General features: G+C 32.1%; 1 protein-coding gene across 13 annotated transcripts; it reads right to left on the reverse strand.

The window, feature by feature from the left end:
• Positions 1 to 29,617: 29,617 nt before the first annotated feature.
• Positions 29,618 to 60,603, reverse strand: LOC127729958 (zinc finger CCCH domain-containing protein 13-like). Of its 13 annotated transcripts, XM_052237956.1 has the most exons (8): positions 60,291 to 60,603; positions 56,957 to 57,367; positions 47,271 to 48,526; positions 46,295 to 46,477; positions 43,510 to 43,690; positions 41,548 to 41,722; positions 30,514 to 30,628; positions 29,618 to 29,771 (listed from the first exon to the last, which is right to left on the reverse strand). In XM_052237956.1, the coding sequence occupies exons 1-7, from the start codon at positions 60,597 to 60,599 to the stop codon at positions 30,600 to 30,602; spliced, it is 2,544 nt and encodes an 847-aa protein (XP_052093916.1). In that variant the 5' UTR covers positions 60,600 to 60,603; the 3' UTR covers positions 29,618 to 29,771; positions 30,514 to 30,599. The 13 variants fall into 13 exon arrangements, with proteins under 13 accessions (XP_052093916.1, XP_052093917.1, XP_052093915.1 ...); XM_052237957.1 differs by lacking the exon at positions 41,548 to 41,722; XM_052237955.1 differs by lacking the exons at positions 29,618 to 29,771; positions 30,514 to 30,628 and adding an exon at positions 36,891 to 38,454 and having other exon boundaries at positions 39,069 to 41,722.
• Between the last annotated feature and the right edge of the window lie 7,549 nt (positions 60,604 to 68,152).

Consider the following 68,152-nt stretch of genomic DNA (forward strand, 5'->3'; position numbering starts at 1 on the left):
TAAAAGTTGTGATATTAGACCTATTGTTCAAAAACTAACTGACCATAATGAAGTATCCTTAAAAATCAATACTGATAGAGGAAATAAGGGGCGTGGCTACTGGAAATTAAACACCAGTATATTAAACAAGGAGGACTATGTAAATATAATAACAAAATTAATAATTAAATATGAAAAGGAATCAATAAACTGTAATGATTTGGGGATACTTTGGGATAACTTGAAAATAGAAGTGCGGGATGCAAGTTTAATCTATTGTAAAAGACAAGCCAATTAAAAAAAGATCAAATAAATATTTTAGAAAAACAGCTGAATTATCTCAACAAAGAAATAAATAATGGTACCCATACAAATCACAAATTACAAAAAGAACTTGAGAATGTGGAAAATAATTTAGAGGGATTGTATAAAGACAAAATTAAGGGACAAAAAATAAGGTCAAGGGTGAAATGGTTTGAAGAAGGAGAAAAAAATAGTGCATACTTTTTGGGACTAGAAAAGAGTCGCCAAACAAAAAAGATTATGACTGAACTATATGATAAAAATGTGTCTGCTACAACAGACCAAGATAAAATTTAAATCTACAAGTGAAATACTACAAAACTCTTTATGAGTCCACTAACCCTTGCGATGATAATGTTAAAATGTATATTAAAGAAACAGAACTACCAAAAAAAGCTAAAAGACTCAGATAGTAATCAATGTGAAGGGGAAGTAACAGAAACTGAATGTACAGATGCAATATTTAAAATGAAGCTAAATAAATCCCCCGGTTTAGATGGTCTAATAGTGGAATTTTATAGGCAATTTTGGAATAGCTTTAAAAAAATTATTGTCAAGGTATTTAATCATAACTATGAAAAAAAAGAATTAACAAACCTTCAAAAGAAAGGTGCAATTTCACTAATATTTAAAAAAAGAATGACCCTCTTTCATTAAATAATTACCGTCCCATAACTTTATTGAATAATGATACAAAACTATTAGCTTATGTGTTAGCTCAGAGACTTAAAAAAGTTCTACCATCTATCATTAGTCTAGATCAAACCGGATATGTCAAAAACAGATATATTGGTTTTAACATCAGACAAATACAAGATATTATAGATTATTCTTAGAAATTTAATACAGAAGGAGCAATTCTTTTTTTTTTTTATTTTAGTAAAGCCTTTGACTCATTAGAATGGACATTTATGACGGAAACTCTAAAAAAAAGTTTGGATTTAAAACTAGCTTTATCAGATGGGTTGAAACTATGTATAAAGACATTAGGGGATGTATTTTAAATAATGGGTGGGTCTCAGGTCCGTTCAAAATATATCGTGGAATACGACAAGGGTGTCCGATTTCAGCTCTCCTTTTTGTAATAACAGTAGAATTAATGGCAATAAGACTAAGAAGAAATAAAGATTTTAAAGGAATAAAAATAAAATTAGAAGGAAAATCTTGAAATTTAAAAATTTGCCAATTAGCGGATGATACAACACTCTTTCTACAGTCAAGAAAAGAAATAAGTTTGGTTCTTAGCATAATTGAAACATTTGGAAGTTTTTCAGGACTTAAACTTAATAGAAACAAAACAGAAGGGGTATGGTTAGGGAGATTAAAAAGTTCAAATGATAAATATGAAAATATAAACTGGACAAACAAACCAATTAAAGCATTGGTATCTATTTTGGGTACGACAGAAAAGAATGTCAAGCATTAAATATGGAAAAGGTGATAGACAAAATAGCAAAACTTGTAAAAAGATGGTCAAAACGGAAGTTAACACTACTTGGAAAAATATTAATAGTAAAAGCCCTTCTGTTAACAAATATAACGTACATTGCTACTAACAGTATCATAACTAAAGATTATCTACAAAATATAAATAAAATCTTATATAAATTTATTTGGAATGGAGGAAAAGATAAAATAAAAAGGTAAATAATAATTAAAAATTTCTCTGAGGGGGGGGTTACAAATGATTGATATGGAGTCTTATATAAAATCAATACATTTAAAATGGATTTTAAAAATACTACAATCAGGAAATGCAAACTGGTCTGTATTATCAAAATTACACCTTAATAAATTTGGAAAAAACCTGCTTATTTTCAAGATGAATCTAAATAGTACAAAACTTCTAGATAAAAAAAATGTAATGATACACCAATCTTCTATCAAGAGATTATAAAAACATTGATAACTGTAAATAATTATGAAAACAATCATCATGATCAAATCGATAATTATTTAGATATCAGAAAACAAGTAATATGGGGCAATAGATTCATAAAATTTCAAGGGAAATGTCTGTTCTTTAATAATTGGATTGATAGTGATATATTATATTTAAATGACATATGACATAATTGATAATAGGGGAAATATATCAGAAGAAATAATTATTTCAAAATTAAGAAATAAAAGCAATTGGATTTCTGAACTATCAAAACTAAAAAAAACCATACCAAAACAATGGATAGACAAATCAAAAACAGAGGAATCATTCAAAACTAAAGTCCATATTAACCGAACTAAAATTAAACTTGGAGATAATAATGATGTACTAACTATCAATAATAAAGACATATACAAAATAGTACTAAGTCTAGTAAAAATAGAAATACCAACTGGTTTTTTTTTAAATGGGAAAGAGTCTTAAGTAAAGGAAGACTAAAAAATGAATTCAAAGACTCTATTAACTTCACTTATGAGTATCTTAACGACAATAGAATAAAAATGTTCAGGTTGAAATTAATGCACTATATTTTGCCAAACGAGGAACTGCTTTTCCAGTGGAAAATTTCAACAAACAATTTTTGTTCATACTGTAATGAACTAGATAATTATAATAATTTTTTCATTACATGTTCATACCGTAAAACATTTTGGAAATCATGATGAGGCATACTATGCACTAAATCATGTGCTTACCTTAATGTTCTTTTCAGTTTATAAAGCACATTATGTTTCTAATGAAAAGGCTAAAATTATAGACACATTAAGAATTTTCAAACACGAAGAAGAAAATATAGTAGAATTATATAGTATAGCAAATATAAAGATAAGCTGCTTATTAACAAAGGTGTTGAATATTTTGAGAAAAAAATGATGTTATTTTATGGTACTAAAATGCATTAAGCTACTAGTAAAAAAAACAGAGGCTATCAATCAATGTGTTACTGTGACTTGACTGTTAGTGTTGCTCTGTTCCTATTGCAACTTATTCAAAATTCTGACCAAATTGCAATTTGTTTTATAAAAACAAACTGTTCAACTGGTCAGAAATTTGAACAAACTGATGTAGAAAACAACAGTCAAGTCGTGAAAGTGCAAGGTGATAAAATAAAGCATACTTACAATCCTATCAGAATTTAATTCCACTTCAATGTTATTATGAAAAATCAGTCTTACAGTTTGTATAGAAATTTTTATTGTTATTGTCATGCTAAAGGTGATGGATAGAAATTTTGAATTGCTATAAAAATGTCCAAACTAAGCTTTCATACAATTTTTCTTTCGAAAAGTCTTCTATATTCAAAAGTATCAGACATCATTTGAATTAAAACATCTTATATTCAGTAAAATATATGTGAAATTACAGTACGTTGTTAATAAGTTTCCATGGGAGGTAACCTAAAACATTATTCTTTTTAATATAGAAGACTTTTCGAAAGAAACATTGATTACCTCCCATGGAAACTTCCTATGAGCAACACTAACAGTCAAGTCACAGTAATGCTTGTGATACTTTAATTGTAAATGGACAATGTAAGTACCTATCTATATATGTTACGGTATGTACATGTACTTTGGGTGTGTGTGAGTTGTGTATAAATTTGTTCGCAAAAATTAGTCCAAATGGTTGTGACGTCTTTAAGAGCTATTTTAATTTTTTTTCTGTGACGCCTAGCTACGTCGTAGGAGGGTGTCACGGAAAAATGATTGGGTTGGTCTTTTGAGACTCATAATTGTTTAGACTAACAAATATTCTTAATAATTCACCTCTGATATGAAGAAATGAGTACCAAATAAAACAGTATGAAATGTATGTATCAAATAGTTTACTAAAAAAGGTCTCTATACTCTGAGCAGAAATTGATGTAATTTTATAAAATTAAGCTGGTAATATTGATGGAGCTACAGAAAGTATTTTTGTTATAAGTAGCAGAATGCATATGCATGTGATGTTGTACGTTGTAACTGCAAAAGTATGTATGTACCAAAGTATGTTCCTGTGGATACTTCAGATGAATTGGTATATGTAGGCGTGTGTGTGAATGATCTTTGAATATATTGGTGCTGTACTATGTACCACATGTTTTAAATGTTTACACAAAATTATATTAGTACAACAACTTACCTTTTCGAGTCATTATTCCAAATTTTCAAAACATTAAATAATATATCCAAACACCAGGATTGAAAATTCTGTATTCTCAAAATTGAAAGATTGAAAAAAAAAACGTGCGAGGTCACTATCCGCATTTCGTTTCTGATGCATTAGATAGTATAAAAAACCCATTCCAAGGTAACGAATAATTTCCGTAAAAATACTGACAAACTTGTGTAATTATAGATATTGTAATATTACAGATATTATTATAAATATAAATAATATACAAATTTTGTATTAGTAAAGACAGTTTGTAACAGTAATTTATTTATTCAGATATTTATACCAATGTTATTTATTGTTAATTCTACTGAATATTCTCCCTGGATATTTAGTAGTAAATTTAGCAGGGATACTTGATGGAATGCTGTACACCAAGTTTTATTGTTAAAACAGCAATATATGCAATAAAGAATCAATTTGAGTGTTAAAAAAAAAGAAAAATAATTGTCATGTAAGGACCATTACTCCTATAAGGAGTCGTTCAATAATTTTATTGAAACAGAAAGTAAGAAAATCTTAAAATTCGGACTATTGTTCCCATAATACATTTTCTCTATCAAATATGGTTTTCAAAATTAATGCATTTTATTCTTATGTTTTATTTTTAGCCAACACTTTATACCTAAATCCCTGAGGATCATTCTAGTAAATGAAAACCATTTTACTTAAAATATCATCTTCAAGCAAAGCATGTACATATCTATAATGGTTAAATAAGTGGAACTGAATATGCGTCAATAAAACATTGCACATGTTTTAGTCTATAATTTTAGCTGTCTTTATATAATTTATAATCATTAAAGTATATAAATGTGTGTTTTGTTTTGTTTTGTTTTGTTTGTTTTTTTGTCGCGTATTGTTTTATTTTATTTTTTTTTGTCGCGTATAATTTTATTTTTTCTTTCTTCATAACTTATTATTTTAGAAAGTAACAGTCATACTTTGTTGCATGTGTTGCCTTTCTACTGATCGAAAGTATATGTACATCACGAGCTTGTTATTTTATACATCCGGGTAGATTGATTGACACTGTGAACAGAGGATGAATGTTTCGATAACAGATATTTTTTCTTTATGTTGACATATACATTTTAAGGTAAAAATCACTAATTATCTTTTATAACTTATTCTTTTCATGAATTTTAAACAAACTGTTGCGTAAGTATCCTATACAATTTTTGCTAACATGCCACTTGAAAAACAGGATTATAGAAAGATTATAATCTATATCATGTCAACAAAGTTAAATTGATTTTCTTTATTCAATTTTGATGTGATACTTACTTAATCGGACAAATAACTATCTATCAAATTAGGTTTCTCTAAACAAGAAACTAATCATGGGATCTAAATGTTAAATTTCTAATTCTAATAGTAAAAAGTATTTACAAATATCGGTAAGCCCAACACAATAATCTACTTTTCACTGTGACATTTGAAATGAAGGACAGCTATAAAAACGCTGTCCCTTTCGGGTTTGTTAGACGCATGCATAGGTATTTTATATCATGAAACATGATTGACAAAGTTAGTGCTATTTGGATATCGTAAAGAAAATTTCCCTTTGCTTGAGCTGTATGCCATCATGTTTTTACTGCTTTGACTCATTTATTCCTGACAAAACTTCGCTTATGTAAAAATAAGGAGAAGTGGTATGATTGTCAATGAGACAATTATCCATCAAAGTTCAAATGAAGTGGATGTATGCAGTTATAGGCAACCGTACGTCCATCAACAATGAGAAACACCCATACCGTATAGTCAGCTATAAAAGGCACCGACATGAAAAATATGAATCCATTCAATTGTGAAAACTAACTTCCTAATTTATAACAGATTAAAACAATTTACGAAAACAAATAAAACAGACAAGAACCAACATCAACCACTGAACTATAGCCTCTTGACTTGGGACTTTAACATGTTAGACGGCGCTAACCATACCCCTTACTTGGGACAGTGGTGTAACAGTACAACAGAAGAACAAACAATAAAACTCAGTTGAAAAAGGCTTAACTCATCAGAACGATACAAATTCGCAGAAAAACACCTAACAAAAACACGGACCGGAAGTGGCAGGGTATTTTCCGCTTCACTTTTTTATGTTAATTCCACAGTCCAGAATATTTGTATCACCTAATCATACATTATATCTAAAAGAAATATGTTGATGTGCCCGTTGATCATATAAATGTTTTATTGGGTCTGTATTTTCTAATGAGACTGCGGGACTAATCATATGACAGTATTTGTTAAATATCGGTAGTTTAGAACGAATTCCGCTTAAACCGTTGTAAAGGTCGCCTTTAACTTGCTGTGAGCTGTGAGCTTTTTCTTCTTGTTGAAAGGCGCGCGCTTTGACTTAAGCCATGCCTGTTGTCACTATTAAGTTTTTCAAACAAAAAACTTGGTCACGGAAACCTTTGAACAAAGAAAAGGAGAGAGTTCACTGTAAACAGAGAGAAAAAATCTTAACTGCCTACATGTTATTAATATATTTTGATAAATATAATACCATGTTAATATCATTGCGTTCATTCTTTAAATAGTTTACTAGCTTCCAAATATAATGTATTATTATTATAAATAACCTTCCATCTATAATATTATCGTTGATTTTTATACTCCAATAACTGTATCAGGTTTATTGTCCCCCGTGCTCGCGCTATGGTAATTGTCTCAGTTTGACTGTCCACCATTCCATCCGAACCAAATCAATACTGAGAAACTGCTTAACAGACAGGTTGCATACTTGGTAGGATTATGTGTATTCATATTATTTTGACAATACTATACCGCTATTTTGATTTTTAGTATTTTAACAATGACACCTTGTAAACGCAAATCCCTTTAGACCGTTTTCCGGAAAGCTCTCATACTTGGGAGGAGTGTTAGTCATCCTGTGTAGTTGACCATACTGTACCACCATTTTTACAGGAGTAATAGGCCTTTGACCATTTTAGAGTACTGATATAATGACACCCTGACCCGAATGTGAAAAGTAAAATCACAAAAATATCGAACTCCGAGGAAAATTCATAACGGAAAGTCCCTAATCAAATGGCAAAATCAAAAGCTCAAACACATCAAACGAATGGATAACAACTGTCATATTCCTGACTTGGTACATGCATTTTCTTATGTAGAAAATGGTGGATTAAACCTGGTTTTATAGCTAGCTAAACCTCTCACTTGTATGACAGTCGCTTAAATTTCCATTATATTGACAACGACGTGTGAACAAAACAAACAGACATAAAATGTAAAAATGTCAAAATAGGGGTACAACAGTCAACATTGTGTTATAATCTTAATCACTATAAAAACAAACAAATATGCAACAAAGAAACACAAAAGGGCATATAGACAAAGCACATAAGCAAAAGTGAACACAACTCTTCTGACACCATTTGACAAAAAGTTTTCATAATTGGCAGAAATGTTTGCCGCCAAATGTAAGTGTTTATATTGCATTGTCTTACAAAACTTTGATTTTTTTTTTCGAAATACTATTATAGGATATGTTTCATCAGTCGTAGTCACCGTCCCGTCCTCTCGATTTACTGTCCTCGTTCATAAATTATAGCCTTTAGCTCGTTTCGAATTCAAATCAGATACTTTTAAATATCTATTACAGATAAGAATGTCTTCGACCAATGGGACATTATGTGGTGTTTGTGAAACCCAGGATGTGGTTAGAAACGCCATCTTCTGGTGCCCTGAATGCGATGAAGGTCTGTGCACTTCATGCGAAAAACACCATCGAGCTTCCAAATCCTCAAGAAATCATGAAGTAACTTCAGTAAACAATTATCAACAAATACCGTCATCAATAGCAAGTATTAAACAATATTGCCCAGACCATGAGAAAAAATATCAGCACTACTGCTCCCAACATGAAAAACCTTGTTGTCCGCTTTGCCTTACGACAAACCACAGGAAATGTGATTTTTTAGCGATTGATGAAATTATCAAAACGTCAAAGACTTCCACACTATTCGACATTATGGAACAAAGTATTTTGGATATGAAAAGCAACATAGAAATAATAGCGAAAGATCGGGGACAGAATTTGGGAGAAATTCAACAACAGCGACAGAGATTCCAGACAGATATAAAAGAGATACGTGATAAAATAAACAAACACTTAGATAAACTTGAACAAGAAATACAACAGAATATCAAAGCTGCGGAACAAATAGCCAAATCACAAATAGACAGACTCATTTCAAATATTTCCGACCATGGTAAAACAATAGATGATCTTCAGAAGAATCTATCTGCGACGAAGAATTTTGCAACTAACCTTCAGACATTTTTGGGTGGAAAAATGTTTGAGGCAGAAATTCAAAAGGAAGAGAAGTTCATGCAGTCCTTAATTGAAGGTGAAGATTTACAACAAATAAACCTACAATGCAAAATTGCTGACGAGATGTCTCACATACTGTCCATGACAAAGATTGGAGAAATATCCGTTGTAACAAGTCCGCCCACCACTACCATGACGATGGATAAAGACAATAAAGCTCAACAAACGGTACCGAAGATATCAAAAACAATCAATGACATCAATCCTACCTTACTCACGAGATTTGAGATATCTAAAGGGGAAAAGGGACTTAAAATCACGGGCTGCACTTTCATGCCTTCCAGAAAATGGTCTTTGTAGATAATGGAAGCAATCGCCTTGTTATTCACAGTGAAAATGGATTATTTGACTGTGAAATACCTGTATCACATAACCCTTTCGATGTTACATGTATTGATGAAAACACCGTCGCAGTCACCTATGATTTAAAGCCTCATTATATAGAAGTTATTGACATTGCTAATAAAAGGGTTGTGAAAAAGATTAAAACGTCTAATATGTGCTACAGATTGACAAATACAGGAGGCAGATTGATATTTTATACTTTCGGGAGAGGTATTCAAACCGCAGATGTGACCGATGAAAGTACTGTCACCACAGTAGTTAAAGTCGATAATCAGAATCACTTTAACTATGTTACAGCATCAAAAGACAAAATATACCATACGTACCCAGGCTCAAGCACCGTTACATGCTACACAGTCATGGGACAGATTGTTTGGACATACAATGACAGGGACATTTTGTATGGGATTCGAGGAATAATTGTTGATAACGATTCCAATGTGTACGTGGTATCGTACGGGAATTACAGTATCGTCGTACTTTCCGCAGATGGAAAGGGCGCTCGTCGATTGTTAGGAAAAGAAATTGGGATTTTAAATCCTTATGGAATCCATTTTGACAAAGGGAGAAATATTTTACTGGTTACTAACTCCTGTGGAATAGCCTTTTTATTTAATATTAAATGACATTCTTTTTGTTATTGTCGGTTGAAAATACAAACAAAAACACTTTATAATCCAAATTTTAAAAAAAGGGCACATATTTGACATTACTGAAGAATTTGTAATGCATTGAATTTGAATGTAGTATACTCTAATCAATTAACATGAATTAAATTTGTACTTGTTACCGACTTCATGCATGGCCATCTGTATATGTGATAATGCATGCATTTTTGTTTAAAAAAACTTTAGTAAGTATGGTATAATAACTTATAACATTTGAATATGAGATATGCTAAATCCTCATTAAGCTAACTATACATAAAAAGTAATATAATACGTGTATAGTATTTGAACTTGAAAAAAAAAGATGATTAAGAAAGAAATAAAAAAATTAATAAAGTAAATTAACCAAAAAACAAAAACAAAGAAAAAAATAGTTTCATGTTTTTTTTATTGCTAATCCATCAAATTATTACGTAATGCCTCTTGGTAAATGTGCCAAGCTTGGTTAAACTTGTCAAAACATTTATTTTTAATTGCTATCTTCTTCTGCAAATAATAATGATGCTTTATTTTTTCAATCATTGCTGTTAAACTTAATTCTTCTTTAAAATATCTTGTATTACATATAAATTGTTTAATCCAGAGAAAAACATTATTTTGAGGGTCACCTATGTTCATTCGTGATAAATTTAAAAAAAAAATATCTTGTGTAAAAGGTATACTAATACCATTCTGGAGAAACCAGATTTCAGTTTGATCAATAAATTGTTGTACATAATAACATTCCCAAAGTATATGTTCAATCGATTCCAATTCAGTCTCACAAAAAGTACAATGTGGGTTTTGAACTAACCCTATTTTGTTTAAAAACTTATTTGGTGCCAGAATTCTTTGATTTATTCTATACTGAAGCAATTGCAGCTGAGTGTTTTTTGTTATGGCAAATGGTAGTTGAAAAATCTTTTTCCAGTTCTGATTTTCTAATTTTAATGTTGCTTCCCATATTTTTACTCCTGTAGGAACAGTGTTGTTTTTGTTAAGCTCCAAATACATATCTTTGGATCCCTTTTGGCTTTTGAGAATGGTCTTTCTAACTGATGGTATGAAAGGAGATACTAATTTATAATCTCCCTTATTAAATTTTTTTGAAGTCTTGGTTAGCATAGAAATTATGCTATTATATTTCATGATGTCTAAATTCATCTGAAAACACTAATGAAACTGATAAAAATTTAGAAAGGTACCATTCTCCCCAACAATATAATTTACATGTAGAATACCTTTACTATGCTAGTATTTGAAAAAAAAAAACACTGATTTGTAGTCAATTTGAAATAGATTATTCATCCAAATTGGACTGGGAAAAAAATATTCCCAGTCTTGTAAATTCATTTCTTCTTCAATTACCGATTGCCAAACACCCAGTACATCTTTCCAAAATTTATTCTTTATACTTTGCTGTGGTTGCTTTATATAGTTATTACCACAACCAAAAAATCTATCTTTATCAACAAATGACAGAAATATATTTCGCCATTTACAATCATTTTTAAAAATCCTTCTGATCCAAGTACATTTCAATACATTTATAAAAGCATTTAGATTGATAATTTTTAGGCCTCCACTGCAATAATCTTTTTGTAGTACATTTTTGTTCACTCTATGAACTGGTGAGTTCCAAATAAACTTATACATAATTTCATTTATCTGTTGAATAATGTCTTCACTTGGATTAGGTAGTGACAATATCAAACGATTTAAAATTGCAATCATAAGTGTCTTTTCAAGAGTGATTCGATCAATAACAGTTGTCTTACGTCTAGACCATTGTCTGATTAGTCTTTTTATTTTTACAATATTTTCATCATAATTGATTTTAACTAGTTTCTCTAAATCAGCATCAAAATTGACACCCAAATATTTAAAGGATGTGCTTCCCAAAGTAAGATTTTGACTTGTACAAAGCGTCCCTGTACTGTACTTTTTACTTCAAATCCAAATTACATGAGTTTGGGAAAATTTATATCCTTACCAGAAATCTGAGCAAACCAATCTAGTTCCAATAATGCCCAATTTAAAGATTCTTCACTACCATCTAAAAGTAGTGATGTATCGTCAGCAAACTGTGCGAGTTTGTGTTTAACGTGAAAAACTTTGGTTTCATTTATTTTTTTGTTATTTCTTATTTTTAACGGTAAAATTTCTGCACAAAGAATGAAAAGGTAAAGCGATAATGGATCACCTTGCCTACAACCCCGTCCAACAGTAAAAAAGTCTGAAAGATTCCTTCCCTGAATGACTGCTGAATTAATGTTTTAATGGAGCACTTTCACCCAATTTATAATAGAATGACCAAAATTGAAAAATTTCAATACATTTAAAAGAAATTCCCATGAAATTGAATCAAAGGCTTTTTCAAATAAAATTGAGAATGGAAATGGGGAATGTGTCAAAGAGACAACAACCCGACCAAAGAGCAGAAAACAGCCCAAGTCCACCAACGGGTCTTCAACACAGCGAGAAAATCCCGCACCCGGAGGCGGGCTTCAGCTGGCTGCTAAACAAAAATGTGTACTTGTGGACATCACACTAAACTCCGAAACATATAAATGAACTAAAATTTAAAAAAAAACTTACAAGAATAGCAAAGGCCAGAGGCCCCTGACTTGGGACAGGCGCAAAAATGCGGCGGGTTTAAACATGTTTTGTGAGATCTAGACCCTCCCCCTATACCTCTAGCCAATGTAGAATAAACAAACACACAGCAATACGCACAGTAAAACTCAGTTTAAAAGAAGTCCGAGTCCGATGTCAGAATAGGTAACAGAAGAAATATAGCAAAATGGCAATGATACATAAATTAACAAAGAACTACTAGCAGTTACTGACATGCCAGCTCCATGCCTCAATTAAACTGATTGAAAGATTATGTCTTCATCATATGAAAATCAAGCACAATCCCTCCTGTTAGTGGTTTAGTATCATACCATCATAAAATATATGAGAACATAGCCGTATCATGCCAACAACTCGTTTTAGAATAAGTGTGTTTATTTCCGATGCAAAGACCCTAAGTCTATCAAGAATAGAAAGCCTGGAATATCATTATCTTCAGTATATTCCATGATATCATATATCAATATTAGATTTTCCCCAATATATCTTCCACTCATAAAACCTGTCTGATCAGTATCAATAAGTTTAGTGAAAACTGTTCTAAATCTTCTAGCTATTACCCCAGAGCTAATTTTATATACAGTATTTAACAAAGATATAGGGCGCCAGTTTTTAAAAAAAATGTCTAGGTTTGTTACCCTTTGGAAGACATATAATGATCCCCTGTTTTTGAGTAACAGAAAGTTCCCCTTTATCATAACCTGCATTCAAAGATCTTACAACAAAATACTTTAAGTCAGGCCAGAATTTTTTTAAATTCACTGAAAACCCATCTGATCCTGGCGTTTTTTTTTTGGTTTTCATTCTTTTTAAAGTTTCACCAGCTTCATTTACTGATATTTTACCTTCTGGATTATCTTGTTCATCTATAGATAACTTTCTAACATTCACATTTTGTAGACTATTTTCAATATCTTTAAGTTTACAACATTCGACATCTCTGTTTTTGTACAAATTTTTATAAAAATATTTTAACCTGGTTAAATATCTCTATCTGGTTAGTAACAATATCATCTTTTTTCTTTTTCAACCTTTGGAATAACTTTGCTGGTACAATTTTCTAGATTCCAGTCCACAGAAATAACTTGTGGGGTTCTCTCCCTCATCTATCCACTGTATTATGGATCGAACAATTTTACCAAGCATTTTTCCCCGTCTTAACTTTTCAAGTTGTTTTTTTTTGTATTCAAATTGCTGTATAGAACCTGAGTTTACATTTTCTTCTAAAATAATAATGTCTTCTTTTAATGTTTTTTTTCCTTTTCTCTCTTTCCTTCTTTTTAAAGCTAGAGTATGAGATCGTTTTACCCTTCACCTCCATTAATAGAGTTTCCACATTTTAACAGTTGGACATTGGTATCCAAGGAGCCAAATGGAACCAAACTTGGCAGAAATGTTCCCTTGCGACTAATTAGTTTGTATGGAATTTTAACAATATCTTAGTTAATATATCTAAGGGTAATTAAAAGAAAATGTGGGTAATACATCAATGAAACAGCAACCTGACAAAGTAAGAAAAGGAAAGACATCACACAGTCTAAGGTTAAAAGTGTTTCACCTATCCTAAATTCCCCTATTATTTCATATAAAAACTCGTTTTTTGAAAACATTGTCAAAAACTAATTCGTGGTCCGATTTTGATTAAATTTTTATTGCTTAACTAACAAATTCGTACTTTTTTTGTGGTTATTATGAAATATTTGTATGACATGTCATTACTAAGAAATCATTATTTGTATACAAATATTGAAATTAAGTATTTTCCCTATATAGCCATATGATGTTTTCGTGCAGTAATTCATATTTGTCTTTAAACAGTGATTTCTCTAAAAATATAAATCATGAAAATATTTAAGACACTGCAAACATTTGTTTATTCAATAAAAGAAACATCATTAATTTGGACAAGAAATACTTTCAGTAGAATTTTTGTAATTAAAGGGCTTGTGAGCACTGAAGGGTAAATATTGCTTTTATTTTGCAATTTTGTGAATCTAAGTACTTAGCTAGACAAGTTATAAATTTGAGTTAGAGTTATCTTCCTTTGTTCATGATTGTACATTTCTACGGTTTTTGAACCTATTTTTATCACAGATGCATACACTATGCATTAATTATGTAAATTTTAATAAAGAAAATTCTTCTTGATAAGTATTGTAATTCAAATACACATCATATTGCAACTTGGATATCTAAGTATAACATATCATTAATACATTGTTTGACATTGACTGGATAGGATCTAAAGAACGATCACTTTACTGCACTACTTTGTTTGAAGTATGAAAAGTAGTGATAAACCTTGGAAGATGTAGATATCAAGTCAGTACCATAGGGTTTGGATTGCATTTCATGCAATCTTTACCCACAAACTGTTTTGATATGAAATAATAGGGGAATTTCCAAAAGGTGAAACACTTTTGAGCTAAGACTGGGATAATAAAGAAAACACTTTTAAATTTTGCTATTGAACAACATGACTATACTACAACAATGAAAGAAACACAACACTATTGTGCATAACTATGCAATACAAACGAGAGGCTCCTAAAAACCTTAATCGTTCACCTGGTGAAAATATGCCATTTTGAAATGAATTTAAAACTTTATGTTGCCAGTAATCTTTTTTAAAGAAAATCTTTTATTTTTCAAATCTTCAGGAAATGTACTGTTATTGATTTATTGTCTTCGCCGACAGTTTTTCCGTATGCAGTGACCTTAAGATGACAAATCTCATTAGACATTTGACAATCGAACTACAATAATGAGGGAAAACTTGTGATGGAAGAAAGATAGTATTAATTGATTTTAAATGAAACATTTTAAAACACCAAATCAAAAAGTTTACTTAACAAATGGTAATGCATTGAATTTAAAAAAAAAACTAATAAACGTCGCTCGATCATATCACTTATTATGCACGTGCTTACCTCATCATTCATGATTCTGTGTTGTTTATCAAGGTCACGATCTGTAAACGGCACCGAAACCTGAAATTTCATTAGCACCTAATGATTTTGATTAACCATCACCGTATAAATTATTTTTAGTTTTTGCCCATTATCTTAATCAAAGAGCTGACACATAAAAGGATAACTTGAATAACAATGAAAGTAGACCACACCAACCAAACCTGTCCTGTGCCATTGTTACTTTCGACGTAATTTGTTCTTCCAAAAATAATATACATACTCATGTCTCCACCAAAACAGAATAAACTAAATATAAAAATCTCCTAATACTCATTTGATTCAAATTAAATTTTCTATAATTCCATACATTGCATCTCAACTTGAGGGAAGCAAATATACCAGGAATTGATTAGGATTCACTTGACTGTTTTTTTTCTCCATGGTAGATAATTCCTTTCGTGTATTCTAGCTTCCTTCGTCAAAATCATCTGGCCACCATGATTTAAGTAAAGTGTGCTGAAAGTTGGGTTTAACACCTACATCAATCCTAACTGTTATAGTTGTTCAAAGTTACTTGTTTTATTTTCCATTTTATAAACATATTTTGAAAAGTGCAAACAAATATATCCATTGTAGATTTTGAAATTTGGCAGGTATTAACACTTTTAAAAGTCTCATCTGAAACTAAAATTTGATTAACTCTAACCCAGCAATCAATCGTAAACTGTTATAGCTGTTATCATATTTGAAAGTGGTTCAAAATCCCTCATTATCTGATTTGTTTTATGTTTCACTGATGTTAAACTGATCACCGTAACTGCAGTTACGGTGATCCCAACATGGCGGAGCCCAAAACAGGTAAAATCGTCTTTTTGTAATTTCTCCGTGTACACGCATTGTTTTAAAGAATTACTCAGCCGCTAGGTTGAAATGTACGGTATTGTTGTATGTGTGTGTTTTCTTAATATCATATGTGACCTTGTTACCGAAATAATAGCCATTGAAAATTTACGGAAGATCACCGTAACTCCAAAAGAAAATAGTCGTAACTTGTGGACAACTAACTTGAAAGATAGTCGTAACTGTATAAAATATGTCTATGATCATAGTAACTGATTTTGTTTGAACCTTCTGCTAACGGAATTTTTTAATTAAAAAAAGTTGTGTTAAAGATAACAACAAACGCGTAAACAAGATTCGTGAATGAAATATTTGTTTAACATAAGGTAAGTTGCACATGTGGAGCAGGATCTGCTTACCCTTCCGGAGCACCTGAGATCACTCCCAGTTTTTGGTGGGGTTCGTGTTGCTCAGTCTTTAGTTTTCTATGTTGTTTCTTGTTTACTATTATTTGTATGTTTGTCTTTTTCATTTTTAGCCATAGTGTGGGTTCGTGGCCTAGTGATTAAAACCGATGGCTACAGTGCAGAAGGTCCCGGGTTCGATCCTGACTCTGGGCTCTGGAAATTTCAGTACATTAGTAGGGTGATTTTCACCCTCCCACACACATCTCTGGTACCTAGACCGGAGATTAAACTAGAATGGGTACCTTGGGGGCCTCGATTGGTCAAAGTGGCCCCCGACTTTGACCTGGAGATCAATCTAAAGAAATCTCTTCGGTTTGTCTGTTCCCGCCGAGAAGCCCGGTGGTTCTCTCCGAGTACTTCGGCTTCCTCCACCATAATAACAGACTTCCCTGTGTCTCCTAACACTCCCTCTGTGTTGGGTTGGGGATTGTCCTGATGGTGGGTTGTATGTGGGTTGGTGACCCTGATAGGGAGTGTACATGGATTAATTCCACTGACTGTACCCTCGCAGTAATCGAAGGGTGCTCCGTTCACGGAGGGATCTTCGTACATACAATACAATACACAGCGTTGTCAGTTTATTTTCGATTTATGAGTTCGACTGTTCCTCTGGTATCTTACGCCCCTCTTCTCTTGCAATTTTTCATGAACATTTAAACAAATATTGGTATACTATTCGGACAACCAGATGTCAACGATATTAAAAATATAATGCCTCCTTATGTTAAAACTATACTAAAATATAGTTTCCATTATATCTTTATTTGACACTCTTAGTAAGTTACTACTTTATTTTTTTGTAGGTTACATGTATATGTGCTATATGTGTTCGTTTATGTCTAGTGCAGACGCAGTATTGGCGCACACCTTATTTACCGACACCAAAAGAATTGATACAACATTCAGTTTACGAAAAAAAGTGTTTGAGGAGCGATTAGGACAATGCAAAAAGTAAATTAGTAAATTATTCACGAGTTCTAGCCACACTATCAAACATCCAAACACGATTTAGGGAGCTACCATTTGATTTTTATGTGGGGGGGGGGGCTAGGATGAAAAATTTTGTCCTGCCTTTTTATTTTTACCCTCTATTCGGTCCTGCCTTTTTATTTTTCACTCTATTCGGTCCTGCCTATTTTTTTAGTTTATCCTGACTTTTTTTTTACATAAATTGTCATCCTGCCTTTTTTTTTTGCAAAAAATCTCATCCTGTCTTTTTTTTTACTCAAAACTCCTGTCCTGCCTATTTTTTTCAAATTTCATCCTAGCCCCCCCATAAAAATCAAATGGTAGCTCCCTTATTTGATTTGATTTGATTTTTGGTGTTTTTACGCCACTTATAAGCACCGCATTTAGGATATTTCGTGGCGGCCAGTTTTTATTGGTGGAGAAAGCCGGAGTGCCCGGAGAAAACCACCGACCTTCGATAGGAAAACTGACAATCCTAGTCAATTAAGATTGGAGTCGAGTGCACCCGCACGAGCGGAAACACGATGTATATGTAGTCGCCTATCAGCATATAGAGAAAGTTACGATCATCACTAACAAGTTACTATGATCATGTCCAAGTTACGACTATCTTATAATCAAGTTACCACTATCATAACAAACAAAATTCTTGGAGTTACGATGATCTTCCGTAAATTTCCAATGGCTATTATTTCGGTAACAAGGTCACATATGATATTAAGAAAACACACATACAACAATACCGTCATTATCAACCTAGCGGCTGAGTAATTCTTTAAAACAATGCGTGTACACGGAGAAATTGCAAAATGACGATTTGACCTGTTTTGGGCTCCGCCATGTTGGGATCACCGTAACTGCAGTTACGGTGATCAGTTTAACACCAGTGTTGTTTGTTCTCATCTTGTGCTGTTACACAATTGTCCTTGGTCGGGGGTTTGGTTTTGAGCACTAGTTGACATTTTAAACCCCGTCATGTTTCCAAATCAGGAACCTCACGGTGGGTAAGGTTGTCCTGCGAGAGAACGTTCTGTGCTGGTGATTTGGTCCTGACTGATGCTGGTGGGTCCTGATTCTGTGCTGGTGGGTTTGTTTACATTGTACCAGAACGGCAATGAAACAACCGTTCTGTTGTTTAATTGTTCTCTGATACTTCCTAAGTATCATGCGAGGAATGTTACAACGATTTTTTATTGAAAAAGTCGTGCAAATTTGCCAAACGAAATTGTCCTGACGATGTGCTGGTGATTAGAAAAACGGTCCTGGTTCTGTGCACCTATGTCCTGGTTCTGTGCCTTTATATTTTAGTTAAAAGTGGCAAATATTCAAGATCATTGATGCAGAAAAATCTATAATTGATAGAAAATATACCTAGCATATATTTGGTGGATATATCTTATGAGCCAAGTTGAGTCTGTTTTTTTTATTTGATTTTTGAGAGGGGTGTAAGATCTTTCTGTTGAGGTGTTTTGGCATTTTTAAACTTTTGTTAACTGTTATTTTGAAGATATATGTGCTGTTAACTGTTATTGACTAATTAGCTGTTATCTGGTTTTTTTAAGATTGACATTGTTGTGAACTGTTATTATGAAAAAAAAATACCCCTGTTTACTGTTTTTTTTTATTTTTGAATTCACTGTTTTCTCATTTAAGATGATTTAAAATGCTGTTATCGGTTATCAATATTTTAAATTTACTGTAATCTGATTTGAGCAAAATAAAAAAAATGTTGACCTGTTAATTGAACCCCTCTGGCCCCTTTTGAGATAAGAAAATATGCATACGATTTGCGGGATTACGATCCTTTTGCATGACCATCAAAATACGGTGTAAAATATCCAATACCTATATAAAAAAGGTTATCTGGTATGTTTGCCAATGGACAAATTTCCATCAAAAAGGGGTAAACATGCTTTGTGAGATCTCAACCCTCCCCCTATACCTCTAGTCAATGTAGAATAAACAAACACACAGCAATACGCACAGTAAAACTCAGTTTAAAAGAAGTCCTGGTCCGTATCAGAATAGGTAACTAAAGAAACTAAGCAAAATGACAATGATACATAAATTAACAAGGGACTACAAACAGTTACTCCCATGCCAGCTCCAGACCTCAATTAAACTGATTGAAAGATTATGTCTTCATCATATGAAAATCAAGCACAACCTAAGTTGATCACGGCAAACTATCAGGTGAGTCTGAACATTTCTTAGATGAGTTTAGATAATACATTCAGTGTTGCCTAAGCATCCTGGATATTGTTTCTCTGACAAATTTGTACGATGTTGTAGATACTTTTCTTTTTATTCAACCAAATGAATCTCAGCCTTGTTTCTGCGCGTAAGAATCATGTGTCCTCAGCAGCTAAAATCAGATTTCTTTGTAACAATTTAGTGTTTACTTTATTAACATTGCGGGGTTTGGTTTTTTTTGGAATAAGGAAGAGGGAGGTCACGGTGAAAGTTATAAAGCTTGGAATAGTTTTGAAATTCTAAAATTGTTGATAAAAAATAATTTGATGCAGATGATCAAGAATGATTTTATTACTGCAGTTGATAATTTTACCATAAAAACATTTTCCAAGAGGGGAAAGGGAGGTTCCCGTAAGATTTAAAAGTTGTACTTTAAAAAAAATGTATCTATTAGCTATTAAGCATCATTTGCTGTACCTGTAAGCCTCTGGTCAACATAAAATTATTGTCTGATCGGTTGTTAGGGGAAATTTTCGAAAGTTCAATAAAACATTAAAAAAAATATTTAAATATTTCATGGAAGAGCAGACTAGAATTTGTCAGAAAATGAAGACTAGATAACCTAGAAAACACACACAAAAATAAGATTTTTTTAAGTTATGCCTTTTAAAGATCCAAAAGTAAAGTCTGATGTCAAGGATTTTTGATAAAGAATTAAGGGGGAGTAAGTGAACGATGTGTCCTAATTTTCTATTTTTAAATATATTTCCTGAGTAAAAATAAAATATGCCTAAATTTTAATTGAAAATAAGTGGAAAATGAGTGAACGAAAAAAGAAAAAAAAAACCAGACTAAGAAATACACTTTTAGTTAAATACTAGTATTTGTAATATCACGAAGCTTTTAATTTTTGTGTTTCAAACACACCTTCTCTGTAGTAATGACTCGTTACAAAGGTATTTCACTTCATCCATTTATTTCATTTTTTGATAAGTACTGTGAATTCTCAGTATTATTATATTAACATGTAGCCTTAATATAAAGAAAAAATCGAATCTAAAGCCAGATATATCAAACATTTTATTTTTATTTTATACGTTTACAGGAAAAAACAACTCAAACACGCCTTAAACGTAAAATGTGTACTCGACTGTCTCTTTACGATAAGATAATTGCCCATTTTAAGAACCCCCCCCCCCCCTTTTCCCAAAAAAAAATACTGTTGCCGGGGGCGGAGATGCAAATTAATGCTTTTTAAGATCAATATTTTATCTTTTCGTGCATGTTTTTTTTCAGTTGAATTTATGCTTATGCATCTTAAAAACCCAGAAGTATTTGCACCTACCGAAATCGGCTGTTTTGTTAAATGTGCAAAAATTACAATATCTCGTAGCTTCATACTACCAATTGAGTATAAACAAGTAAATAAGATGCAAAAAATCTTAAATTATACACCTACATTTAACTTTTAAAAGCCATAAAAACAGTTTTAAACAATCCAAATATACAAACTTTACAATACTTGGTTTAATTTCAACTGGTTATCAACCCGTTTCGCTCTAAGCTCACATGTATCAAGGGGCCGTGTGAGCTATTGACTTGGCGTCCGTAAATCTTCTCTGAAATTGATTGACCAAATGTTACCAAATGAATTTTCCTGAGTGAATCTAGGAAAAACAATATTCATCAACAAACATGACCACTGTTAGTTCAAATGTATTCGAGTTTTTAGTTTATATCGCAAAAGTTTAAGCAGTTAGCATGGTTAGAGCAAAACTTACCGAGTTAAAATATTCAACAGGCCAATGTCTATCTACCTTGCACTTTTCAGAAAATTCAGATCAGATGCCGAAACTTGGTTCAATAAAATTGAGAATGGAAATGGGGAATGTGTCAAAGAGACAACAACCCGACCATAGAACAGACAACAGCAGAAGGTCACCAACAGGTCTTCAATGCAGCGAGAAATTCCCGCACCCGGAGGCGTCCTTCAGCTGGCCCCTAAACAATTATATATACTAGTTCAGTGATAATGAACGCCATACTAAACTCCAAATTGTACACAAGAAACTAAAATTAAAAATAATACAAGACTAACATTTATCAGCAATACAAGATTTTGACCCACACAGTTTCCATTCAATACAAATATTCTTGTTGCAACGAATCATTTTAAATGCAAAAATACCAATTACAGCCTTTAGTCTGTTTATTTATATATGTGTATAGATTATCGGATTTTCTACACATTGATATCGTAAAATATCAACCGCGAGCCACAATGTGAACCTTTTTTGGCGAGTGAGCGAACGAGAGAAAAGGCTTCACATTGTGTCGAGCGGCAGATATTTTACGATATCTATACGAAGAAAAACCGATCATCTGTTTATCGTTCTATAACTGGTCTTTTCCCCTCCTTAAGACAGTTTTACGCTTGACGAAAGCAAGCTTGATAACGTCTCCTCTCACATTGTGACGTCGCTGATAACTTCTCCCCAGACATTGTGACGTCGCTGATAATGCCTGCTCACGTCTCAAAGCCGTGATACGAGGATTACGGAGCGACTGAGCAGGGTGATATATGCGTAGGGAAGGACGATAAATATGAATATATGGAGGGAAGCAGGGTTACCAGGGTGTGAAATCCTTATCATCTGAAATAAATACTATGCATAGATCTAGAAATCGACAGATAATAATGACATTTAAAAAAAATACTCTCTTGTATTCGAAGTTTTTGCAGTTTTGTTTTGTCTAAACAAATTGACACACAAAATGAATATAATATTGTGGAATTTTTTAACTTAAAATGTTCGATACATTGGAAACACCGGTTACTAGGATAATCCTGTCACGTATGAATTGGGTAAAAAGATGGAAATGTGAAAGTTTACGGGCGGTAGGTGCAACAGGATACAGACAGCTCACATGGCTCATCACGGTGGGAGCTAAAAAATGGATCAAAGTCCATGAAAATTTGATTTAAAACCTTTATTCATTCCAACAAATTATTGAGATTTTGTTGAGGATTTTACCATTTACAGCAACAAGAAAACTTTCAGAATTTAATGCAAAGAAGGTTTAAAGTCTTTCGCCAAAAATACTATCGATTTCTTCTTATCCTTTGTTAACCTACATGCAATCTCCATCCCTTTATGATCAATAAATTGAACTGTAAAATACTGCTTAGTATTTTTCACATGCCTTTATAATGTCTGATGTATACATATTTATGACAATAACTGTTGTGAGCACAAGATTCACTGCACAGTTTTAAAGTTTTGCTAAAACAAAAATTAAAATGTAAACTTAAGTTTTGCGAAATTTGTTTGATGTGTACCGATTGAGATTTTAATCTAAGAGAACATGGTTTATCTATTAGTTGAACAAGCTTTCAGTAGCTGCGAGTACTCGTGGTTCAATAATTTGTGTCTTTATGTTATTATTTTGTGTGCTAAGTGTTGTGTTGTTACACCACTGTACCAATGAAGGAGGAAAGGAGGAGGGGTTGGGTGGGGTGTGGAGCGCAAACAAACATGTTAAGCCCTGTCACGAGTGCCCAAAATTAGTGGTTGTCGATGCTTGCTATCTGTCATGTTTGTTTTTTGTTCAAAGTTGTATTTTAAATGAGGCCGAAGGTCTTCATTTTTTAATTGTTTACCGTGATTTTTATAGCTAGTATTCGTTATGGTTTTTGCTCGTTGTTGAAGGTCATACTTTGACTTGCAATTGTTCACATCTTGTTCCATTCTAGTAAGTTTTTATCAGTCATGTATGAAAAGCAAGTCTAGGTCGTTTTTTTTTTATCCAGTCGAAATGTATTGGAGACAGTGTATATATCAAGGAAGAAATTAGAGGCACCAGTAGTAAGATCATCTAACCTCGTATATTTAACTGAAATAAACCAGTCAAACGTTTATTGTCGTTATAATATACATGTCGCTTAACCTTAAGCACCTTTTAAAACTGTTTTAGTTAGCATATTATGTAGAGAATCATCAATTTAAGGACATTTAATATCTTAAATAAAACTATTCTAACTAGATATATTTTCATCTGATATTGGACGGAAGATGTTGCCCTTTTATGTAATATAAGTTACGATTATTTGAAAACGCTTATTAAACAGCCAAATGGATGCACAAAAGTAAAAATAGGAGTCACAAATCCGATTGAATACAATTATCTGCCCAATTTTATTGATTCTGTAACGTTTGTTTCAAATATAACCAATTGTATACCCAAAATCACCAGCACCGTATCAGGACCCACCTGCACAGAATCAGGACATGTTTAAACTGAGAAAATGCACAATATTAATAAATTGCACAGGTTTTTCACAAAATAATTTTGTCGTGTGGATTTGGATATAGAAAGCGGACTCCAGGAGTATTTTTGTTTTATTTTTTCAGTTCTAGATTTTCTAAAAATGAGCACTTTTGTGTTACGCTTACTGAAACAGTTTAGAAGGTCACATATGTAATTGTTTGCCTATGAACCCATAAGAAACCAAATTAAAACATCTCAACTGTTTCCTTCCATTTTTTATGCGAGAAAACGTCAAAATTCGTCATTTTTGTCTTTGTTTACATATTTTCAATGATCATCAGCACCAGACAGGACCGAATCACCAGCACAGAACGCTCTCTCGCAGGACAACCTTACCCACCGTGAACCTGTAATTCGCTGTTGTCAGTCATATTTGTTTTTCTTTTATTATTTTTACACAAAAATTCAAAATACTAAAAAAATACAAAAAATGTGTTGTCTCTGGAGTGTTTTCTTGATTTGCCTTTGACACTCTTTGTCAGTCCAAAATATATTTCCATCAGTCCAATCCTATAAGTTTCTTTAAAAAAATCATTTCCTTGTGTCAGACAAATGGACTGATATTGTAACAAAATATGTCAGACATTTCAAATTTTTATCGTCAAATGACCTGAACTGAGTATGTACGGGGTTGTACTTACTGTATCGTAAGAGCAAAAAATACAGACACTGAAACTTATTATTTTAAGAGAAAATTTATTTCAGTGAGTGAGCCTAGACTCTTAATCCCTTAAGGAAATTGTTGGTTCCCTAGGACTGATGAAATACCGCTTATATGAATAAGATTCATATGCACTGTACTAGAAACTAGAACTTGACTACAAGATTTTCAGGGCGTCGGTTTTCTACTTGTGACCTGGATATAAAGGTATTATTTTCAATGAACGGTTCAAAAGACAAGTGCAGCCACCGGGACAAACAATAGTTTCATCTCAGTTTCAACGGTCTGATCCAGGGGCCTCCAAGGTTTGCTGGTAATTACTGGAAGTTTGGTCCTGTAATGTTTTGGATATTTTAAAATAATTTAAAAAAAAAACACAAGAGTGCAAACGCGGAAATGTCTCGCCTTCTTTTCTGACCATTTATTTTATGTTGAAAGTCTTAAATATGAAGGTTTTATGACAAGTATCACATAAACTTAACATTTTTAAAGATCCATAACAATTTATAAGGTCAAGGTCAGACAAATACTGTCAAACAAACATGTACACCTAACAATTATTGCATACACCAAATATAACTGACATATTGCTTATGCTAATTGAAAAACAGACAAAAACATAAAAAATTAACATTGACCAATTAACCTTGAAAATGAGGTCAAGGTCAGATGATACCTACCAAACATACATGTACACCTTACAATTATTCCATACACAAAATATAATTGACATATTGCTTATGCTAATTGAAAAACAGACAAAAACATAAAAAAATAACATTGACCAATTAACCTTGAAAATGAGGTCAAGGTCAGATGATACCTGCCAAACATACATGTACACCTTACAATTATTCCATACACAAAATATAATTGACCTATTGCTTATGCTAATTGAAAAACAGACCAAAAAATTTACCAATGAACCATGAAATTGAGGTCAAGGTAAGATGTTACCTACCAGACAAACATGTACACCTTACAATCATTCCATACACACATATAGTTGACCTACTGCTTATAGTATCTGAGAAACGAACCTAATCAAGTAACTTTAACCTTGATCACTGATCCATGAAATGAGGTCGAGTTCAGGTGAACTCTCTCTGACAGACATGTAGATGTTGCAAGGAACTTATATACCAAATATAGTTATCCTATTACTCATAATAAGTGAGAAATTCTCATTCCAAAAAAGCAGTCGCTGAACTATATAAACTGTTATCACAGAGATATGTCTTGCCTATTTGTTATTTTGATAATGCAAATGTTGAAATTAAAATAGGAATACTTTAACATGTAAGTTATGCAAATATTCAAAGTCAATGAACCATGACTGAAGGTACAGGGCTAAACAATCTCCATGGAAATGAGATGTGCCAATGCTAATACAACTGCAAACCAAATACAATTGACTTTTCATAAGTCATTCTCTTTAAACAAACCTAAACACAAACATTAACTTGTAAACTATGTAAAAGTTTCAAAGTCAATGAACCATAATTAGTGGGTGGGGTTATATAATCTCCATGGAAATGAAACTTGCAAATGTCAATACATTTGCATACCGAATATCATTGACTTAACATGAGTGGTTCATCTTAAACTGAACTAATCACAAACTAATAAATATAAACTAAGCAAAAGTTTCAAAGTCAATAGACTATGACTGAGGGGTAGGGACCAAATATTCTCAATGGAAATGAGATGTGCTAATGCTTATACAACTGCATACCAATTATCATTGACCTACCACTAACGGTTCCCCTTAAACTGACCTAATCACAAACTAATACATGAAAACTAAGCAAAAGTTTCAAAGTCAATAGACCATGAATGAGGGGGCGGGGCCAAATAATCTCCATGGAAATGAGATATGCCAATGCTTATACAACTGCATACCAAATATCATTGACCTACCAGTAATGGTTCCCCACAAACTAGTACGCTGACGACGGAAACACAGCATACCTATGTCTCGCTTTTTGACTCCATCAAGGCGAGACAAAAAATGAGGTCAAGTACAATGGACATATGACAGACAGAAACTTCGTCACATAAGGTATCTGCATACAAGGTATAAAGCATCCAGGTTTTCTACCTTCTGAAATATAAAGCTTTATACAAATAGTTTATACTGCTACCGCCTAATAGTAATCCCTATGTCTTGCATACTGGAACTTTTGTCGCAGGCAAGACAAAAACTGGCTTATAATTTTATTCACGACTCACTTCAAAATCCACTTCCAACTGTCCATTCCACTCAACCATCCTTCACATTTTCATATAACATACAATTCATTTCATTCACCGAAGGTTATATCAATTTTTTTTGGAAAATTTCTAATTACATCAGATTGAAGATAAGTAAGATTGAATATCAATTAACCTAAATAAAAAGGGAATTTAAAACATTTAGGATTTCAAACATCTTGAGAGTCTTCTTCCACCAAAAACTATAATAGACTGTGTATTGGTGAAAATTTTGTAATATATTTTTCTAATATAGTAGAGCATTTAAAGGGAAATGTTGATATACTATGGTTTGATGTTTTGAGTATATAGTTAGAATGATTAAAGAACCTTACACTCACATACCCCATGCCCCCAAATTGTCACTCAGATTCCTAAGTTCAAAGACTCATAACTCCTTCAAAAGTCAAAGGATAAAATTTGTTTGTGGTTATGCACATCTACATAGTTTGTCGAATTATCTACAAAGTTCATGAAATTCTTTTGTGTGGTTTCAGAGGAGTTGCGATGATTAACTGTTGCAGTAGTATATCTAGGCGAAAATTCGAAGTTCAAAGGGGCATAACTCCTAGGAAAAAAATTAATCATAATATCTTGTCGATATGCACATCTACATAGTATGTCCTTATTATCTACAAAGTTTCATAACATTCTATTGTGTGGTTTCAGAGGAGTTGAAATGATATGAACAGAACTGACAGACTGACAGATGGACTTACGGACAGATGGACAGACAGGTCAAAAACATTATACCCTATGCATTTTTGTTGCATGGGGTATAATAAAGTATTAAAGAGTGCTCCTCTCACTAGGAGAGCTCAGTCCTAAAACTTTTCCTTGAGAAAATAAAATATGTTTGGTTAAGCTTGGAGATAAAAGATTCCACCACTGCACCAAGTGTGTTAGGGTATTTCTCCACTAGAGACAGTTAAATTTTAAATATTTAAAATTTTACAATTGAGAGTGGAGAAATTTTTCGTAATACACTAGCTATAGATAAAGTGGTGTAAACAAAATTTATCCTTCCTTTTCAAAGATTTTCAGAAAGTTGTGTTCTTTATATGGGACGTCATAAGGCATGGTCGTCTTTTTTTTATGACATCACAATAGGTAATTGAGAAGAAATCAAGAAAATTTGATAACATAATTGAATTTTGACCAATCATTTCCCAAGAACAAAGTTTTATCTAGAGATGAGAAATATTTTTCTCACACCGATCGAGAAATGTGAAAAAATTATGAAAATAAGAGAAAATAAGTTCTATGTATGGGTCAATCAAAACTTTTAAATAATCAACATCATTTATTTTTTTTACGCCTCTAGATTCTTATAAATACTTTTAAACAACTAGAAACAAAAATTCTCATATGCCTCATATATTCATCAGCAACAGGATCTGTCAATTTTTCCTTCATACGGAACACCTCAACTTGACTTTTATCAAGTTATGAAATAGAATATTACAATTTTATGAAACTCTGACTCTGTTAAACTGATCATGATATGTCTTTGTTGTAACTATAGTTTTTGACAGTCTTGTCAGATTGCTCTGTAGAGTTTAAGATTCCACTGTTTCAACCATCCCACTTTTATTTCTGAAAAAAAAAATATAATGAATAACTACAGAACTTTTTGCATACACATTTATTATAAACATTATAAATTTCCCATACATATGGATTTTATGTAATTACAAGAATATCAATTTTATTATTCTTAACAATACGAAATACTATGTTCTAGCTCGCCCAATGTAGAGAAGCACAGCTTGAGGAAGTTGTCCCTTTAAGGACAAAAAACTGTGCTAATGTGCCCTTCATTTTAAAACTGTCCTCCTCTGCCCTTAAATCCTAGCAATAACAGCAAACACTGGAATATATATTACAACGGCATAGTCATCTGGATATTTATAGCTATAAAAGGTCCAAAAATGACAAATATAAAACAATTTAACGAGAAAAATAACGGCCTGATTTATGTACAGAACAATAAACGAAAAAAAATATGATATACAGAAACAAACAACAACCACTGAATTACAGGTGACTTGGAACAGGCACATACATAATTTGGCGGAGTTAAACATGTTTGCTGTGGTTTTCTAGACAAATTTTCCTTCTGTTGAAATAAACTCTTGACACAGAAATATGCCTTGCCTGTATGTAATTAAGGGCCAAATAATATATGTGGAAAAGAGGTTAGACTACCAGGATATGCTAATACAAGCTTTTCTGACAACTTTAAAGTAAATTTGGATTAGAGATTAAAAGTTGTGATTTTATGAGAAGTCATATTCATCATTAAAGGCTATGATGGTGTGGCATTATCAAACAGTATTATGCCAATTATGAGGGAGATATAAATAATTGTACTAGTTTCACATTTTACTTTGGCTTTTCATTCTTTGTTTTCATAAGAATTAGATTTCTAAAAAAGCTGAAAATAGAACAGCCACCCTTAGTTACTAACAGGTAAATAGGGATTTTATCCCCACAAAATGTTTGGCATCCTCCAATCGAAATAAATATTACAAACAAAATGCATTAAAATGAACAGATAAATAAACACATTATAAGGTATATATGTCTAATTATATGACATACAAACCTTCATTTGAACCATTTCAGCTTTAACCTACTGCAGGTGGTCAAAGTAGTAACCACCAACATGCTTGAGCTCCAAAACTGTAAAATCATCAGTGAATATATCCCAAGTATGGCAATACTTGCCTCTGCACTGAAACCACTCAAGAAACTTTTTCCTGAAACAGAACGATCATTTCAGCATTTTTTCAAATAGAATGTGCCATAAAAAATACTTCTCTTCCTATGAGGTTGCAATTGACTTAAGAAAAAATGAAATTGTGTACACTTGCACTTAAATTCAGTGAAAGAAAATTTAAGCTGAATGGTGAAAAGCCTTTTTTTCTTTTTAAAAAAACACTTCCAGTATCAAAAAATATATATAGTGATTACTAAATGACAGTAAAAAACTTCAGACTTCAACCAAAGAATTAAAAAAGCCATTATAACACCGACAATCAAAGGAGTCCAAGGAGCACAGATAATGACAAAAAATAAAATGATGACAAAGACCAACAGGCAGTCAGTTGTCTCGTTAGAATTGTTTTTCATTTGTCATTTCCGGACCTTTTATAGCTTACTATGCAGTATGGGTTTGCTCATTGTTGAAGGACATACAATGACCTATAGTTGTTAACTTCTACATCATTTGGTCTCTGGTGGAGAGTTGTCTCATTGGCAATCATACCACATCTTCTTGTTTTTATATTAATAGTCAACCAAAACACCATCAGAAAATAAGAATGAAGGAAACCACAAAAATCTGTGGGTGAACCCAGGTGCTTTGGAAGGGGAAGTAATTACTGTGTCACAAGTTGCACTTTTCTTGTTGTCATGACAAATAAAAATCTGGTAATAAAATGAACTTGAATCATGCCTTCCTATGTAAGAAATTTGTTCTGTAGGTATCTTTTCCCTTACCTTTCAATATATGTGTGTTTACTTTAAAATCAAGACTGGCATTACACTGTTCAAGGTCTTTTTGTAATTTCCTTTATTCTACAAGTCTACTGGTATACTCCAAGTTCCATACAATCTGTAATATAACATTTAACATACTATAAATGTTCTTAATATTGCTAGGTCAGGCAAAGTACATACATGTTTGTTTCTTCTTTTCCATTTCAACACTTATTTTTTCTATCAATGATATTTTTTAAGGGGGCAAGTGTCATGAGTATCATCAGACATATAAAACTTTATAAAATAAAAATTATTAACTGTATAATAAAGGCAGTATGCACATGGCTTTTAATTTATTTTTTTCTCTTCTAGATCTTCAAAACTGCTGAATTCTCAGTGTGATTTTGTGCTGTTGTGCTGAGGGAACTATCATGTATTGAAGCAATTGTTTTATCATTCATATTCTCGTATTGAGTACCTATGTATGTGAGATGATAGATTTCTAAAATAGCTTAAGAAATAACAATATTTATGTATAAATAAACAATATTTCAATCTTGTTGTAATCTACACTGGTAGTAATTTTTTTCTTATTTAATAGATCCCACAAACAGAAGATCTTTATGATAAAGTAAATTTTAGTTTCAGGTATATCGACAAACTAATTAAAAAAAAAGTATTATTTCTTAGAAGTTATGGACCAATTCAGATGTAAAATTCTGTCGTTGCACAGTATGTGTCGTCCTAAATGACACTTGGGTCAATCAGAACATCCAAAGGAATTACATTCCCTGACAATGCAACACAACTTCTGAATTGGTCCATTTTAGATTTCAACATAACAGAATTGGCAAATTAAAATTCATATATCTAACACCAGTTGACATTTGTAAGATATCTATTGTATAATATACAAATAATCTTTACTGAATTTAAAGTAAACATATACCCACCAAATTTGTTTTTCTTGTAAACTGTATTCTTTTTTAATCTAGAAATGGTATTTCATATAATTAATAATCATAAAAATGATACTTCCAGGATCTTCCAGTTATCTTTGAAATATCATCACTGTACAAAATTCTTCTTTGAAACTGTTTGACTGCCTACAATTTATATTTAATCTGAAGACTGGTCCACCTGTTCTTTTTCTGTTCTGTTAGCTATTCAAATGACAGGGGGGAAAACTTTACTAATCTAATCAGCTTTTGCACTCTGATGTATTTTCTCTGTTCCCTGTTCATCAATAAATTTTCAATCTGTATTTCTGCTTTCTATCTTGTCTTGATGAGGTCATAATATCCATGAAATTCTTTCTTTAAGTCTATTAAACAAATATTACCTTCCCCAGCAACCATTAGCTGGTGAGGCAAGGATCAAATCAAAGTGAAAACAAGCTAAAGCTCGTCCAAATCTTAATCTGCCATAGACATTTTTTCCTGCATGCTAAAATTTGTCTATATTGAGTTGCAGCTTAAATAACAAAAAAATCACTGAAAGTTAAAATATATAATTTGATGACAATGTTTAAAAAAATTGTTGTACAACAGATGATTAAGAAACTAATGGAGCATATGAAATCATGTGGTAAATACCAAGACCAAGAAATTTCAAGATAAAAACAGAATGAGAACCAAGAGTATTGATATCAAGTCATCCTTTCACTGCATGTCCAGTACAAATTGATTTAGAGTTTTGTCATATGGTATGTGCATTTGAACCAATATTTGAATCCTCTAGTCTGATACGTCAATTGATAGAAAACCTGACATGGGTTGCTCTCTCATTTATGTTTACCCCATATCTTCCTTTACTCAATAAAGATAAAAATAAGATTAGAATCAAAAGATTAATTCAAAAGAAAATAACCAAGAAACATCACAGAATCAGACATTATTGTTTTTAAAGGAAGGTTGTTGCTGGAGATCTAAAATTCAGAAAATAGCTCACAGTCGACAGTAAACATTTTCTCACAGAAATGAAATTCTTTTGAAGAAATGGATATGATTCCTAGGAAAAGTTAATATTCATATAAGTATATGGGTGTATATACATGTTTTTATGAACTTTGAGATTGATATTCTTTGTGGTATCTCTAAGGCAAGAAATCAAGGTGGCTTTTGATTCTGAAAATCCTGACAACTAAGAAATAATGTTATGAAGTTAATAAAATAACTTGTGTAAGCAAATGTCTTGTTGCAGAACACTAGAACATATGAACCAGGTTTGCTTCAAGAGTGAGCTCAGCAGTTGTGTCTGTCTCCAGAAAAACTCACCATCGCAGATAGATGTAAGAAGGATTAGAAACAATAAATTATGAAATAACAGGCATCTAAGCACTCCAATGATGTGGGAAAAACCACATGACATGGCCAAGAGACCATTGCTTTTTGAAAGCATAATATAGTTTATAAGAAATTGTCTGTATTTTTTTCATACATGTTGATAAAAGAATTTACTATATTTGTGCTGATTTTGGCTTCATTTGCTGCCCTCTCTGTCATAAGTAGGATCCTTCAATTCGACAAAATTGACCATCAAAAGTCAACAAGAATTTATACGTCATTTAAGAAATATTAAATGAGTTTCAAGTCATTTGTTCACAAGCACATGAAACAGTGCCAGTTAAAATTTTTTGGAAGTTAAGGATGAAATGCTATAACACCAGCAGATGAATCAGTTGTGGATCTAGACATAATTATCAAACACCAAATTATGTACAGCAATTGGAAATATTGGTAGTTTACACAATCCAAATAAACTTCATTAACATGATGATTATGATCATTTATTTAATCTTTTTTTATTTAGATCTCACATTACTAAAGAATATCATATTGTCACCATTTTTATAAAAAGATATGATACATATTTCTGTGCTTACAACACATTTGTGGAATAACCTTCAACCTCTATGCTCAAGACTAAAAGTAAGAACAGCCAAAACCAATGAACTACTATTATAGTATATTTGTACACTTAAAATGTCTTTATATTGATTATATGGATTATTTCTGAAATTAGAAATGCTTGATAATACTGGTTTCAGGGGAATAGACCTTAGATGGATTTGGCTATTAGTTTTTAGGTCCTTTTTGGTCATATAGCTCTTCAATTGTTGTTTCGGTTCTTATACATCCTAGGCTTTCAAATATTCGGCTTTGAGCATTCCTGATGACGGTAAATCTAGAATAGTGCTTTGGATGCATGAAATTGATAAATTGTCGATTTGATTTTTTTTTAATCTGATTCTGATACTTTGCTGGAAATAAGTCTCATACCATGTCTTCTATTTTATATTAATACTGATTTTCTGGGATACTGAGTATGCAATTAGACAAACCTAGGGAATGACTGATTGATTGATTGAACCTGCTTAACATCCAGCATCAAATATTACATGCATTTTCAGGATAACAATTTGATAGAGAGATTAGTATATCCTTATTTGTACTAGACCAACACATCGAGTCCCAGGCTAAACTACTAGTTACAATGTATATGCTAGCTCAATAGGTGTCAGCCCTAGTCGAGTAAAAGCAACTTTCTATTCTGAAGTCTTTGGTTAGACCCAGCTTGAGATCACAAGCTACCATGAGACCACCGAGACAGTTTTCACAAGCTTCCACGAGACCACCGAGACAGTTTTCTAGGGATGAGATATCCCTAAACAAAGCTTTAAAGTGTTATGAAATAAACTGATATATATTATGAATGGACCTGTTGCATCATTACAGTGTAAAATACACCATGTGCTAAAGCCATTATCCTAACAAAGTCTGCTGTTCTCTGCTTACAAGCAGCAGTAAGGATCAATTACAAAGACTTTTTGCAGTCAATGTCAGAATATTTATTCCATGCAGAGTATGTCAATAGCATTTAAATGTAACTAAATCATTGTTTTGCACACACACAGGATTGCTATTAATATGGTACTTTTTCATCCTTAAAATATGATTGAATGCTGGAAAGCTTCCATTTAAATTTAAACATCCATCTGTGTCTGCCATCAGTCATGTCATGTCAGTTTATATTATATCAAAGTGTCTAACAACTATTGTCGAAATATTTTCAGAAAAGAGACCATCATGCTGTTGTCTATTGTAAACCTTATAAATCAACAAATCTGTATTCACAGATTGCAAATATGTATCTATTTAAATGTAAACAATTATAGAATAAAATTGTTTTCAGAAATGATATTCAGCTCAAAGATTCTATACAGAAACTGATTAAAGGAATATTCCTTAATTTTTTAAAGTTACATGTATTTTACTATACATCCATAGGGAGATTTAATGATTTTTTTCTTTATTCAGTCTCTGAAATGCAAAACATGTTACAAATAAAACTGTTTACCCTAATTTATTGTAAAGTATGAAAAACAAGGACTCCATCGATCGTTATCACGCTTCCACGCTTTTTCTGTATAGATAATAGCAAAGTATTAAATAGTATTTTCTAGAGAATTAACTGAAATTTACATTTTTTTAATGTATAGAAAAAGATCTCAGGTATACACAGATGACACAGACTGACAATATGTCTGTTACAAACTGAATTTCACAGTTTGTAGGAGTTTTCTACCAGAAGTCTCTACAGAACTAATCACAACACATCAAAGTCAAAAGAATGTTTTGAAAGTAAAGCACTAGAAAGTAATACCAATTCTCATCATAAACAGATATGGTTACTTTTTGCATTTTAAGATTCGAAATCTTAAAGCAAACAGGAATTCTTTTGCTGAAAAAATACAGCAACTTGGAAATTTTGGATGAAACTTAATTCCCAGTTTTCATCATATTTTTTTTTTCTATGGAGAAAACTAAGCCCATGTATTTCCAGATCTCCTCTTAATTACATAGCAGTCTCAGCCTCCTTGAATCCTCGTAAATGATGTCCACACCAATCAGATCATCCAAAATTGGACTTTCTCACACTCCAAAATTATTTCTGAACAGGTACATAAAATTGACAGATTCTCTCTCCGTTTTTTTTAATTTTCCAGGTGTTCACGATTTGGTATAAACTACACTCTCCTCTAAATCTTCAACTTAAAATATGAAACTATTTCATTGTTACATTAAATTAATTCTCCTTTTAGGATAACCTCCAACTTGTTTATATCACCAAGAAATCCATGTAAAACTATATATATATATGGTTTCAGTATATTTCTGTATCTTACTACAATCGCCATCAGTTAAAATCATCTCACATTTTGCTGTTTCAACAATCTCATTACATGAGAAGTTTCTTTTCAAGAATATCTGCAATATTCTTTGTTTAAAAATCCTCAAAACAATAAAGAAATAATTCCTTCCACATGCCTTCAATATTTGAATAAAATTCCAACTGTGCTGCAATTGCACTAGTGGAGTTGTAAATTATGAATTACCTAGAGCTCCATAAAACTTTCATATTTCCATATAAATTACACTTTATAAATCTAGTATTAGTAATTCAATATTCTGATCGACAGTTTCCATATCTACTTTTTAAAACAAAAACTATTCTGCAAAATAAGGTGCAATCAGAGAATAAGACTGACATATGTGTGTCATAATGAGGAACTCTAGTGTATCAGAGAATGAGTTTGACACCAGAGTGTCATAGAATGAATTTGACACCAGTGTATCAGAGAACGAGGTTGACACCAGAGTGTCAGAAAATGAGTTTGATACCATGAGTATCACAGAATGAGGTTAACACCAGTGTCAGAGAATGAGGTTAACACCACTCACATCAGAGTGTCAGAGAATGGGTTTGATACCAGTGTAACAGAGAATGAGGTGGACAACAGAGTGTCAGAGAATAAGCTTGATACTATGTGCATCAGAAAATGAGGTTGACACCAGAGTGTCAGAGAATGAGTATGGTAAGAATGTGACAGAGAATGAGGTTGACACCAGAGTGTCAGAGAATGAGTTTGACACCAGTGTGTCAGAGAATGAGGTGGACACCAGAGTGTCAGAGAATGAGTTTGATACCATCTATTATGCATTTTAAAGGTAGATGAAAAATGAATATTTACAACTTTCTTGTTTGTAGTATAAGATAACTATTTTTATTAAATGGGGTAAGCAAAACACATTCAAACAACAAAGCATAAGAAAATATGTAAATTCAATGGGCATGTTCTAGGTACAATGATTTTGAAGGGTTGGAATACAAATTGTAAAAATGGAGTAGATTGGTAATTCAATGTCTCTTTGAAAATAAACTCTCTCAATTTTCTATCGTGAATGATTGATCTTGAGAGGGAGGAACGACTTCCAACCCTTCTAATCTTATACATTTTGTTTTGGAACAAAAAACTTCAGGTGGGTGATACAATGTTATAAGTAAATTCTAAATTTAACAGTTTCAAAAGATTTCATAGGAATAACAACACATAATAAATGCAAATACATTAAACTTGAATATATAAGAAATATATTTGAAGACATAAAAGTAAATTTTGCAACATGATAATATATAATAAAGCATGATTCTTCTATTGCATCCTTCTAAAATTCTTGAAAAAATAATAGAGAATTTCAAATAACATAAATTCCCTAAAAATTCATTCTCAATGAAAAATTATTGAAAATATTGCTAGAGATATTTACACATATTAAAATCGAACCCCCTAGATCCCTAGCCTCTTTCCACTCAGGAGGAAATTACAAGTTTTCCAGTAAGTGAATGGCATATAGGAAAATGTTCTTTGTCCCAATTTTGAAATCTAAATAAAAGAACAGAGTTCCAATGTCCCCCCCGTTGCACATATTTTATCTATCCAGGGGCAATAACTTAAAAAAAAAGAATTGTACCTATGAGAGCGCTAACGAGGCCATTTCCATAAATTTAATATTTCCAAGGGTCATAACTCTTTTATAAAAAGTCGTTCGTCCACCATTATAAAACTTGTCCGAGATATTGATGATATTAACCTATAGTATAAGTTTTATAAAAATCTGGCAAGAATTGTACACCCGAGAGCGATAACGAGGCCATTTACCATAAATTTAATATTTCCAAGGGGCATAACTCTTTTAAAAAAAGACAATCGGCCACCATTATAAAACTTGTCTGAGATATTGCTGATATTAACCCTTAGTATAAGTTTTATAAAAATCTGGCAGTAATTGTACCTGTGAGAGCGCTAACAAGACCGAACGGACACACGGACGGACGGACACATCTAACTGTGAACAATGATATTGTTTTTTATCAAAAAAAAGAGATATCTAATGCTGTATGAGAAACTAAATTTATACTGATAGAAATACTAAAAAAAATACACTCATTCTCCTGTTAATGACTTCTCATAATAATTCAAATGCATATATAAGCAAAAGAAGACTTTTCCATAAACAATGAAACCTTTTTCTCCCACGAAGTTATAATTAAAGAGAGCAAAAGAAAATAGTTTAAACAACATTCATTCCGACAGCACCCTAGAATCGTCAAAAAAATATTCTTGATACATATATATTCATTGAATAAAGAAATATTCTGATAGAAGCATTTGTGTATAATTTATCCATTAACTCGGGATCTGTTTGTTCATCCATCACTGTTTGCATTAAATAATTTGTTCCTGTAAATTCAATATTGTTTCCATCAAATGACTTTTCCATCACTGTTTCCATCAAATAATTTTCCATCATTAATTCCATCAAATTACTTTTTCCATCATTCTTTCCATCAAAAACTTTTTCCATCACTGTTTCCATCTCTGTTTCGACCAAAATAACTTTACCCATCACTGTTTTCATTCAAATTTACTTTGTCCATCACTGTTTCCATCAAATAATTTTCCATCATTAATTCCATCAAATTACTTTTTCCATCATTCTTTCCATCAAATAACTTTTTCCATCACTGTTTCCATCTCTGTTTTCACCAAAATAACTTTACCCATCACTGTTTTCATTCAAATTAACTTTTTCCATCACTGTTTCCATCAAATAACTTTTTCCATCATTGTTTCCACCAAATTAATTTTTTCATCATTGTTTCCACCAAATAACTTTTTCCATCACTGTTTCCATCAAATAAACATTTTCCATCATTGTTTCGATCACTGTTTCCATTAAAATAACTTTTTCCGTCATTGTTTCTACCAAATAATTTTTCCGTTGCTTTTTCAGTCAAACAATTTTTCCATCATTGTTTCCATCAAATAACTTTTCCATCACTGTTTCTATCAAATAAATTTTTCATTATTGTTTTCATTACATTACTTTTTCCATCACTGTTTCCATCAAATAACTTTTTCCATTGCTGTATCCATCAAATAAATTTTTCCATTGCTGTTTCCATCAAATAACTTTTTCCACCACTGTTCCATCAAATAACTTTTTCCACCACTGTTCCATCAAATAACTTTTTCCATAGTGATTTCCGCCAAATTACTTTTTCCATTACTTTTTCTATCAAACAATTTTTCCATCATTGTTTCCATCAAATAACTTTTCCATCACTGTTTCTATCAAATAACTTTTCCATCATTGTTTTCATCAAATTACTTTTTCCATCATTGTTTCTATCAAATAACTTTTCCATCATTGTTTTCATTAAATTACTTTTTCCATCACTGTTTCCATCAAATAACTTTTTCCATCGCAGTTTCCACCAAATTGCTTTCACCCCTACTTTTTCTATCAAACAATTTTTCCATAATTGTTTACATCAAACAACTTTTTTCATCAGTCTTTCTATCAAAATAACTTTTTCCATCAGTCTTTTCATCAAAATAACTTTTTCCATCAAAACAACTTTTTCCATCAAAATAACTTTTTCCATCAAAATAACATTTTCAATCAGTCTTTCCATCAAATTACTTTTTCCGTCACTTCTTCCATCAAATATTTTTTCCATCATTGCAAATTGTGAGAGAACCTTTAAATTGACAAATCCTGTACCTGCATCTTCTCTGTAATAATTTGACTACTGCGTATTTACCAAAATCTCATCTAATAGAAATTCTCTAAATTATTCAGCGATGCATCAGGTTAAAGCATTGGATCGACAAAGTCTTAATTCTTCATTTGATGTATCAGAAGGTTGTAGTTTGTTATTAAACAAACTATTTGAAAGTTACCTTTTGGATTTCAATTTTATATCATGCCTTAAAAATGCATGCCAAACTGTAAGTTACATCACGTTGCTGAACATTTATGGCACTTTACAGCTACTATTTCTATATCATGGTTGCAGGAGGGGAATTGATGCAAGAATACAATTCCCCCCAAAAATATTGTCTCTGACAATTTTCCAACTGTCTCCCTACTTTTTTTTCTAATCTAAGATCTCCAGTTCTCGTTTTTGTATCCATTTCTTTGGCACTTTAAATGTGGTAGATTTGTTTCGATCCATCTATTACAAAATCACAAAGCAGATTTACAAATTTTAGGAAGCTTGAGACAAAACTCAAGTTTTATATATCAAATTATAAACCACTCTATATGATTTCCCCCTATAAAGCTTGGAGCTTGTTTAATGGGTAAGTGTCTTCTTACCAAATCCCCAACTGGATTCAGTTTTCTAGGTTAAAATGCCTCTTTATCTAGGAAATTCATGTGTTTGAATCTACATTGCTGTAAATATTTGTCCAACATGCCTAATATATTGACTGTCTGATTCTGGAGAAACTGCTCTTCTATAAAAAGTTACAAAAGTACTTCTAAAATTTTAAGTTGATTGTTTCTAGTTCATATTTCTAACCCTTCTTCATCCAATTTTCAGCTGCAGGTTCCAAATGAATATTTTGCTTTCTGGTTTCAACTCTAATTTCCCAAAAAATCCATAACAGCTTCATTTTTATAAATAGTAACCATCAACATTGGGTACCTGCCAGCAAGATGAGTCTCTCTCTCTTCTTAAATATATATGTGATCAAATACTGGTATATGAACTGTCTGCTTTAAAGACCATTATGTGTACATTTCAATTTACATACCTACAGTCTGCATGGGAATATAGTTTCTAATGTAATAATTTCCAAACAACAAAGTATCTCTCCATTGCTCTGTTAAATCAAAATCATATTATTGCTACTGTAGTCCAGTTTCATTAAACATCTTACTATATGTTTTCAATGCTGACTTCTGGCATTTTTTTGAACTGTGTTTCATGTGTTTTATCATATTCTGGTTCAGTTGAATCAATGACAACCAATTTCCCAAAAAATTCCATAGTTTATTTTAAAGACATCTAGGACCTCCAGTTCTCCTTTCTGTATCCATATCTTCCACATTCAAATTCAGTAGATTTATTCTGATCCATCTATTACAAAGCCACAAAGCAGATTTACAAGTTAAAGGACAAATCCTTTTCAAGATGAACCCAAGTTTTCAGTTAGCAATGCAAATTTTCTCTATTAAGATTTCTGCCTCTACATGTGTACCTTATTTCAAATTTAGTGTATAATTTATCTGCCAAATAAAAAAAGCTTGATATGTCTTCATCTCTATTTTTGGTCCATTATCTAATGAAGATATTTGAAAATTTACGCAAAAGTGAAAAAATTTAGTCTAGTGTCCAATGACACAGCCATGTTTTACATCTTCATTAGAAATTCCGGTTTGGTCATCATAATTTTGTTTCTCTGGACAGTTCTGTTCAAGGTGTTCCGCCACCCATCCACAATAGTTCCACATGGATTCAATCCATCAAGCAACTTGTCCATTCGATACTTGGTCTTGTTTTTTTCTCGCTTGCAGAGGTGGGAATGAATAAATGGCGTTAGTAACTTCTGTCGTGTGTTGACACCGGTGATGGTATGGTTAATCTGTTTCAGCAAGCGATGGAGACTGTCCTGCATTTCGGCATAACTCTTCTCAAACCTGAGCGTGTATGTCTTTCGAAGCTTTTTATTGTTTGCATTATAATCTTTTAGACTCATTGTTGCAACCGTACCAAAAACAACATGACAATTATGAATTTTTAAAGCCGCTTCGGTTTGTCTCATCTGGCTATAAAATGTGTCAAACAGATTACGATCTTCAAATATAGTTTCCTCGTAACCGGGTGATGTAAGAGTTGTCAGAAGGTCAGGTATACCTGTAATGAAGTAAACGGTCTTGTGACCTGGGATTTCAGAAGCTCTTTGACATGCCTCATTTGTCAATTGGGAAAGAATGGCACCAGGAACCAGATGAAATTCATCACAATCCAGTCCAACATGTAAATCTCTTCCTCCGATGCAGGCATAGATTAAAGTTGTGTCTTTGAACATCTAAAAGAACAAGCATTTTTTCTTAAATCTAATACATTTATAAGTATACAAGTTTTTACAACTTCTCATATTTCTCCAATTATCATTTACATTTCTGAAAATATTAATCATATATCAAATACTCAATCTGCACCGTTAGCTACTAGTCCAATGCCCCAGCCCCAGACTAGTAAAGTTTTATATTCGGATTAGTATTAGTAGGTATTGGCCAAACTTTGTTTCAACACAACAAGAAAAATGTTTGAATATTGATTTTCGCACTAGTAGTTGGAAAAGATTTTGGTGCAGGCTGTAATACTGCTGCATACAAATTAGCATGTCAGTTAAATGGACAGATGAGAAATAGAAATTGTTCCCATTTTTTACCTGCTGAGAAATAAATTTCTGACTCTCAATTGGGGGAAACACTAGCTTCTGTCAAAGATAATAGAAAACTTATACATACATGTAGGGTTTGTATTTTTTTAATTTTTTTTCTATTTTTAGCCTCTCCTGGAAGTTGCATTTCAAACAAGCGTTAATTTCTTATTAATAGTTAGTGTTCAACATCCTATGGCAAATCATCTCATATAAAAATAAGGAGATGTGGTATGATTGCCCATGAGACAACTATCCACCTGTAACCAAAGGACATAGCTGCATTGCTATTCATATAATAATGAGATAGTAACACAATATAAGGCTCATGCTTTTTAAAGATAACTTTAAATTTTTTCTTTATTAATGAAAAACTTGTTTTAATGAAAATTCAAATTACTGATATTTTTAATGCATATAGAAATTAATTATTTAACAAATTCCTCATGCAATGTGATATAAAAAGCTGGTCCACAATCTACAACAGGTCATTCTGAAACCCATTTTGATTAATTGCACTTCATAACAAAAAGGGACACTAAACAATATAGAAAGCAAGCGTGTAAAATATAGTGTCTGTAGATAAATCAAGTTTTTATAAAATTCAGTTATTTCATTCATGGTAAAATTTGAATGGATTCATCTATTTAGGTCAATCTTTTGACCTAACACTTTAACTTGTTAATTAAAAATTATTCAATCAAAGAAAGGGAAAGCTATACATTTATATCAAATAATTGGTTTTACTTTTATGTTCAATATCAGTTCTACACTATCTAGGGTACATAAAAAAATTTCCAAAACTTGAAAATAATCATATTTTTTGTGTCCCTTTTGTAATTTAAAGGGAAGGCTTGCATTGACTCCTTATTCCTAATGAATGTATGCTAGATCTTAAATAAGACAAGAATGTGTGTCTACAGGACACTATGACTCACTTGCACTATCACATTTCCATGTTCAGTGAACCACAAAATCTAGGTCAAAACTGTAATTTTGTATATACACATTAAACAGTTAACTTCATAGTGAACGTATGTACTAAATTGATGTGACCCAAAACTACCTGATACCAAATCTTTATCCTTATATGAGAAGGACTGATGAAGAGATCGAAGAACGTACGGAAGCACAGATCAGAAAACATTTTGCCCCATTAATATTGTAGGTTTTGCATAAAAATCACTGCGCTTCACATGACATATCACATATGTAAATATGGTAAATGTCCTTAACAAAGTTGAAGAATGAAACAAAGAGATACATCATCTTCTCTTATATTTTCAGATTATTCCTTGCAAGCCATTTTCATCATACATTCCATTGAATCTACTGTTTTTAAAAATCTTTCTATACAAACCTGCAGTATAACTCTTCAAAGATAAGACCTTCCCTTCTAATACTCACAGTTAAATGTGTTCAGAACTTACCAGTCTATCTCTGTTGAATTGAGCATCAGACGGTGTGCATCTAAGCCACTGAGGAATTTCCTCTTCTAAATCATCGTAATATTCATTAAAATCAGTATCTAGACCACTGTCTTCATCATCGCGATGGGATTTCTGTGAGACCTTACCACTATCCTTTGTCTTTAATTTCTTCCTTTCTGGGCTGTCAGGGTAAAAATGGTTTGAAGAATATTTCAAAAGTATCAATGTTATTTGTCTAAATTCAAAACTGACCAGGAAAATGTCTTGTACTGAAATCTTAATTGAAAAATGAACAGTTTTATGTAATTTATCAGCTTTGTAGATTTATAGAAGAAACCATTGATGTGTTTTTTAAAAGCTCTGAAATAAATTCAAATTTTTTAATGAAAAAAGGGCCTAGGAAACATCATCTTTTTCAGTTTAATTGTGCATATGTAGTATCTTTAGAATACCTAAATTAAGGCTATCAGATCGGTCAAAATTTGAGATCTTGATTTGAAATGGAACAAATACTGTAGAAATTGAGCTAATTCACAAATTGTTTGATAATCTGAATCACATATCCTGCAGATTCCACTTAATGACACACATAAATGATTAACAGTAAATATTTTACCTTAGGAAAACCCCACAAAATAAAATAAAAAAATAATTATCTCCCCTTAATAAAAAAAAATAAAATCTGCAAATTTCAGATGAGATTTGAGTATAAGATATAAAGATTTTTGTATATGGCTTATCAACACTATGAATACACAATAAAAACCTAAATGCTAAACTCAACATGTTTAAGAAATAAAATAATAGTGTCAACACTCTATTTCTGTCTAAACAATCATGCTTGTACAAGGTTGGTTTCTAAGAAACTAAAATAATTTAAATTCAGGAATAAACGAGTGCATTTATAGCAATGCTGTAATAAATAATTATTATTCTGAAAAAAAATTGAGCTTTTAACAATGTAATGAACAACCTGTAGCATTTTTTGCATTATAACATTACCTTAATTTGAAAACAAAGGTTATGAGGTATCCATCCATGATATAAAATCAGTACATGCACAGCAAAAAACACACAAAAATCAAAGGAACAGTGCTTTTATTGCTGTTCTTCATATCAAAGTCACAGTGAGGCCTTCAACACAGAGCAAAAAAAAAATCTCACCTCACTGCAAGTTTAAGATGGCCCTTAGCACCGGTTTGAGAGGAATTCTTTGCAAAATGATTCAGATAGACTTTGTAAGATGTATCACCACCTAATCGGGCCCAGTCAAAAAAGATCATACTGGAAAGATGTACATATTTAAAACAAAATGGTTCCTACACATAGGTGTAAATATAAAACTAGGTAGAACATATTTTAGTTATTAAGGTATCAAATGTAAGGACTGGTGATCCTTGTAGAACACATAATTGACTAATAATTTTGAATAATACAAAAATGTATGAATGAATTCTAAAATTTAGAGGATATATTGCTTGCTTTTCATATATGAAGTACCTGGATTGATTTCTGAATTTAAGGGCATACAATACAGTAGCAAGGGCAGATAATATTTTATTTATTTAATTTGTCCAAATTGTTTTCCCGTCTTTGCTTATGATAAGCAATCAAAATTTGCAGAAAAATCACTGATGTCATCAGATCAGTTACATGAATTTGAAAGTATCTGCAAAGGAAAACGAATATGTTGTATATTTGAGCACACGGAATTTACTGCAGGGCCATAAAATTTGAGACAAATGAAGACTGTTTACTTTTCTATCATCAATAAATTTGTATATGACAGTTACATGTATTCGTATAATGTTTTGATGAACAACAGGAAAATTGCATGACGATGTTGCATTAAGAATACACTGTGACTCAATTTAGTGCCAAAAGATGGAAATGGTTCTCCCGCATTTAGGAAACTAGGTTTTCTATTTCTAGCTTAAGTATGAGAATATGGACCCTCATTTGTTTTGTAATCGTCAATGTACTTTTTCAAGAATATTATTTCGAAATTGAAAGAAACTATCATGGACAGAATTTTCTACATATGCATTTGTATTGGCAAGAAAATTGTCTATGATTTTAATTTCCAATATATATATGTTTTCACAAATTTTTCACCGCATTCCGCTTCATTTTATGAATTAAGGAACAGTTTGCAAAAAATAGGGTGAAAATATCTCTTTCTGTTTGAAAGGTGTGTTATTTTTTCAGAAAAGTATTGAAAAATGAATTTTTTTTTTGTGTTTTGACATAAAACATGTAAATTTAAAACTGAAATATCTCGAAAAGAAAGTCATTATGATATATTTCAATAGTGCATATCAAAATAGACACTGAGTCGAAATTTTAAGGAAAAATCTACTAGAGATCTTTTTTGTATCACATGCCCTCCAAAAAACAATACATTCAGGCAAGACAATGCACAGTAATCTGCATGTATTGACTGTGCTGCTCAAAAGACTATGTAATAACCTATAATATCGGATAGTAAATAAATACATGTATAGTAAATAAATACATGTATTGTGTGCGATTTTGTCCCATGTACATTTACTCCATATCCTTTTATTTTCTATGAAATATTTGTGTTTATGAAGTACTGTTGTATGAATTTTAAAGATCTGCGCTTTGCAGTGAAGGTCATCATAAACAAACAATAATTTTCCCAAAAGACATTCTATATTTTTTTCTGTATATATTTAATAGAGAAGTCGGTGTATGTAATTTCTCAAAAGGGCATAAGATTTGTTTTAAAAATTAAATGATTTTTGTATTATAAGACTCAAACCTGTTGGTATGACGCTTGTCTCTGCTTGACTTGTTGTCTATATAGTTTTTGTCTCTGGATCTGTCATCTTCTCTCCTCCTTTTATCATTATTGTCATAATCTTGTCTGCTAGCTTTTCTTGAATCATCCTGTATTCTGTCTCGATTATCTCCCTTAGATTTTAAAGAATCATTTCCACTTTTCCTACAAAAACAATTTTGAATTTAACGAAATACCTATAGCTACTTCTTTAATAATGCATATATATACATGTATATATAATTACTCTAAATATCAGCACAACAATGTTAAATTTGCAAATTTGCTTCCGCAAATTTTTGTTCTTCCCTAGCCAGGATTCGAACTCATGCTAATAGGATATTGAGGCAACACCACCTGCACTGTGTCCAGCGCTCTAGACCACACGGCCACCTAGACTGAACTAATAATTCAGCTTTTTGGTGACCTAGTGTTACCTTTCCTCATCAGTAGAATCTAGAGTTGTAACACAGTACATGATATATTAGGCATGAAGGTGGAATTGATACATATATATATATAGATAAATGTATGAATGTATAAACAAACAGAGAAGTCTAAAGTACAAAGTTGCTTTCCAAATAAAGACTTTTTTTAAAGTTTTGTAGTCATTTATGTGATATCCCTGTATAAAACTCTTGATAATCAAAATGATCATCCTAATGAAAACTACATGTACAAAAAAGTACCAGTACCCACCTTGTCTGAAAGATTGAATTACAGATTGATTATCAAAATTTTCACCGTTTTAAATGTGGGCAGTATATGGAATAAGTATTTCTAAAGGGAAAATAGGAAAAATATTAGAACTGCATGCCATGATACATGTACATGTATCACATTCATTCTCCTGGTTCAAATGATTTGATTTAACACACACATAAAGAAATTTATTACAAATCATAAGCAATTTTGATATATAATACATGTAGTAAATATGAACTTTAATATTACAAACCAATGGTCTTCTCTCCAGGCTGTTTCTTTCCTGTCATCTCTTCTGTCTCTTTCATCCAGTTGATTAACTCTCCTTCTGTCAGCAGGATCAGAATGTCTGCCTTGCTGTTGAGTATTTTTTCTGTCAATTTGTCGATCATCCCTTCTGTCATCATGTTTTCTGATGTCATATCTCTCAATTTGTCGATCATCCAATCTGTCATCATGTTTTCTGATGTCATATCTCTCAATTTGTCGTTCATTCCTTCTGTCATCCGGTTTTCTGATGTCATATCGCTCAACTTGTCGATCATCTCTTCTGTCATCAAGTTTTCTGATGTCATATCTTTCAATTTGTCGATCATCTTTTCTGTCATCAAATTTTCTGATATCATTTCTCTCAATTTGGCGATCATCCCTTCTGTCAGCTTGTTTTCTGACGTCATATCTTTCAATTTGTCGATCGTCCCTCCTGGCATCCATTTTTCTGATGTCATATCTCTCTACATGTCGACTGCCATCTTTGTTGTCCATATGATCCTCCTTTCTAAAATCTCTGGAATCACTGACCATATCTCTATTTTCGTATCGGCTGACATTTTTGTTGTCCATATGATCACCAATACTCAAATCTCTATAATCATTGACATTATCATATTGACAATGATTTTTTGTGTCCTTATGATCAACCTTTCTAATATTTCTTTTAATGTCTCCATCATCATAATAATCATCTCTTCTATCTGTGTTTCTCTGGTCTTTCAATTCTTTTGAATAACTCCTCCTGTCTCTAGTATCCTGATAATCGTCCCATCTGTCTTCTCTCCTTTCTTGTTTTATTTCTACTGAATAATTTCTTCTGTCTCTAGCATCATGATAATTATCCCTCTCATCACTGATTCTGTAATCCTTCTTTTCGTCCAAATAATTTTTCTGGTCTCTAGTACTATGGTGGTTTTCTCTTCTTTCCTTACTAAGCTGATCTGTTCTCTCTTCTGAATAATTTTTCCTGTCTTTACCATCACCTCTTGACCTATCATATGACCTTTCCTGTTTATTTGCTGTTACATGGTCATGTGATTTAGAACTGGATGTTCTTTTACTAGAATCATGTGACTGATAATCTTGAGTTTGATTGGTTATTCTCGAATATCTCTGACTGGTACCAGACTTTGGGGATAACTGTCCACTTCCTCCTAAACCAGTTTGTCTTTGAGTAAACTGGTCATTTACAGCTGCTTTACCAAGTAGATTAGAATTTGAATAAGTATGTATACCCTGCAGTTAAAATCAAGATCATTAACTTTAATAAATAAAATATGACATATATCATCTCAATTCTAAACACAATGACCTTGATTTTTTATTTTTTGCATTACACCAGAAGGCAATACATCAAATGAATATATGACTCATAATGTTATTTTTGTTGACATGTTAACATGTAGTAGTCCATACACATATATTATACTGGAGTGAAATATCCCAGTAAATCCTACAATTTGATTGAATACTTTGACAGGGAGTATAAACCCATATCCCCTGTGAACAAAAATGAAGATCAGAATGGTCATTAATATTGTATCAGGACATTCAGATTCCAATATAACATTTTTTTTTTTTGAGGAGTTGATTTTGGTTGTTAATGTGGTTTTCTTGTACTATTCAGTATTTGTAGTGATCCCTGTTACCTTTTATATGTATTTCTTAGCTGAACAGAAGTCAGGTGTATGTTAGCGTAAAGTCATAATTTTTTAAACATGGATTTTTTTCACAAATAGCTTCTGACAAAATATAAATTAACCTAACTTGTTTTGAAAAATTGCTAAAGTTAAGGTGTTTTACACTAAGACCATAATGTTCATGATCCCCAGATGTAGAATTTGTTGTACAGATGACAATAAAATGCTCCGCTGGGGCGCAGCTTGATACGACCGCAGAGGTCGAACCCTGAACAGTTGGGGCAAGTATGGACACAACATTCAAGCTTGATACAGCACTGAATTTGGATTGTAATTAAATATTTGACACAGCATAGGTTTCTCACACAGAATGAAAGTAGTCTAAGAACTTAAAATTTTTTAATTTACCTATTCAAACCATATCATTATTATTTGCTTTTATATATAAATCAGAAATAACAAATTTAAAATGGAAAATTTTAAAGAAAAAAAAGGAAAAAAAAATCCCCCCCCAAATTTTTTGAAACCCCCTTATGATTCATCACCCCCAAACTCAATCCCAGCCTTCCCTTTGTGGTATGGTACCTTGCAGTACAATTTCAGAGAGATCCATACCCTTGAACACAAATTATTGTCTGGAAACTAGAAAAATGCTTGGGTTTTTTGCACCTTTTTGGCCCCAAATTCCTAAAAGTTTAGGGCAATTACCCCCAAACTCAAACCAAGCTTTCCCTTTGTGATATGGAACCTTGTAGTACAATGTCATAAAGATCCATACACTTACACACAAGTTATTGTCATGAAACTAGAAAAATGCTTGTTTTTTTGCCCCTTTATGGCCCCTAATTCCTAACATTTTGAGACAATTACCCCCAAAAACAATCCCAGCCTTCCCTTTGTGGTATGGTACCTTGCAGTACAATTTCAGAGAGATCCATACACTTGAACACAAGTTATTGTCTGGAAACTAGAAAAATGCTTATTTTTGGCCCCTTATTCCTAAACGTTTTGGGCAAGTACCCCCAAACTCAATTCCAGCTTTCCCTTTGTGATATGGAACCTTGTAGTACAATTTCATAAATATCCATACACTTACACACAAGTTATTGTCATGAAACTAGAAAAATGCTTGTTTTTTGCCCCCTAATTCCTAAAATTTGGAGGCAATTACCCCCAAAATCAATCCCAGCATTCAAACCCTCAATCAGCATCATTTAACAGTAATATCTAAAAATGGAAATTACATAATAAAGGTATTAAAATAGAAAATGACATCATAGTCATGGCTAAAAATAAACAAAATCCTTAATCAGCAACATTTTACAGTAATATCTAAAAATAAAATTCCTTTGTAACCATAAAAGCCCATTTAAATACATCATGACAGATATTAAAATAGAAAATGACATCATAGTCATGGCTAAACATAGCAAAAACCTTAATCAGCATCATTTAACAGTAATATCTAAAAATAAAAATTTCTTTGCAACCATAAAAGTAAAATAGAAAATGACATCATAATCATAGCTAAAAATAAACAAAAATTTTTTTTATTACCAAATTTTAAATGGAGTTTATTAAACTAAAACAATAAATTTGCAACCATAAAACCCCATTTAAACACATCATAAAAGTATTAAATAATTCAACTACATCATAAGGCTATAAAAATAGAAAATGACTTCATAGTCAAGGCTAAAGGTAAACAAAAAACCTTCATCAGCAAAATTTTATATTGGCAAATTTCCAATGAAGTTTATTATACTAAAATTGTTGGCAAATTTCCAATGCATTTATTAACAATAAAGTTATTGGCAAATTTCCAATTTACATAATTTAAAAGCAGTGTAAGTGAGATATTTAAATGAGTTTGAATTACCAACCTTACACTGCTTTTAAATAATGTTTTGTACTTATTTGTCTATTAACCTGGAAACCCTTGTTTTTTCACCTTTTTTTCCCTTATTATTTAAAGGTTTGAGCCATAACCCTACCCCAAAGCCAATTCTTAAATTCCAATGTAACCTAAATTTACAATATACATAACTTCAATTTAAGTTTTTGATAAAATCAAACCACATCATTATTATTTGCTTTTATATCTAAATCAGAAATAATTAACCAACTTTAAGTGGAAAATTTTCACACATCACGCCCCCCCAAACTCAATCCCAGCCTTCAGTTTGTGGTATGGTACCTTGCAGTACAATTTCACAGAGATCCAATTACTTAAACACAATTGTTGGAAACTAAAAAAAAAATGCTTATTTTTAACCCCTTTTTTAGCCCCTTATTCCTAAACATTTGAGCAATTATCCCCCAAACTCAATTCCAACTTTCTCTTTGTGATCAGAATTAACCAACTTAAAATGGAAAATTTTAAAGAAAAAAAAAAGGAAAAAAAATCCCCCCCCCAAAAATTTTTTGACCCACTTCCCTTTTTGGTATGGTACCTTTAAGTACAATTTCAGAGAAATCCATACACTTGAACACAAGTTAATGTCTGGAAACTAAAAAAATGCTTATTTTTGCCCCCTTTTTTGGCCACTTATTAATAAATGTTTTGGGCAAACATTTTACAATAATATTTAAAACTGAAATTAATTTGTAACCTTAAAATTAAATAGAAAATGACATCATAGTCATAGCTAAAAATAAACAAACTATTGGTAAATTTCCAATGGAGTTTATTATATTAAAACAATAAATTTGCAACCATAAAAGCGCATTAAAATACATCATAAAAGTATTAAAAAAAATTTAACTACATGTACATCATAAGGCTATTAAAATAGAAAATGACATCATAGTCAGACTAAAGGTAAACAAAAAACCTTCATCAGCAAAATTTTATATTGGCAAATTTCCAATGAAGTTTATTATACTAAAATAATTGGCAAATTTCCAATTTACATAATTCAAACATAGTGCAGGTGAGATATTTAAATGAGTTTGAATTACCAACCTTACACTGCTTTTAAATAATGTTCTTTACTCAATTATTTGTCTATTAAAATGGAAACCCTAGTTTTTTAACCTTTTTTCCCCTTATTCCTTAAACGAAAAAAAATAATTACCCCTTTTTTGACCCCCCCCTATGATTCATCACCCCCCCTTCCCCCCCAAACCAAGCTCAATAACAGCCTTGCCTTTGTGGTATGGTACCTTGTAATACAATTTTAGAGAGATCCATACACTTGAACACAAGTTGTTGTCTAGAAACTAAAAAATGCTTATTTTTCCCCCCTTTTTAGGCCCCTTATTACTAAACGTTTTGGGCAATTACCACAAAACTCAATTCCAGCTTTCCCTTTGCGAAATGGAACCTTGTAGTAAAATTTCAGAAAGATCCATACACTTACACACAAGTTATTGTCATGAAACTAGAAAAATGCTTGTTTTTTGCCCCCTTTTGGCCCCTTATTCCTAAAATTTCGAGGAAATTAACCCCAAAATCAATCCCATCATCGACCCTTTGTGATATGGAATCTTGTAGTACAATGTCAAAGAGATCCATACAATAACACACAAGTTATGTCTGGAAGTTACAAAAATGCTTATTTTCGGCCCCTTTTTGGCCCCTCATTATTTAACTGTTGGTACCATAACCCCCAAAATCAATCCCCACCTTCCTATTGTGGTATTGAACCTTATGGTAAAATTTCATAGAGATCCATTCACTTAAACTAAAGTTAGAGTGCGAAAACCATTGTGTATTCGGACGACGACGACGACGACAAAACGACGACGACGCCAACGTCATACCAATATACGACCACAAAATTTTTTTGTGGTCGTATAAAAAGTACTGTTCTTCTTTTTCAGCTTAATGTTAAAAACTCTCCCTCACCCTCACCCCTCCATGAAATGTAACATTCTGAATTCAAATAACGAAAGCTTGACCATGCTACATGAGTACAAATGTATGTTGCATCATGAAAATATCATTTGAAATATCAAATAAGTATCATAGTTAAAAACTTTGTTTGATTTAACAATTACCAATGAGAAATGCTTGGTAGTAAATAAATTTGCCCAAAATAAATAGCATGAAAGTCTTGCATCTGCTTTATTCAACAATATCCAGGGTCAATCTTTTACTACTCTTGACTACTAAGCACATTTTGTAAATACATGTTCAATGTATATGTAACTGTTGTGTAAAGCAGATAAACCTAGTTTCATTTTTATATTTTCACATTTGTATTAATGCCAACCATTTCTTATCATCCTTCAGTTATGTCAAGAATTTTTTTTTTCTGTATTTCCGATTTCAAACCTAAAATGGGCACGGTCAGTTGGACATTTGTTTTATTTTCTTAAAACATTTTTTATTTATACCAAAGTATTGTATCTGTTCCAATATGGAACATATTTATTATCAGGGAATTCAGTTGCATTAATTATATATCTTCCATTAAAGTTGAATATATTGGATATATTTTTATTCTGAGTATCAAGTACAAAATGCATAGAGCAGAGAATAAACTGCTTCGCCGAGAGCAGCTGGATATGACAGAAGAGGTCAAACCTTGAACAGTTGGGGCAAAAATGGACACAATATTCAAGCTTGATACAGGTCTGAATTTGGATTGTAATTAAATATTTGACACATTATAGGTTTCTGACACAGAATAAATGTAGTCAAAGAACTTGAAATTGGTTGTATGATTTGAATTTATATTCAATTGAAGATTTCTTGCTGTTGTGCAATACACTTTGCTGTTGTGCAATACTTAGTTAATCTGTTTTCAGACTATATACAAAGAATTAGCAAAATAAATTGTGACCCCCAATTTTTTTCTTTTGGAAAATTGACAATTTCTTAAATCTTGAGGGGGAAAAAATTGACCCCTCCCCCCAAAATTTTTTTTTACCCCCCTCCAAAAATTTTCTTTTTAGGAAAAAAAATTGCCCCCCCCCAAAAAAAATTGTTCCCCCCCTCTCTCTCTTTCCAAAAAAAATAATTTTGAAGAAATTTTCTTTTTGTAAAATGTGGTACAAATTAAGAGACATCCATACACTTAAACACAAGTTGTTGTCTGAAAACTAGAATAAACTGCTTCGCTGAGCACAGCTGGATACACCCGCAGAGGTCCAACCCTGAACAGTTGGGGCAAAAATGGACACAGTATTCAAGCTTGATACAGGTCTGAATTTGGATTGTAATTAAATATTTGACATATTATAGGTTTCTGAATAAATGTAGTCAAAGAACTTGAAATTGGTTATATGAATTGAATTCATATTCAATTAAAGATTTCTTGCTGTTGTGCAATACACTATGCTGTTGCTCAATACTTAGTAAATCTGTTGTCAGACTATAAACAAATAAAATTTATAAAATTCTTAAGGGAGCTTACATCAATAGATATAATCAATTCACCAAAGTTTCATAAGAATTGCTGAAAGCATTTTTGAGTTATTGTCTGAATACTGGAAAATCCCCCCATTTTTAATGAATAAAACCCCATAACTCGGAAATGTAAAATCTAAAATTTATAAAATTCTAAAGGGAGCTTACACCAATAGATATCAACAGTTCATCAAAGTTTCGTGAGAACTGCTGAAAGCATTTTTGAGTTATTGTCCGAAAACTGGAAAATCCCCTTTTTTTTATGAATAAAACCCTGTAACTTGGAAACGTAAAATCTAAAATTTATAAAAATCAAAAGGGAGCTCATGTCAATAGATATAAATAATTAACCAAAATTTCTTGCAAGTTGGTGAAAACATTCTTGAGTTATTGTCTGAAAACTGGAAAATCCCCCTTTTTTTAATGAATAAAACCCCATAACTCGGAAATGTAAAATCTAAAATTTATAAAAAATGAAATGGAGCTCACGTCAATAGGTATAAACAATTCACCAAAGTTTTATGCAAATTGGTTTAAGCGTTTTTGAGTAAATGTCCGACATGTTGACGACAGACGGACAGACGGACAACGGTATACCATAATACGTCCCGTAATCGGGCGTATAAAAATGCTTGTTTTAGACCCTTTTTGACCCCTAATTCCTAACCGGTTGGGACCATCACCCCCAAAAACAATCCCAACCTTCCTTTTGTGGTATTGAACCTTTTGCTTAAATTTCATAGAGATCCATACACTTAAACTAAAGTTATTGTCCGGAAACCAAATGTCTTCGGACGACGCTGACGCAGATGACAACGCCGATGTGATACCAATATACGAACGCAAAAATTTTTTGCGGTCATAGAAAAAGGCCAAACAATGCTTTATTGACAAACTCTATCATTTCAGATATTTAACGCTGTAAGAAAAACATAACACAAAAATATATTTAAAATGTTTGGTTTTAAAGGTCAAAATAGATCACAGATTTTGTGCAGCAATTTGGTCTGGTAAATCTAGACATAATATATATTTAAAAATATTGTTATAAAGGGACATAACTGAAGAACAGTAAAAGTGACACTACCCAAATTTGAATTTGATCTGAGTTTTGTGGTAATAAGCATTGTGTGTAAGTCTCATAACATTTGGTTGAGGCTAACTTAAGTAGAGAACAGAAACTAAAAATTCAGCAATTTTTCTATTTGTAAACACGCATAACTCTAGAACGGTTGTGTATAAGTTTTATAACATTTGGTTGAGACAAACTAAAGTTCGAGAACGGAAACTAAAAATTCAGCAATTTTTATGTTTATAAAGGGACATAACTCAAGAATGGTAAAAGTGTTCTCACCAAATTTCGTACTTAATCTGTATTATGTAGTAATAAGCATTGTGTATAAGTTTCTGAATATTTGGTTGAGGCAAACTAAAGTAAGAAAACGGAAACAAAAAATTTGTACTTGATCTTAGTTTTATGGTAATGAATATTGTGTATAGGTTTCATAATGTTTGGTTGGGGCAAACTTAAGTTACAGAATTGAAACTAAAAATTTTGCAATCTTTCGATTTATAAAGGGGCATAACTCTAGAACGATAAAAGTGACGCCACCAAAATTCAAACTTGATCTGTGTTTTGTGGTAATAAGCATTGTGTATAAGTTTCATAACATTTGGTTGAGGCAAACTTAAGTTAGAGAACGGAAACTAAAAATTTTGCAATTTTTCCATTTATAAAGGGGCATAACTCTAGAACGTTAAAAGTGATGCCACCAAAATTCAAACTTGATCTGTGTTTTGTAGTAATAAGCATTGTGTATAAGTTTCATAACATTTGGTTGAGGCAAACATAAGTTAAAGAACGGAAACTAAAAAATTTGCAATTTTTCCATTTATAAAGGGGCATAACTCTAGAACGGTAAAAGTGATGCCACCAAAATTCAAACTTGATCTGTGTTTTGTGGTAATAAGCATTGTGTATTAGTTTCATAACATTTGGTTAAGGCAAACTTAAGTTAGAGAACGGAAACTAAAAATTTTGCAATTTTTCCATTTATAAAAGGGCATAACTCTAGAACGGTTATAGTGACGCCACCAAAATTCAAACTTGATCTGTGTTTTGTTGTATAAAGCATAGTGTATAAGTTTCAAAACATTTGGTTGAGGCAAACTCAAGTTAGAGAACGGAAACCAATTTTGGGGCGTTCGTACGTACAGACGGACAAGGGTAAAACTTAATTATTAAAAAAATTAATTTCCTATATAAATTCTGTGACTTTTACATTGTACATGTTATATTCTCTGTGAAATGTGCCTCAGTCAAGTTAGTGTACATGTTCATATAAACACAACCTTTAGTTACATGTACATGTTCAACTACTGTGAAATCATAATTATTTGTAAGATGCCAATTTTTGCGGATTCAGATGTGGGTATAGGCTAACCACAAATTTCAATGTTCAACAAAGTACACATTTTCTATAGGCTTATATGTAAACTAATACATGTACAGCTAAAGCACTAAATCTAGTATCCATGAAAATACAATTTTTCCTCTATCAACGAAAATTGGTTCCCACAAAAATAAACGATTCAACAGAAAAGAAAACATTGTAACTCAATGGCATACATGAATTTCCCCAAGAAAATCTAAAGTAAATTCATTTTTACCTGAGTTCCCAGACCTGTTGTTGCCATTACTCCTGGTTGCAGAAATTGCTGACTAGGATAGAATCCTGCAGTACTAACAGATTGAAGATAAGGGTTGGCATAGCTTACTACACCTGTTGGCTGAACACTCGGTTGCATGGGAGGAGGATGAATAGAATGTTGTTGTCCCGTCATACCTGTTGTCCAAGGAACAACAGCACCAGTTGCCGGAGCCAATGAATCCAGTGCATGCTGAGCCTGGGCTATAACTCCTTGGATATGGACTTTACCCGATGATGATGATGAGAAAGACGGCTGAAAGGCAGAGGTAGTTGCTGGATTATCGTGAAATCTGTTCTGTCTAATAGGTTGCTGTGGCTGACTATATGTGGTTGACGATGTTAGTCCAATATTCTTAACTGTTGGCTGATACTGAAAAATAATAATACAACTGAACTAGTCTATATCTTAGTTGAAATTATTTTAAAATATTCGATTGTACATGGTTCTGATACAATTTTCATGAATATACCTATCCAATTGGCCAATATATTCTTATACTTAATTACATAATGAAATTTAGCTTAACTATATACATGTGATATAGGAAAGGGTTTTTAAAAAGTTTTGAAATAACATTCATTACAATAGCCTATAACTCCATCTAACTGAATATTCGATTAGGTGGAATCTACTGTACCCATTTGTTGTCTTATGAATTTATAGTGTGATCAGCACATCCAATAATTATTTATTTCTGTGCATGTAGAGGCCAATAAATTGAAATTTACATTTTTAAATTTCATTCATTAGTTGCACATTCATATTATAAAGTGCTCATGATCACAAACTATTTCATAAACTGCTTCATCAAGCACAACTGGACACAACAGCAGAGGTCCAACCCTGAACAGTTGGGGCAAAAATGGACACAATATTCAAGCTTGATACAGGTCTGAATTTGGATTGTAATTAAATATTTGACACATTATCATGATTATAGGTTTCTGACACGGAATAAATGTAGTCAAAGAACTTGAAATTAGTTGTATGATTTGAATTTATATATAATTGAAAATTTCTTGCTGTTGTGCAATACACTGTGCTGTTGTGCAATACTTAGTAAATCTGTTTTCAGACTATATACAAAGAATTAGCAAAATAAATTGTGCCCCCTGGGCCAATTTTTTTCTTTGGAAAATTGACAATTTCTTAAATCTTGAGGGGAAAAAAATTGAACCCCAAAAATTTTTTTTTTTACTTATGGTATTGAACCTGTTGGTACAATTTCAAAGCAATCAAAATACTTATACACAAGTTATTGTCCTGAAACTAGAAAAATGCTTGTTTTGACCCCTATTTCCTAAACAGTTTGGACCATCACCCCCAAAAACAATCTCAAACTTCCTTTGGTGGTATTGAACCTTTTGGTTATATTGCATAGAGATCCATAAACTTAAACTAAAGTTATTGTCTGGAATCCAAATGTATGATTTGAATTTATATTCAATTGAAGATTTCTTGCTGTTGTGCAATACACTGTGCTGTTGTGCAATACTTAGTAAATCTGTTTTCAGACTATATACAAAGAATTAGCAAAATAAATTGTGATCCCAATTTTTTTCTTTGGAAAATTTAGTTTCTTTCTTTATACATAATTTAAAAGCAGTGTAAGGGAGGTAATCAAAATGTTGTGTTTGGATTACCTCCCTTACACTGCTTTTAAATTGTCTTAATTGTCCATTAACCAGGAAACCCATGTTTTTCCCCCTTTTTTGCCCTTAATTCCTGAACGGTTTGAGCCATAACCCCCCCACCCCCCAAATCAAATCCTAACCATCCCTTTATGGTATGGAAACTTGTGGTATAATTTCAGAGAGATCCATACACCGTTCCACAAGTTATTGTCTGGAAACTAGAAAAATGCTTATTTGGGCCCCTTTTTGGCCCCTAATTCCTATACTGTTAGGACCATAACCCCAAAAATCAATCCCAAAGTTCCTTTTGTGGTTATAAACCTTGTGTTTAAATTTCATAGATTTCTATTTTATTGTACTAAAGTTATTGTCAGAAAACCAACTGTCTTCGGACGACGACGACGTGATACCAATATACGACTGCAAAATTTTTTGCGGTCGTATAAAAACAAAACTTCCTGTTAGAAAACAAAGCTATAAATTATTATTCAACAAAACAATGTTTTGAACTGGTTATTTATAAACTTTGTGTAGGATAATTTAAAAGTTTTCATGTCAAACTCAGACCTTTTTAAACCAGTGCCTTAATTATATTATAGTAGGTGATTATTTTATTTCAATAACATTACACACACACAAATTAAATAAAAACTGAAGTTGGATGGCAAGCATAATTTTTATTTCACTGCACTCACTTCTTTCTAACAAACCTTTCACTTAAGCGATTACCTTAAATATTTTACCAGTTGATCAGTTTGTGGAGATGAATTCAAACTGCAATTTGGTAAACTATTTGAGCAATTGGTATTGTGAGAGGCAAAAGCCTTCAGGATAAGCAAACTAACAAAGGTGTTAATTACCGGTCACCATAAACATGTCATTTTAACAGTTATATACAAACATGTATGTTTACACAGCTTTAATCTCTTTTGAAAATGATTAGGTTGCATAAGAAATACATCCAATTTGAATTATATCATTGTCTGCATCTTTAGAAATTTCTTACTTTTGAACTTCGAGACATCAGGGTCAATTTACATTAATTTTACATTGACGGGGCTATAAAGTTTACTTGACTTAACTGAGTATTTGCATCAACCGAGTTTAACTCATCTGGAGGTAAATATGCATTGATCAAACAGGAATTTTACCAGGACCAAGAAATTACTTGAACTCATCTGAGTTTTCGACACAACAAGGTTCAACACAACGAGGTTCAACTGTATGTTACAATGTGTCAACTTTTGACTTAAATTTTATTTAGCCCTGATGGAATATTTGACATATGTTACAATGTGTCAACTTTTGACTTTTATTTAGCCCTGATGGAATATTTGACATATGTTACAATGTGTCAACTTTTGACTTTTATTTAGCCCTGATGGAATATTTGACATATGTTACAATGTGTCAACTTTTGACTTTTATTTAGCCCCGATGGAATATTTGACATATGTTACAATGTGTCAACTTTTGACTTTTATTTAGCCCTGATAGAATATTTGACATATGTTACAATGTGTCAACTTTTGACTTTTATTTAGCCCTAATAGAATATTTGACATATGTTACAATGTATCAACTTTTGGATTTCATTTTGCCCTTCTATATAGTATTTTTTTTAGCATAAAACTAACAACCCTAAAAAATAAACCTACTATTATGAGGTCCACTTTACCATCATAGACAGGTCCCCATGTGACTTGATATGGGGTGCTTGATATACACAAGCTTTTAACATCATCTTCATGGCTCCCGCTTGATAAACGTTGGTGAAATTTCCATTTTTGAACATGAGTTTGCAGCTGTCGTAAACGGAAACATCTGTACCCACAGAGAGAACAATAAAATGGCACTGTATGAATAGGAGCATGTTCTTTGACCACATGATAAATAGCTTCACCTTTGACCCCATCAAAGTTACATCCTTTCTTTACACACTTGAATCTTGCTGTATCTTCATTCATTTTATATCTACATGTAAAATAAAATAAAACATACAACTCAAGATCTGTACTTTGTCTTTTGTGTTGTGATGAATGTATAAATTCCCTGCCACGTCCGGTCTGTGCTTTTGTTAGATGTTTTTCTGCTTTGTATCGATCTGATGAGTTAAGCTCTTTTCAACTGATTTTTATAGTTTTGCTAACTGTATACTGTTTCATATCTAACAAACCTGTATATGTCTATTATTGTTTTATTTTGGGTTCTTTGGGTTGCTGTCTCATTGGTTAATAAGCCCCCCCCCCCCCCCACTTTCTCCTCCTGGCCCCATCTGCAATTATCCATACTATTTATATATACAATGCAAGTACTCTATGTTAACACATAAAATTTTGCACTTTAATAAACAAGAGGCTCTCAAGAGCCTGAATCGCTCACCTGTATTTCAGAGGAGAAGATTTTTAAATGTTAGCAAACTTGATGAACAAATTGTGTAAAATTGTCTTTAAAGGGCAATTACTCCTTAAGGGATCAATTGACAATTTTGGTCATATTAACTTTTTTGTAGATCTTACTTTGCTGAACATTATTGCTGCTTCAGTTTATATATATCTATAATAATATTCAAAATAATAACAAAAAACTGCAAAATTTTGTTAAAACTACCAATTCAGTGGCAGCAACCCAAAAATGGGTTGTTCCATTCGTCTGAAAATTTCAGAGCTGATAGATCTTGACCAATTTTACCCCATGTCAGATTTGCTCTAAAAGCTTTAGTTTTTGAGATATAAGCCAAAAACTGCATTTGACCCCTATGTTCTATTTTTAGCCATGGCGGCCATGTTTGTCGATGGATCAAAACTTCGGATACAATTTATAAACTAGATACCCTAAGGAACATTTAGTTAAAGTTTGAAAGTATTTGGCCCAGTAGTTTCAGAGGAGAAGATTTTTTAAATAGTTTACGACGACAGACAACGACGACAGACGACGGACGCCAAGTGATGGCATAAGCTCACATGGGGCCCTTCGGGCCCCGGTGAGCTAACAAAAAAATACTAGATTTTACAATGTTATCAAACAACACATTGTGTAGATAACTACTTCTTCTTGGCATTGTAATCTACACTACTACTTGATCATGTTGATTTTATTTTTTTGTATCTACATGTATTTATTTCCCAAACATGTAAATGATTCCTGGATTGTTTGATTTTAGAAAGAATAAGATGGTCACATGGACAAAGGTACGCAATGGCCACTTAATTTGCACTGGCATGAAAAAAAGGGTTGTTAGGGCAATCTTATTTTCAATTTTTGAGACTGTACAAGAGTGCCATTCAAGAAAGCACACACATAGTGTATCTTCATGTATATATATGATGTATGTTGGAATATATATTGTGAGATTACTGAATTGTGGGTTGTCTTGTAACTACCATTTGTCTTGTGTTCCTGATGTTGGTCCTGTTTTATGGATTTTAGTTACATGTACATGTATGAAATCATTTTCAATGTAAATAAAGAAACACTATCTTCAAGTAAGGTTTTTTTCATATCAAAGTATTATTTAAATAAAAGTATAATAGTTTACACCTTAAAATGACAAAGCTACAAAGTCTGCTTATTACATATATGTATTAATCTTCGTTTATCAGACTCCTTATCAGCTACAAATATCCCTGATTGATTAAGTGAGTTTTCCCAGGCAACTCACTTTGTTTGCTAGTAAATCGTATATATAAAGAATATTCTTTAGGTATTAAATCAGACACAACAAATTTGCAGGAAATCCTATGATGCTCCTTCCTTATATTTTATGCAGTCTGCACCTAAATCTTTTCCAACATCTAGTCAGAAGACCAATTTTCCAACATGTTTCTTATGTGGCTGAACAAACTTTTGCAAAAACTTACTTGTCTGGGGCATCGGACTAGTGGTTAACGGTGCAGACTGTTTGAGCAATGCCCTGAGACAAACGATACCAGAAGAGACAAATGATTAGAACTAATATTTCTACTGTTATTGAGGACTTCGTCCACATATGATGAAGTTGTCCCTATTCAGACAAGAAAACAGGCTAACATGTAGTTCATCTTTGAACTGCCCCATTCAGTACTGTACAAGGGGGTGGTAAAGGCTTATTTTCAAGCCAAGTGTTTGCAATTAACTATATTTCATGTGTTTTCTGCTTGTAGCTTGTTATACATGTACACCTTGTTTCTTGCAAATTGTTGGAAACGTAACTAAAAGTAAGCTATTTTTTATTTTTCATTCATCACTTTTCTTGCACATACATGTAATCCCTTTACAAACCTCGTATGTAAGGGAATTGATGGCTTCAGATCACAATAATTCCTTTATTCATGGTTTACAAAAATGTATATAAGTAGTGTCCGGTAATTCTGCCTGTCCAGTAAACCCGCCCCCTCCCATTTACTTCCGTATTTGCCACTTCCGTAGATATTTCGTCTGCTATTTTATTCACAAGAATTGTACTTATCATCACTGCATGTCAAATTTTAAAGAAAAATCCTTTATTACGAAAATATCTAGTGATATATATAATACATTTGTACAGTTCCTAAAGTAAAGATAATCATATTATTACTTACAAAACTCATTTCTAACTTGAATTTTTTTTTTTTTTTTTATTATCTGGAATCCCTTAATCAGTGGTCTATTAATAGATCACCTTCTCCTTTCATAAATATGTGATAAACTGGCCCTCCATACATATTTACTGCGTATGGGTGGATTTACAGGACAAACACATTTTCGATAAAAGCACAGATGACCCACTTGTTTTGTTGATTTTAAAATTTATTTCAGATATATTTTGGGAAATGAGATAAACTACTCAAAATTGATTTGCCAGTGAACAATTTATATTAAATTTGATACAATTTGTATATAATTAAGCAGAAATACATACATTATATGATCAAAACCTTATGTGGGCGGATTTACCAGACTGCATCGTAGTTCCCAAGATTTATATGGGGTATTTCTTCCGGAGTTTTCTTTGAAAAGTTTACTGTTTAAGTGGACCTTTAAATTCAATGCATATGTATTGAAATAAGTATAACTTGAAGAAAAACTTAACTGTTGAAAGTGAAAGTAGTGAGAGTAGGGTAGAAATTAGCCTTTGGCATTTGTTCAAGATTCAACTCCTACCCTGGCATGTTTTCAGGTCTCTCCAGTGAGAAAGCAGCAATGCCAATACACCTAATCACTATTTATTCTATTCCGGATAAGTTCTAAAATTACACAACTTTTTCATCCAGTTGAAGCTATCTGGGACCCTGTTTAAACAATACACCATGCATGATACTTTTTAATGAGACCAGCTGTTTAAAACATTGTAAATACTCAGTGTTCTCCCCAGGATTTTTGGATAGCACCAGGGTAACGTGTGTGGACTTCTTGGTGAAATATTTCATGCAATCAGTTGTGTCGCGTCGCGTCGCTTAGCTCTAGTTACATAAATGTACTGTAGTTTTTATGTCTCTTGTTTTGTTTTAACACTGTGGTACTGTGTTATGTAGACATTGATTCAGAAAATTATTGTTAAAAAAGAAGTAAATAAAAAAAAAGTTTGTATACTTTAATATTTTTTTAAATAAATAAATTATGATTCATAATAAAATATTCATCTGAATTTAAAGTAATTAAATCTTTTATAAAATCCAAAATCAATAAAAATAAAATATCATTCAAAAGAGAACAAAAATGTTCAATTTAAAAAACTTTCTAGTTTTTAGAAAAAAAGTTGTTGTATACGAAAGGATTCCTGTCATATAAAGAAGATATAAAATTAACAAGAACAATTGCAAATATTGTTTTATTATTTGAACCAAGTTTCTATCTTAAATTTTAATAAAAAGAAATTTTTCATAAATTTTAGAACATTTTGCCATAGATTTCATGTAAATATTAACCTTTCTTGTCTTTGGTGATAATCAAACATAGATACAGACTTAATACTGCCCTAAAATCTAAATTTTTATTTGTCATGAACCATTTAAAAAGAATTCTTAAATCTATAAATTTATCTTTGGTCTATAGATCTATAAGTAACCATATTCAATGTCAACAACTAAGTCTCCCTATTTTCCCGCCTAAATGACTGGAAGTAGATATAAATAGATTTAACATGTGCTTATGGATAAAATTTGCAAGATTACTTCTGTTATTCATTAATTATGGATATAGATATCCAGTTTGAAGGTACAGTCATGCATTTTATTTATAAAATATAATAGATTGCAATTAATTGTAAATAAACTTGAATATTCTACGTGAACTAACTGGGTCATGTGATATGTACAGACAGATACTACAGTTTGAAACCCGACTATCATGCAATAACTATGTCATAATTAAAGATAATATTGGCCATGGTTTAATCAGAGACATATAATACTATAATATAAGAATTGGGAATGTATAGTTGTCCATTATACGTAATGAGCCACCATTATGATGTACAAAAAATGTACCTATCGGGTCAAGACACTGTTTGTGTACAAATTATTTGCTGACTTGTCACAGGTCAGTGCTTGGGTGGAGAGTGAAGCCATAAAATAGTTATCTGTGATCATAAAGTTATGAACTCTTAATTAAAACACAAAAGAATCATGTTACAAGTGTTAATTACATCGATTAAATCCAATCAACAAGGTTAACCTCATAAGGTAAATCGATCACGTGGTGTAAACAATCTGTGTTGAACTGGTTTGAACTGGTCAAATTTCACCTGGAATTTAATACCGCACGGAAAAGATTTAACAAGTCGTTTAAAACTTTACCGATTTACGATTTTTTAACTGAAAATTTTAGCACCACTGAGAAAAATTATACATCGCGGTAAGAACGATACCACCACGGTAAAAAATTATACATCGCGGGCCCGCGGTCCTTTAAGGGCCTGGGGAGAACACTGAATACTTTAAATAAAATATTTTTTTGACTATAATTTGAGTTTCAAAAAAGTGGATCATAATCTATCAAAGTTTCCTATTGATCGCTTTCTAAATTTTTCCCTCCCTCAGCTTGTTACTGATGACCTTTGTTTTTTTTGCCTGTTGACCCAAACAGGAAGTTGTCTAAATGACTGTTTTTTCCGGGGTGGACTAAATAGCGATAAGGTGTATGGATTGCACTGGGACAAGCATATTTTACTAGAATAAAAGTAAACTTTAAACAGTAAAATTTATTTCATGTTCGACCCAATGCAAATTTTTTGGGCTTTTATAACAATTGTACAATGAAAATTATGCAAAATTTGTAACCAATGGCAAATTTTGGTCTTAGGCCTGATGGGTTGGGTCCCCTTAAGTACATGAATTATACGATGCAGCCCGATAAATTCGTTCGTCAGGTACGTCAATTCAATTAACGTCATGTTACGAAATGAACGTGTGAACATACCGGATTTTATAGTATAGTATTGTGAAAATCATAAACAGACAAACCTGCCCCTTTTTGTTGTAAATCAGTCAAAACTTTGAATTTTAAAACCCAAACAGGGATATGTAAAGAATAATTAGTACTTGGCCTTGCACTTTCGTATCTATTGTAAACATAAACTATTCGGATTCTCTTTTCAGCAAACACAAACAAATAAAAATTCTACGACATGGCCGCCGCCATTGTTGAAATTTGGGAGTTTGATAAAACACGGAAACATAGTTAAAACGGAATGGAATGCGTGTTCTTGTGGATATAATTCACTCTCAGCTTCAGTTTCATTTAGGAAAGGGATAGCTAACGTCAATATATAACATGTCCAAGCTTTCATTTAATGATTTTTACAATATGTTATCATCTAACAGCTTGGTTTCGTTAAGGATTTGTATAGTAAGTTTCGTGGTAGTGCATACTTGAAGACCCATTGGTGGCCTTGCTCTTTGGTCGGGTTGTTGTCTCTTTGAAACATCCCCCGTTTCCATTCTCAGTTTTATTTAGTGTGGATTTAACTGGGGTCGTTCTCCCTTTTCTCTTTCAATAAGTAATATTTGAAAAATCTTTCAGTATTAATTGATTTCTGTTAACTTGTATAAATAATATTTGCTGTTTCTCAGTTAGATCCTTTTTATAGTTACATTGCTGCTTCTTTTGGCTAAATTTATTTGCTATGCTTTTTATATTCGCTCTCATGCATGCTTATGTTTGCACTCTCTTTCACGGTCTGTGCTTTCGTCATTTTCGTGTATTATGTTTTTATATGTGCTTTTATGTATGCTTATGCTTGCGGCTCTTCTGTCTGTACTTTATATTGTTTTTGTTGTATATTTTGTATGTATGCAATATTTAAAGTGACAGACGAATAAATGAATGTTAGTGTTTGTACCGTCCTTCAATTTACATGTGTATGTTAAGCTCCAGCTCATAACAAGTCAAAACAGTTTGTAAAAATAACAAAACTTCCAACAGTAAAAATTTGCTATCAACATTAAGAAACAAAAACAAACTACCCCCCTCCCAAAAAAAATCAAAATCAAACACAACCTCCAAATACATTCAGTCAGATGCATTAACCAGCTTGTAAAGGGTTGAAATAGTTTTCGTCCAGGACTAGTTTTACCGTGACGGTCATCAAGCTAACCAATTTCCTTGATTTTTCAAGTTTGCTGTTTTCAGTTTTTCTCGACCTATTCGTAAGTTTGTTGAAGATATACATAAGTACTTAAACATGTTAAACATCATCAAAATCAACATTTACATACAATAACTCAAACTGAGAAGGGTTTGACGACTTTGACGGATACAGGTTTTTAGTAGATCTTGATTTTCTGGGCATGTTCTCCTGTCGGATTGGTAAAGTTCTCATGGGAATTGTGTCCATTTCACCTCTATGATCTATGTTGGACATGACGGTTATACTGATTGTTAGAACCGGAATGTGATTCAAAAACTAAAATCTAAACACACTATAAAGATCATCTATAACCATTTTCGTTTAAATTCGTTCAGTAATTTCAGAGGAAAAAGTCTTTTAAGTAAAAATGCTAATTATGTGGGTAAAATTTAAAAGTGGTGTTTAAGGACAATTACTCAAATGAACAGTTTAAAAGGGGACAGAAGATACCAGGGGGCAAACTATTGAAAGTTTCTGTCATCTTACATATTTGTACATCTTGCCTTGACGATCATTTTTGCTGTTTTCAGTAAAATTGGTGAAAAAAATAATTTTTATTTTAGGAGTCAATACATGATTAGGGTCATCTAGTAATTTTTGTTCTTATGTAGATGATCAATTTACTGGCTGTTTACAGTGTCGTTCAATTATGATCTATAAGTTTTCAAGATGAAAAACAAAAATCTTAAACTTGACTAAACATCGTCATTTAAGCGCAATAACTCCTATAACGAGTCAGTTGGTAGTTGCAGTCATACTGATAATATTTTAGCTCTTGCATAGACAATCATGTTTGTTGTTTGCAATTTCTGTCAATCTATGATAGTTTTCAATGTAAACGACAGAATTTCTAAAACTGGTCAAAATCGTCAGGTTAAGGCATGGGTATTTTTAACCCTGCCATGTACCCTGCCATGTACTCTATCAATTATG

The sequence above is a fragment of the Mytilus californianus genome, unplaced genomic scaffold (genome assembly GCF_021869535.1).
Source record: "Mytilus californianus isolate M0D057914Y unplaced genomic scaffold, xbMytCali1.0.p SCAF_2, whole genome shotgun sequence".
Taxonomy (NCBI): domain Eukaryota; kingdom Metazoa; phylum Mollusca; class Bivalvia; order Mytilida; family Mytilidae; genus Mytilus; species Mytilus californianus.

Excerpts from the sequence above, each read along its gene's own strand:
- LOC127729958 (XM_052237955.1), bottom strand. The coding sequence starts at position 60,599 with ATGAATGAAGATACAGCAAGATTCAAGTGTGTAAAGAAAGGATGTAAC. Across the intron at positions 57,368-60,290 it reads GTAAAGTGGACCTCATAATA|TATCAGCCAACAGTTAAGAA; the intron begins GTAGGTTTATTT and ends ATTATTTTTCAG. Across the intron at positions 43,691-46,294 it reads GACAAGCGTCATACCAACAG|CCCAGAAAGGAAGAAATTAA; the intron begins GTTTGAGTCTTA and ends TTACCCTGACAG.